Source organism: Cataglyphis hispanica, chromosome 12 (genome assembly GCF_021464435.1).
Source record: "Cataglyphis hispanica isolate Lineage 1 chromosome 12, ULB_Chis1_1.0, whole genome shotgun sequence".
Classification (NCBI taxonomy): Eukaryota; Metazoa; Arthropoda; class Insecta; order Hymenoptera; family Formicidae; genus Cataglyphis; species Cataglyphis hispanica.
In genome coordinates this window covers 3,447,584-3,519,672 of record NC_065965.1, presented here as the reverse complement: position 1 = coordinate 3,519,672, position 72,089 = coordinate 3,447,584, and the positions used below count along the sequence as shown (strand labels likewise).

At 36.8% G+C, this 72,089-nt stretch overlaps 7 protein-coding genes across 18 annotated transcripts in view; 4 read left to right on the top strand and 3 right to left on the bottom strand.

Moving 5' to 3' along the window:
• The window catches only part of LOC126853268 (serine/threonine-protein kinase 26), an 85,181-nt gene extending 72,075 nt beyond the window's left edge, over positions 1-13,106 (top strand). For all 7 annotated transcript variants that reach the window (XM_050598862.1, XM_050598867.1, XM_050598866.1 and 4 more), the window contains 8 exons: positions 5,682-5,847; positions 6,210-6,367; positions 6,722-6,907; positions 7,137-7,282; positions 7,536-7,815; positions 7,886-8,251; positions 8,345-8,568; positions 8,649-13,106. In XM_050598862.1, coding sequence (XP_050454819.1) covers positions 5,682-5,847; positions 6,210-6,367; positions 6,722-6,907; positions 7,137-7,282; positions 7,536-7,815; positions 7,886-8,251; positions 8,345-8,568; positions 8,649-8,658 — 1,536 coding nt within the window. In that variant the 3' untranslated portion in view covers positions 8,659-13,106. The remainder of the gene's footprint in view (positions 1-5,681; positions 5,848-6,209; positions 6,368-6,721; positions 6,908-7,136; positions 7,283-7,535; positions 7,816-7,885; positions 8,252-8,344; positions 8,569-8,648) is intronic.
• Positions 13,107-16,847: 3,741 nt separating this feature from the next.
• Positions 16,848-49,426, top strand: LOC126853263 (uncharacterized). The gene is made up of 14 exons (XM_050598856.1): positions 16,848-17,001; positions 20,194-21,616; positions 21,858-22,000; positions 22,379-22,538; positions 23,172-23,406; positions 24,025-24,134; positions 43,901-44,220; positions 45,793-46,147; positions 46,230-46,573; positions 47,346-47,721; positions 47,806-48,061; positions 48,152-48,337; positions 48,410-48,547; positions 49,020-49,426. Exons 2-14 carry the CDS (start codon positions 21,402-21,404, stop codon positions 49,242-49,244), a joined length of 3,063 nt encoding a protein of 1,020 aa, XP_050454813.1. The 5' UTR covers positions 16,848-17,001; positions 20,194-21,401; the 3' UTR covers positions 49,245-49,426.
• On the bottom strand, positions 24,906-28,131 carry LOC126853272 (prolyl 3-hydroxylase OGFOD1). The gene is made up of 2 exons (XM_050598871.1): positions 27,496-28,131; positions 24,906-27,372 (listed from the first exon to the last, which is right to left on the bottom strand). Exon 2 carries the CDS (start codon positions 26,831-26,833, stop codon positions 25,109-25,111), a length of 1,725 nt encoding a protein of 574 aa, XP_050454828.1. The 5' UTR covers positions 26,834-27,372; positions 27,496-28,131; the 3' UTR covers positions 24,906-25,108.
• A 1,192-nt stretch (positions 49,427-50,618) lies between the features above and the next one.
• LOC126853301 (LHFPL tetraspan subfamily member 2a protein) lies at positions 50,619-60,988 on the bottom strand. Of its 4 annotated transcripts, XM_050598910.1 has the most exons (7): positions 60,758-60,988; positions 56,218-56,330; positions 55,737-55,842; positions 53,320-53,507; positions 52,804-53,076; positions 52,087-52,200; positions 50,619-51,823 (listed from the first exon to the last, which is right to left on the bottom strand). In XM_050598910.1, the coding sequence occupies exons 4-7, from the start codon at positions 53,447-53,449 to the stop codon at positions 51,681-51,683; spliced, it is 660 nt and encodes a 219-aa protein (XP_050454867.1). In that variant the 5' UTR covers positions 53,450-53,507; positions 55,737-55,842; positions 56,218-56,330; positions 60,758-60,988; the 3' UTR covers positions 50,619-51,680. The 4 variants fall into 4 exon arrangements, with proteins under 4 accessions (XP_050454867.1, XP_050454866.1, XP_050454868.1 ...); XM_050598909.1 differs by lacking the exon at positions 55,737-55,842; XM_050598911.1 differs by lacking the exon at positions 55,737-55,842 and having other exon boundaries at positions 56,240-56,330.
• A 1,698-nt stretch (positions 60,989-62,686) lies between these two features.
• LOC126853300 (leucine-rich repeat-containing protein 71-like) lies at positions 62,687-64,192 on the top strand. Its single transcript, XM_050598907.1, is given in 7 exon segments — positions 62,687-62,752; positions 62,892-62,962; positions 63,034-63,177; positions 63,251-63,430; positions 63,536-63,613; positions 63,700-63,766; positions 63,833-64,192. Coding segments are annotated over 7 exon segments (732 nt in total). The 3' UTR covers positions 63,959-64,192.
• Positions 64,002-67,931, top strand: LOC126853314 (uncharacterized). The gene is given in 9 exon segments (XM_050598927.1): positions 64,002-64,064; positions 64,143-64,263; positions 64,350-64,459; positions 64,562-64,703; positions 64,814-65,062; positions 65,065-65,192; positions 65,935-66,123; positions 66,762-66,911; positions 67,107-67,931. Coding segments are annotated over 9 exon segments (1,305 nt in total). The 5' UTR covers positions 64,002-64,016; the 3' UTR covers positions 67,275-67,931.
• Positions 67,932-68,549: 618 nt separating this feature from the next.
• On the bottom strand, positions 68,550-71,651 carry LOC126853296 (protein CDV3 homolog). Of its 3 annotated transcripts, none has more exons than XM_050598902.1 (4): positions 71,279-71,651; positions 70,269-70,687; positions 70,147-70,164; positions 68,550-69,841 (listed from the first exon to the last, which is right to left on the bottom strand). In XM_050598902.1, exons 1-4 carry the CDS (start codon positions 71,453-71,455, stop codon positions 69,703-69,705), a joined length of 753 nt encoding a protein of 250 aa, XP_050454859.1. In that variant the 5' UTR covers positions 71,456-71,651; the 3' UTR covers positions 68,550-69,702. The 3 variants fall into 3 exon arrangements, with proteins under 3 accessions (XP_050454859.1, XP_050454860.1, XP_050454861.1); XM_050598904.1 differs by having other exon boundaries at positions 69,707-69,841; positions 70,111-70,164; positions 71,279-71,637; XM_050598903.1 differs by lacking the exon at positions 70,147-70,164 and having other exon boundaries at positions 71,279-71,634.
• Positions 71,652-72,089: the final 438 nt, after the last annotated feature.

The window sequence follows — 72,089 nt, the reverse complement described above, 5'->3', positions numbered from 1 at the left end:
ACTAGATCAACGTGATCGTTATCGACAATTGTTGAGGGACCGTTAATTGCAGCAAAAGGGGAGAAAGAAGGGGAGGGAGAAGAGATTACCGAGATTCCTCGCGTCCACCTCGCGAAACAATTTCTGTGTATACAAAATGAGGAAACAGATTAACTACTTCTACATGCCCTTCTACTTTTCGCCCTCCGTCGTTTTCATAGTCGAGGAGCGCGAAAGCTCAGTATGATTACTTATGAAATAAAGCGGCGCCTGATATCGTGCCCGGCCAAGAGAGAAGTTTCCTTAACGATCGTGCGAAACGGTCATTAACGATCGTTAGTTAGTCGCTCTCTTGCGGGCGTGAACGCTCGATATGAAATACGTTTTCTCGCCAATTTGCATCGCGACGCCTGCGATCTGAGAAATGTTCCCATTTACGTGTTTGCATAGATAATTGCGCAAACGGTAAATGATCATAATTATGATGTTTGCGATTGATGTTGCGAAGCAATGCTATAAACTATACGAAAGATCATCGAGGTAAGGACGTATATATAAACATCTGGTTATCATAATTACGAAATGATGTGAAGTATTGACTCAATGACGTACCTTATCACGAAATAATTAATTCAGAACTTGTTTCAATATTTTATTTAAAAAGCGGGAGAGGTAAAGAGAGAACGGGCGAGAAAATCGTGCGATGCAGAACGAAATATAATAGCTTTGATAAATGTCGAAAGAGTGTGAGGTTCGTGATATTTCCACATCCTTCGACGTCCGTGTCTTGCCTCTTTCTCGTTGTAGAAATTTTTTCCGTTCCTCCGCACGATACGCACAATGCTCGCGATCCTGCAATCTCGCGATGACACATCGACGATTATTGCGAGGATGAAAGAAGGCGCGCGCGGGTGCCTACGCGTCCGTCTACGCGCCTGATGTCATCGTGTAACGGGCGTATATAGCGGCCGCCGCCTCGATCGTCGCGGCTTTCCTACCTTCGGAAACTGTTATTAAGACCAAGACCAAGTCGGTCAACAACGGTTATCGGGCGACGGCACTCCTCGCTCGCGCGAGCCAGATGTAAATTCCATCGTATGTTTCTATAACGCTTCGCGCCGCGAGTTTTCCATTACGCTCTCTCGCTGAAAAAGATCCGAGCCATTCGCGCACGTGCGATATTATTACGATGTAGAATATTGTCATTTTTCAAAGAAGTTTGCAGTAAATTTACATTTCACGGAACACTCGAGACGATCTTGTAAAAACTGTCATTGCACCTCGCGATATTAATTATATTTCCTTATGAAATAGCGTAAAAAGTAATGTCTAAATTATTCAGATTTATTACGCCAACATCATCTCGTATATCTTTGGAATTCATATGAAAATGCATATAGATGTATGTTGAATAACTTGAATGAAAGATGACTCTTGCAATACTTTACGGCACTCCTTTAAGTTTCTCAATCCGGATGTATCGTCAATTATGAGGGCGTCTCGTTGCCATTCTTTTGTTGTATCTTTTTATCGTCCATCGAAGTGGCGGTTAAAAATATTACTTTGTTATCGATCTTCTAAAAATATTGTTTCGCTGTCGTAGCCACCAGATTAATAAAACAAGAAATGAGCTGCACGTGTAGCGCATATTTTTTTATTTATCGTTCATTACACAACAAACATATGATATATATATATATATATATATATATACATTCGCGCGTGTCACACAAAGTTTTTAATATTTTAACTTTTTTTATCGTCAAAATTTTGTTTGAATTATCTTAAAAATACATTAAGATTATTGCAGAATTTTTCAGCATATTGTAATAATTAGGAAATATCTTTAGGGAATTTTATCTGTGATTTATAATATCTGGTAATATACAAGCGAAAATCCGCCAAGCTTCTACTCTTTTACCCCATTATGGTCGGTTCATTGTGCTCCGAACAAAAGACAATGTCCAGCAGCGCGCAGAGGAGTGGCACGGCCGAGATTTTATGAATGAACGAGTATAATTGCCCGGTTATTATGCGAGCATTTGTCTCGGCAAACGTCTAGCCTCTTGACGAAATTACGGTATTTTCACCACTTTGTTTCGAACGTTTTTCGAACCAAGGAATACGATGTACATGTAGAACGCATATACCAGTCGCTCCTATTTTGCAGACAAAATCATCGCGAAAATGCGTCCGAGGAATGTCAAGTAGGTCGTGTGTCAATTTTTCCGTAAAAATCATCGCGATTCTTACGATTCTTTCTACTTTGTGGCGAGATTTATGGTCAGTGGCTATCGACACTAGAAAACGTTCTCCGATAATGGCGGATCGATGAAGAGGGTGCTTTAACTCGTAGCGACCTTAACGTCCCTGTGATGCACGTGATGTTGTGCTTTATCGTGTAGGTTGTCGTTGTCGTCGTCGTGAGAGATAACTTGGAGCGTTTTAGATCGAGGTCGTAAAGATTACAGATGTAAAACAGTGTAAAATACGGGGATCGAGTACTACGAGAAAAAGTAAATTGTAAAATTCAAATTAATGTCCGTCTAAAATGGATTTTTGACGCTCACATTTTATACAAGGGCAAAAGAGGGGAAAGGTGGATCCTAGAAAATGCAACCGGCATGCAAAATAGAGACAAGAGAGCGCTCAGCGAATGGATGATTAATGGACCGGTCGAACTCTCGTTGCTTTTTTTGGCACGCGCGCTATGTCCTTTTGTTCCTACGTTTCGCGAAATGGGCAGGAGTGCTGTTGGCATTGATGGACGACGCGACGGAATTAATTTCCGCTTTACGATGTTTCGTTCTCTTTCTGACATTGCGCGTTTCGCCTGCACGACTAAAACGTCGAATTAAACATCGATAAATTGCAACATATTCACGAATAAATCGATGCGACCAGTGAATTTTTATTCTTCGTAGACATATTCGACAATTAGAGCTCCGAATTTCCAAAAACCTGATTTTGTTTCCTCTTTTCCGATTATATTGAGTTACTCGATTGCTCGTGATCTCTCAAAAATTGCATTAGAAATTTCGTATAAAACAAGAATCGTAAATAATGCCTATTAGCTTCACAAAAGATCGCAATTTCCGATATGGTAATTACTGTATTCGAATGGACTTTCTCCCTCCAAAGAGAACTGAAATTAAGCGCTTCTGTCGTCACTCGCCGAGAGTGAAAGCGGCCGATTATGGGCTCCGTCAATTAACAATAATTGCCGCAAACGGATGAGGACGAGCGGGGAAGAGGAGTGAAAAATAAATCTTGACGAGGGACGAGAGTCTATTCTCGGATCGTGTCGAACGAGAGATCTAAATCATTAGGAAATTGGTCGATTAATAATAGCTCTAATAGCTTGCAATACTAGAATTCTTGTTACTTGTTACGTAGAGTGACCCCTTAAAGTTCGTTATCGTCATCGATGATGATAGATTCAACTGTGTAAAGAAAACTTGCGTTAACTTGCTCGGAAGTACTTTCTTTCTTTTTAGTAGCAAAATTGAAGATTTAAATAAATTTATAGAAAGTTTGTTTAATTTAAAGCTTCCCTCTTTCTCTTTTAAAAGTTCTAATTAATTAATCAAACAATATATATAGTAAGAAAAAAATGTTTAAAAAAATATTAATTATGTAGATAAAAAATTATTATTATATATTTTAGAAAAGACATAATAAAAATATATTATTATTTATGTATATATAAATTAAATTATTATTATACAGAATTATAGAGAAAAAAAATAAAAATAAACGCATCAACTTTTTGATTTTTGCTCGATATTTGCTCTGGCAAAGCTCATTAACACACGTCCATTTATCCTGCGGGCGTGTAATTTACTTTCTTACTATCCCCCCTGGGAATTTAATCCATGGTTGTCTCAGAATTGATATCTTTGATAACGTTCTCGATAAATCGGCCAACCGCCTGTCAACCTTCTCTTGCCTCTTCCGTACGAAGGAAGACAAAGGGTCTATCGAACAAGAGGAATGACATAGCAAACCTCTTCGCGTAGAAATTCACAGAGATGGGCGGTCGAAATCGGGTTGAACGAACCCTCTGTGTCGACAACGACGGCCACCTACCTCGAGACGATCTAAAGGGGAAAAAGTGGGGCGCACTCCAAGCAAGCCTCTTGACCGGCCGACGACGGTGATAAATGGTACATTTTATGGGCGGCCGTACTCGCCATCCTGGCGAATGTCCTCGGTCGACCTGCTTAAACTACGAAAATTATTTGCCATAAAACGATGGCGCGCGTCAACCGCACGTCGAGCGAAAGTCGGAGCCGAGACTTATAGATTCTCCCTCGGGGATACTTAGGATACTCCATAAGGTAGATGGATATGAAAAATCTGACGATGTATGTACTTTCATACAAGATAGTATCTCCCATCGTTTATCTTGTCCTTCGGAGAGGAAAAATTCTTTTAGCAAGAAAGCATAAACTGAGTTTTTTCAATCCTTTGTACACGATTTCGTTTCATTGTTGGTTTAATAATTAATACTGTGTAATTAACAGAATTAGATTCGGCATAAATTGCGAAAGTTTGCAGAATTTTTCTAAAATAGCAACGCGACGAAGGGCTCATGCTTTGTTTCACACAACGCTGCATGTACTTTCACTTCGCAAGTCGACGGCGAGGGGGGATAAAATGCGGTGAGGAAGGGAGCGACATATAATATACACAGTGGCACGTAATTGCAAGGCCGCGGCCGATACGCCTCCGGGGATAGGGGAAGGATCAATCAATTATTTCTTTATAATCTATTGAACAAAGGGCGTAAATCTTCGTCGGTATCCTCGGATCACTAGCTCGGGTTGTACTGATTATTAACGCGCGATAACTCATCGGTTTTATCGCCCTCGCTACATCACTATCACCAACATCATTGCCGACGTTATCATCGTCAACACGCGCTGTATAATTTATCCGATAAGTCACACAGTGATTGGTCATCGATGTCGGATATAATTACCGCGCGTAAGATCCGGTCAGAGCTGATGCGCGTTACCTTGGAGCGCAACATGCTCGGGGAAAATTAATAGGCCGTACAGGAAACGACGACGCTTTCCTTAACAACCCTCATATTAGACATTAATTTACGACTGTTCGAGGAGTGATAAATCTTCATTATCGGAACGACCGCGGGATTAATCATATCGCTGTCCGTTGTTGAGGAAAGATCCTCACTCTCGTTGCAGGCTGTTGCTTGCTCCGTATCGCCACTTTACAGTCAATCTACATCTCACATTAAAGTATGATCTGTCTGTATGATGCACATACTCGCGTGATTATCTCTCATCTAAGAAAAAACTTTATTTCTTTTTTGAATCATAAAATTGTGAATAGCTAAATTTTGACAATTATTTTAGACATAATGCATAAAAAAATCTGCATAAAAATTGCTAAAATTTCAACGGCAATCCTCGAGTAATCACGCGGGGAAAATATCTCATAAATATATCGCAATGCAGCAGAAGCTATATCATAATATTTTCCGATCCATTTTCCTTAATAACGTCTCAAGGTCTACTCCGATCAGAAATAACAATTGTTCGGGGAAATGATCTATTTTCGTTAATTGGCGGCCGCGGAGACTCTTTGATTTTTATCGCCGGAATTGTCGGTATGCAAATCTGTTACGCGTGTCCGCAGCGGTTCTTATTCGAACCCATATTCGTTCTGCTCGACAGGGTACGAAACTGTGGATCATCATGGAATACCTGGGTGGCGGCTCGGCCCTGGACTTGATGAAGGCCGGTAGCTTTGAGGAGATGCACATTGCCGTGATATTACGCGAAGTGCTCAAAGGGCTGGATTATCTGCACAGCGAGCGTAAGCTGCATCGCGACATTAAAGGTACATCCGCTCGATAACGTTCGAAAGATATTTATGATTAACACTTTAATACTCGCCGCCAAGAGATTTCGTAGAAGATAATTTTTAATAAGACACTAAAAATATCATGCTGATTATAACGTTTCGTCCAACTAAATTCCGCGGGAAATTAACTGCGAGGCTAGACTTTCTTTTCTATAAAAAAAAAAGTAGTCTATTATTAATAACTTTTCTTTAAGATAAATTTACGCGGAAAATAAAATTTGTTTGTCCTGATGTATAACATATAATCTGCTATATTAATTTTTACATTTTATTTTATTTTATTTTATTTTATAAATAAGAGATTTAATTCACATGGCAATCTTTTTTCAATTTTATAGCGGCAAATGTGTTATTGAGCGAAATGGGCGATGTCAAGTTAGCCGATTTCGGCGTAGCCGGTCAGCTGACAAACACCACCAGCAAACGAAACACTTTCGTCGGCACGCCGTTCTGGATGGCACCCGAGGTTATCAAACAATCTGCTTACGATTCCAAGGTAATTACATTAATTATAAATTGTAAATCGTATATTGTCAAAAATTAAAAAAGAATATATAATGCAAATATTATTTCAGAAGAAATAAATATTTTTATTCATATTTTAAGAGATTATTGCTATAATGTTACCATCAATTTTTTTATGAAATCTAAAACCAAATCTTTATTAATTAGACTTAAATTTAATGCTCACTGTGTTTTGCTTTTTTATTCTTTATCTTTTTTCGAAGCGTTCGCTTTGTCATTTTAGAAAATTATCTCCAAAAGTAGCGCGGTCAAGTTTTCATTAGCATATCATTAGCGCTTTATCTGACTACCAGTAGTAGTAACTCCGCGAGCGATTATTCCGCAGGCTGACATTTGGTCTCTGGGCATCACGGCGATCGAGCTCGCGAAAGGGGAGCCTCCCAACAGCGAGCTGCATCCCATGAGGGTCCTCTTCCTAATACCCAAGAATAATCCGCCGCAACTGACCGGAAATTATACGAAACAGTTTAAGGAGTTTGTCGAAGCCTGCCTCAATAAGGATCCTGAAAACGTGAGTGTATCGTTATATTTACCGCTGTCCGCGTTTTGAGTCATTAGTCGATTATCTCGAAAAGTGTTTGATATTGTCAAACAATTCGATATTTTTATTGTTATTCAAAAAGTGATTTAAATAAGATAGCAAAAGAGACAGTACAATAGAAATTTAAAAGATCAGAGAATTCGATAAAAGAAACTGCGATTAACTTTTATTCATTGATCGTTGTGTTGTACTTGTATAGAGGCCCACAGCAAAGGAGCTGCTAAAATTCCAGTTTATCAGAAAGGCAAAGAAGAACTCGTATCTAATCGACCTGATCGATAGGTACAAAAAGTGGAAATCACAGCGCAGCGAAGAGTCTGAGACCGAGAGTGAGAATTCGGACTCGTGAGTATCTCGATTCTCGCGTTTCTGTTCACGTTTCATACGAAAGTAAAAACCAGCAGCTGTTATCTTCGTGTGTTACTTACGCACATTGAGAACTTTTTTCTGCCACATTAATTCCATAATAAATTTATATCGCGAATGTGTAAGAAGAGAAAGAACCAGTTTGGAGCCATTTATCAATCGCACGGTATAATAGATTATATCCGAAGAGTGCGATAGTAAATTATAACACGCTGTATTACACGGTGTTCAGGGAGGAATCCAAGCAAGACAGCGACATGGACGAGCCGTGGATAATGACGGTGAAAGGCCCGCACGGGGTCAAAGGATCCGTGGTGCCTATGTTGCCACTGGACGAGCAACCCGCATCCCTGACTTTAACGCACACGAATCACAGATCCTCCAATCACAATCAACCGAGCAAACCGCATGCGAATGGTGCTTCGCGATCACCGCCGAAGGACACTACGCTTAATCATTACAGAAGCGAGTCCAGAGACTCGTTGCGCGATAATCAAGCGAAACATACGCCGGTATGTACATATAATCGATTTTTATTATGCGTTATTTCATATTTACATTTTTTCCGTTTTTCTTTTTTAGTCCCGACCACACGAAGCTGCACCTCCACCACCGGTGGATACGAGAGAGAAACGAGACGAGCGGGACTATCGTGATTTGAGTCGAGAATCCACGCTCAGAGAATCGAAGGAGATGCGCGACAGTCGCGAGAGAGATCGAGAAGGTGTCAGGGAACGAGAACGAGATAGGGAAGGCAGAGATCGAGATAGAACCAGCAGAGACTTTAACACACGGGAGAAGAGAAGAAACAGCAAACCGGAAGTGCCCATCACTTCGATGGCTGATCACAGACCCGGCGAGGATAAACAAAGGCCAAGAAGTTCGCAGGAACTCAAACATCCGCGAAGCGTCGCTCTGTCCGGTGTTGTCATGCCTCTGCTTTCCGAGGTATATAATGAATTACATATAGAATGATAAAAGTATAAGTATATAAAGATATTATGACAATGATTTATATATATATTTCTGACAATGTTGCAGCTTCAACGAAAGCACCAATATTCGGCGAGAGACAATAATGGCGAAGGTGGTAGCGGTAGCAAGAATGGCGGTGCTATTGAAGAATTGCGGGGCGCTTTTGAATCGGCGGAACGCACATCGCCAGGCATGACAGAGTCTCTTATCCGCGAACTCATTAAGTCCCTACTTCCGCCCAATCACTCGGAAGGACGCCTATCTATGCTAATGGAGAAGGTTATTCTGAGGTAATACTCTCTCTTCCTCGAGCGTATATATTTTCACGGCGGATTCGTGCAGAAAAAATCAACGTGCTTCTCTGTTTAAGGGATACGTAGGGACGCGAGAGGACAAAGGTCCGCAAGAGACTGTGGTCCCAGAATATACTGACGTTGTAAAGCCATTCATTATTTTTCTCGATTATCAATTTGCTAATCAATACGAGCCGAACACGTTGTCGTTGAATAGCGACGACTCCGAATGCGTGAACGCGAAGATGCGAGGGAAATGCGTTCGTTATGCCTATCCTCCCCAACATCTTCCGCTCTTCCCTTTCCCCGTTAATCTATAAAGACCGTACTACAACGAAGTCTATCGAAGTTTTACGAAGTAGTCTATACTAAACCGCCCTTTTTCCATCTACCCACATATCTACCTCGCCATATGATAAAAATACATGGACGACGGCAGATGCACGCGAAACGTTGTGCCAGTATTTTTGCAGTTCCTACTCGTCTATTGTCATCGACCTTATTTCGAACTTTTCAATTGAACTGTCCTACATTTACACATTTTTCCTTGTCGGTTTGTTGATCGACAGTTCCTTTCAATTATGAATCGTTATAAAATTTATTTATCGTTATAAAATTTCTTAAAATGACTTTTTCTCAGTCTAATTTTAAATATTTAAAATATTTAATTATATATATAATATATTTTATTAATAATTATAATTATATATATTTTATAATAATTGTATGCTCTCTTCGAAAAGTTAAGAGAACGTAAAATTGTTTTATAATAACAGAAATCGAATTATATATTTAACTCAATGGAGCGATTTATCGCTAAAAATATATTGCTTTTAATATTATATTATATTAAATATGTCGCTTCATTAATATCAATAAAACATTTATTAATCAAATGGAACTGTCGGTTAATTTCTTTACAGCTTTAGGTCATAAAATATTCATTATCACTAGATTAATTGCAGAGAGAATCTAGAGTATGTATTTCATAGTTTATATTGAACAAAAAAATATTGTTCTGGCAATCAATTACGAGTAGAGAAAGGCGGAAGATAGACTACAACGTGTTTGCACGAAGGTTGAATTGAAATCTATTATGCGATAGCCTAATAAAAATCTTTTAAACCTTCTCCACATTCAGCGCGAACATCGATCTGGCGAATGCGACAACAAAACAAAATTGTACAGATCCAAAGGCAAAGCGGATAGATGAAAAGTATTCGATGACTTGGTCTTGCTTCAATGTAAATACGTCCGCAGCATGCACTATCGCACTACATCGAGTATATCGACGTGATCTATGTAAGAAAGAATGACTTTTGAAGCTTCTGTGGAGCTTTTAAATGCGGCGCTTCTACTAATGTTTTTACAAACAGTATATTTATTTAATAGTATGTTCCAATAAGAAAACTTATTCTATAGCAGCCGAGTAAAAAAAAGATATGTTCTCTGAATAGATACCTTCCTATTGCTTCCTATGTTAGTGCACGTTTCGGACGTGAAGGAAAAAGGCGTTCTAGCGCGCAATGCTAGAGGAATTGTAAATATGTATGTAGCGCGATAAGAGATAATCTTATTGTTCTTGATCGACGTCTTTGCCAATCGGTCGCACAGCTCCGTTAAACGATCTTGTTATGAAAAGAAAAAAATCCTTTTTTTTCCGTGGTCATCGATCACCATTGAAAAAGATGATAGATGTAGGCTATAGGTAATATTGTGATTACAAATTTGTCGAGAGCTTTTATCATTTCGTCGATGTAGTTTTCGCTTGTTGCGTAAAAATTACAGGTAAGTCGCTACAGTGTTTCAACAGCTCCCTCTATAACGACACATCGTAGCGTTTAAATATATGTAATTTATTTCTAGTTGTGTGTGAAAATCTCCCATTTGGAAATCGTCGAGAAATGCTACTTTAGAATTCTATCGTCTCCGAGCATACGTACATGCGAGTACGAAAAACACATTGATCTTTCTGTCGCGCCTTGAAATATATATCATTAACTTAGAGTAATATCCGAATTGTTTCACGTTAACAAGTTGTTAAAACGCTCATATATTATCGCCGGACTGTAACAATTTCACGATTTGATAGTTCGATAGAAAAAGAAATGTTACAAGAAGCATCTTTTATAAATAAAAATTTCAATCCCTCTCGACAAAGCGTTACGTGGAACGACTTGACAATCGATCCAGACGGAGAATTTAAACGAAGAGATATGAGATGAAAGTTTCTTGAACTTTGAATACGCAGCGGTAGCGACTGAATATATTATGCGGAACTTGAGTACTGCCGTTCTTCCAAACTCAACTTGCGTTATACATACGTTTCCCGATTTCACTCTACTCCCCCATAATTTCCACGATCGAGTCTGAGCTGCGATGACTCCCGCGCAGGGCGTCGACACTTAATCCACGTTGTTTGTAAACTAATGTATTTTATAAAATATAGAGAGAGAAAAATATATTCCACACACACGCGTAAATGATAGAGGAATTATAGAGAATATGTCATCTACGAGGTGGTCGAAGAAAAGTCTCTCGTGAGTGAGAACATATGTTTCGACGGAATACAAGGACTATCCTGCGTAAACGGTGATGTAAAGGGAGATACAAGAGGGTGATAGAGCAAGAGTGAGAAAGAAGAGAGATAATTTAACGCGAGTTTGTAAAATGAGAATGTTTGTAAAACGTCAATTAATGACAAAAATCTAAAAATTAAATGGCAAAGGGACTTAATTATATTATTAAATACAATCATTGCCCCAATTACAATTCTATTTTCTTTATTTTTCAATTGAGTCTGTTTTTCATTTGAATAATTATGTTTGATAAGAAACCAAGAAAGGAGTATGATATGGTATATTCTAAAAATCTTTGCTCTACCATCGCCTTTTTTTTTCCTTGCCACCCGCTTAGATGAGGAATAAGTCAGATTATGCGATATATATATATATCGATTTTATTTTTAGTTGAGTTATGTTATATTATTCATTTACGTTATATTGTTAATACAGTCATCATATGTCAATTGATCAAACGATTTTTTCAGTTTCTCGTCTTAAATCGTGCAAAGAAATCCTTTTACGGCGATTGCGAAAAAACCGCTTGACAAGGCTTGATATGATTTGACTCTCATGAACTATTATCTTATTGTCGTTTCATCGTTTTGGGTTAAGTTCTTTTCGTTTTTATGGCGATCGCAATACCCTAAGCAGGCCTCGTAACGCTGCCATAAATGCTTACTGGTTACATCCGCGCGTTAGAGTCGACTTATCGCGACGAAGGCGTCTCCGTGCCGAGTTTAAGAAAACTTATGGCTGTGTAAGCAGTGTGTATGTTAAAGAAAAAAAAAAAAAATTGTTGGCTTGCCGATATAACGATCGGTTAATTTTACGTCCAGTAATGATCATTCTTTTTATTTAGAACATTTCTTTTCCGGTGACCTTCTTTAATTGACGGGGTGAAAAAACTGTATATTTACAAATTATTTACGAAATTGTATCATCTAAGCTATTAGTGTTCGTCGCATGTTATAATCTTCGACAGAGAATTGTTATTTATATAAATTTCTCTCTTCTCATACTTTCAAGTGGTTTATTTAATCTATCTTCCTGGCAAGTGTTTAATGTTGTTATATCCTGGCGGGATATTTGTACTATTCCCGGATTAATGTGTCGACGAATTCGTTGTGTAATTCATTTCATCGAGATAGAATCGAAATAGTTGATAATTTTTTTTTTTCCAATCGGCCTTATAAAGAGGTCTCAATATGCTTTAAACAAGCGGTAAAATTGCGAGTAAAAGTTCGAAATGCGATAAGATATAGTGAATTGACAGGACGTAATTAGATGATCGCTCGGAGAACGTTTGCGGAAGAAATTTCCTGAATTCGCGGTCGAACCTTTCTCATGCCATACTTAACAATCGGCTAGGAAACTTCTGCGCTTTCGTTGAGTATGCTTCGCGCGAAGGTTGGACGCTAAATCGTTCTTCCGTTTCTCTGCGTATGTAGATTACGGACGGATAAGCAGCGCCGAACTGTGATTTTCAATTTCTAGGAAGTTGCTTTCTTTTAGTTTATACAGTCATGTAGTTGATCGTACGCGAGTTTTTATTAACAGAGATCATGGTCAGAGAGAGAAAGAGATAGAGAAAGAATGCGAAAGAAAGAGAGAGATAGATCGATAAGCCCGTAAAAGATCCCGCTTGCGATCTGCGCGAAATCGCACCACATTCAATCCGAATTACGTGTCCTATCGTATCCACAGCACTCTTCTTTGTATTATACTCTTAGCTACTACCCATCTAATATATTCAACGTTATAACACATACACACACACACACACACACATCGTGGTAACAATAATATCTCTCGGCGTAGAGTATACATATATAAATATATATAAAAATATATAAATATATATATTTTTTGTATTTTACTTCTACCTTGGCTGCGTTGGACTGTATTATATTGATTGTATGTGGCATGCTAAGGGCGTGTACAAATATGAAATAAAGATTAAGTGAACCACGATGTGGCGAGTGCTTTCTTAATATGCGGTGCACATCGATTTCGGCCGTTTATCTTTGATTCTTGTGCGTCACGAACGTTTGTATGACTCTGCTCCAATATATCTTATAATACATAGTATTTAAATTTAAAGATAATAATTTTATTACGAATACATCATTTTATTTTCTATATTTTTTTCTTTAGAGGTACAAAAACGATATAAAAAATGTCGCAATTCGGCCAAAGCGCACCGAGACATCTCTGTATGAGCGTCGCGACGACGCGACGTCGTCCGAAGAGCGCAGGCCCGTGCAACGAGATAACCCGCGAAGCCGGGAGGGGCTCGGAGAACGTAGGGATTTTCTCGGTGCATCTCGTGTAGTAGTCGACAGCATCCCGCCGATGGTCGCGATCGAAATACCAGAGGGCCAACGAGCAGAGAAGGAGGCGAGAAGGGTTGCTCACACACACACACTTCCTCTCTCTTCTTCTCTCGCTCTCCATCTCTGCCTCTCCCCGTCCATCTATCGCTGTTCATAGTGTATACTATTGTCTCTGCCCCTCCCGCCAAAAAAGAGGGACGTATGTAAAAATTCAGTCTATATCCGCGAGCGAGAACTATTTGCGGCTTTCCTGAGAGAACAAATCCCGGACAGAGCAGAGAAAGAGAATTGTCGTTTCGCGCACGACGCGCCTTTTATACATACATAAATAGAGCGGCGCACACATAAACATACATCTCGACGGAGAAAGAGAATCGTCGTTCCCGGAAACATTCGCGATATCCAGAGGTCTATCCACGGAACGACAGTGTTTACGGTTTCTCGAGTGAACGCGATGAGGGTGTGTATCCTCCAGGGGATGTCCCGAAAGAATTGAACGCCTCATCCCTCGGCGACTCGCGGGAGGGCAGCCACTGTCTGGCTGTCAATCTACCGGTAGAACCCAGCAAACAGCATCATCTCTCGATGACGTCGCCGCAGGATATCGCGAAATGCGTCGTCGCGATACTGATGTATGTATCTCAAGGCGGGACGCGCGTCAAGGCAACGCGCTGAATGAGTTTGTATCTCTGAAATATCATCGTCTCTCGTCCGATTTTTTTCTTTTAGTATCTATATATCCTAAATGCACAATTTCCGAATTTTTTAACGCATTCTCTGAATACTTCGACACAGATATATATATCTATTTTGCGTCGTACCGCGGTTTGCATTGTGCTCGGCAAATCACTTTGACGAGCGACATCAACATTAGAGGCATTAGATGCAGACTCTTCAGCTAGTAGAAACTTCTAAAGTTCACTTCGCGTGCCTGTGCTCGGCTTCAAAAATACTATACCGATTTGCCTTGCTGACGGCGATGCTGTGTCCGTTGCTGCAGTGGTTTCCAGCATGCGCGACGCATGATATAACATTCCACGAGCAATGGGCGTTTAAGGCGTGTAATTTGCACGCGAAATATTATAGAATTCTCTTTAAAATCAGATCCTGTGTAATAGCTGCATTTTTGATAATTTTTTTTTCAGAATTAAGTACTCATCAATCACTTATCTCTCTCATTCCTTCGTGGAAACATTTTACCACTTCTATCGTTTAGTTCCTTAATTATCTTATAACTGCGTCTATTATTATTATATCGTGTTTGTAGGATCTTAATTATTTATCATTGTGCTTTTTATTAGCACAATAATAAAAAACGATATTTTCCCATTCTTTTATATTAAAAATTCTTACAGATCTGTTGTATTTTTTAGATACTTTATCGTTGCTTTCACGTAAAAATCGAAACAAGCGATTCGTCGTTTCCTCGCGTACTTGACGCAAGATCGGCACGCGCGTTTTAACGCCGTGAAAACACGTGTTACACGCGTATATTTCAGGACAAGATCCCGCGACTGTATCGCGTTGCAGAATTCTCTCTCTGTGCGTCGGTCGCGAAAACATTTTCGAAAACTATTCCGGAACTCGATCCGTTTGGTTAAAATTATTACGACTGATGGCGAAGAAAGAATCTCGCGCGGTGATCATCTGAAGATCTGATGGATTTATTTACGTTATATTTCGTTCTTTTTATATGCGGATCCTGGACGAATGGGTGCTCCGATAAAAGTAAGCAGGTCGATTATTCCGCTGATTAATGAAAAGAGATCCTTATACACATTTAGTTCATCGATTTCGCAATTGATAACTTATTCTTAAAGTAATCTCCGCAATTTTTCTTCTTTTGAGATATTGAAAAAAAGCATATATATATATATATATATATATATATATATATATATATATATATCCTTCATTCATTCTAGATTTCTCGTTCTGAATAAAAGGAAAAAAAGCTAGTATTTAATTTTTTTTTTATTTAATTTAACTATCACAAATTTATTTTATAATCTCTTCGTTAGAAAGTGTACAATGTACTTATCTGACAAGTTGTAATATTATATTTGTGTGATATTTGTTCTACAATTTTTGTGTATGTAATATATTCTCTAGTTCTTCGGAATTTCCCCTGTAATACTATTAATTTTTTTTCTTTTTCTCCCTTTTTATTTTTTATATATAAGAATTTCAAATATAACTAAAAACGCGTAAACAGATAGACTTCTCTCACGGAAAACGACAGAAATTCGATGCGAATTAAAATTTGACAGTTGCAATATCCAAGATAACGGGAAAATGTGCATTTTCCTGGATGGAACGTGCTATATAAAACGGATTCGTATAATTTACGGAGAACATAGATTACAGTATTAGTGTGGTCGCGTTACGAGCATACTATTATTTATATAAGAGCAGAAATGGAAAGCTCGTTGTGAGACGAGCGCTCGATAGACGAGACGAAATAACGCATCAAAGTGACGACGAGCCACGCCGATAAACGTCACGTATAATGATTTAAAAGTGCTTATCATAGCCTTGGCAAATGCGGAGCAGGTACTTCAATATCAACCGCTCATATCGCCATTTCAGCATTTTCCACCCGGAAAGGTCGATTTATCAAATCTAAAGGCGATAGATAAAAGCAAACATATACTTATCGCGTAGCTTGAAGGAATTACCATTAATTTCTATTCCTAGATTTAATGAGCTACCATATGCATCTATGAATTCTGTGATCAGTTTTTTCTTTAAAATTTACTTTAAGTAATATATATATATATACATATATTTTATGCACTTTCGAAGAAAGTGCATATTAGATAAAATAAAAATGCAGCACATATAATTATAAATAATTTTCCGCCTTGAATTCTACTGCGAATTATAAATTTTCTGAAGAGTGGATTTTACGAAAAACAATAACGCGAGATTTATCAGACTCAATATTATACATCTTTATCATAATTTTCATCTAAAATTCTTAGATGAAAAATATAATAGATAGAACATAGCTTGCTTTTGAGCACTTTGTATCATTTCATCGTGTCGCAGCCGCAAAAAAAAAAAAGGAAAGGAAAACAAGGGCCATCGGCGTATTTCGTATAGGTAGTATCCTAAACGAACAATGGACATCTTCGGCTTGAGCTTGCGCGCGTGCAATCCTCCTCATCATCGCCTCGACGGCACACACGTACATAGGTAGCTACGCTTTAATTACACATTTTTCTTCACCGCTCCAAAAAGCCAGCGATGTGTAATAGAGCCGACCGAGAGCTCCATTCCCCTTCCTCCGTTCGTCGCGCGCGCGTGGCTTGGAGCGGAGCGACGCGGCGCACCAGTGAATCCCGACGACGCGCGGAGCGTGGACGTAGAGCGACCGACGCCTACGGCATAAGTGTGTAGTTGACATATTTATATTCGAGACCCTTAAAAATTCACCGGCTTGTTTGTCCGACATCTCATTTTTTCGACGTTAATTTCTCGTGGCTACTTTTTCTCCTATCTTACGCACAGTGTTCTCTCCGCATTTATATGTAAATATATATATATTTATATATAAAAAATATATTTATATATAAATATATATTTAGAGTCCTTGAAAAATCGAGCGTTTCTTGTTTATATGTACATATATATCTTACAATTAATTTCGTCGATGTTAATGAATATTGTATGACCGCATGTTGTCTTATTTATTTCGAACATTGGCTAACTGATTTTTGTCTTTTTCTTTCTCTCTTTCTAATTTTCCGCGTTTCGAATAATAAAAAAATGATTTCTAGATAGAGTTAATACAGTTATGTAGCTCTAAAAATATACCTCAAAGTAACGGGTTTTTTCGTTTCGTTATGATTCAATGGCTCGAATTGTACACGAGAAGACATCGCTGAAAGACATTCTGGACATCCTTCACGATAAGGCTGATAAAAACAACGTGGTATTCGCGTGTAAATGTCAGTTCGCGGCTCACTGTTTAGTCGCGCAATAGTAGTCTTCACTCGTACATGATCAGACCGCGCCTTTCGAAATACTCACGCCCACGGTCGTATCGCGATGCAACTTCGCGATACAGCCTAGGCACAATAGTCTCCTTCCTTTGCGCGACTCATTAATTTAGCGCATCTGAATCCCTTAGTCATAAATGACAGCGACGAAGCTGCTGCCATTCCTGAAGCCGGTAGTGTCAAAACGGCAAACGCAAGCAGCGCGCAACAACAAACTCGTTTCTTCACGCTGTACTGCTTCGCAAACCGTTTTAAAAGACTTGCAGTCCGCAACGAGACTTCGTAGAAGCCTATCGTGCTATAATTTATTACACCTCTCGCGAGTAAAAAAATTCTCGCGTCAGCGTTTTTTCAATAGCTTGGCCATCCGTGTTCTAATTTTATTATGAAATGAACGAGCGACGTTTTTAGATTTTGTAGAGAAATGTAACGCATATGAGTAGAATTAATCGGAAATTATGAAAATATATGTGTGCGAGACCTAGATTATTATGTATCTGATTGAGATATAATAATCCAAGTCCCCTCCCCTATATCCTCGTGATTTCGTAAATTTATTTTGTATTCTCACCTGTCTTTGCCTCATACTGAAAACTTTGTTTGAAGAGTTTTAGGTCTTCTCGATCTCTCATCTGACACCTATAAACGGAGAGAGACATAAAAAAATGACGCGTCGAAAAGCATCGATTTAAACTCATCGCATTAACGGCTCGCCTACAATCGTTCGCTCAATAGTAGCTTCATTCTGCAAACGACTCTTCAAGCATTCGTCGTCGATTACAACCGGCTAATTTAACATTGCGATTAAATGATCGCCGCGAGGAAAAAATTCCCTTCTTTTCTTGTCGTTTTATTTGAACCGTTTTCAGCGATGATGCAATTAAAAGAAGCATTGATTCAAAGTAAAAAATAAAACAAAGTTTTATATTTCGTCGCGAGATAAGTCATTTTCAATTAGAAACAGCCGAGCCAGAAGAGTTCTTCTCCAAAGAAGTGCGTTTAAACAACCTGAGAAGTATCTCTCTTGCGAATGAGACGCAATTATAGAGATAAACGATGCCAACGTAAGGGGATTTAATTGAAAGAAACATATTTATCATCTAAAAATCTAAACGCATTTATGCAGATTGTGAGACCCATGTGTATGCAACGCGTGAATCGAAAGAGCTTGAATTCCTCGATATTATTCTCGAGGCGAACTAGTATACTCGTATTTGAATATTGACCTTGCGATGATGCAATTTGCATCCGTGCGCGGAAAGGAAGACGCGGAAATGCATTCCACATCATCTCACCAATGTAATTCCGCTCGCGATATTATGTTCACGGCGCAATTAAATTCACAATCCAATTCTGATGTGTCGGTGTCGGTCTTTTCCCGTTTGGTTTCTGAAGAAATTCCATGGCGGTTGAATCGTTGACGTCGAAAGATGGAGGGAAACTGGACTTCGCCGCGCGCCCGCGCCCGTGTGTCGTCCTCGCGGATAAATTTAGCCCTTTAACACGCGATTTTAGAGCATACTCGTCTGACCTTTTCGAATCCGAGTGTACCATGGAATTTCTGCGGAACGAGAGAAGAAGGGAATTGGGACACGGGCTAAAAGAGACACTCCGACGCGTCTTCCGAAAGAAATCGGGATTCTGAAGGGAAAGATATTTTCAAATAATTATCTCAATTATACTGAATATTTCAATGTTGCAATATGCTTATAATATCAAATGATTGTTTTTCAAAAAAATACCATCCAAATATAAATATTTAAAAAAGTCAATGGTTAAATGCCTCGTCGAACAAGATTATCGATGCGTTATCAAAGTAGCGCTACAATAAAAATAAGAGAGGGGATAAGAATCTAATAATATAAAATTAATATATTAATTTTTTTTAATTATAAAATCAGAATCATGTTTTTAAAGATTAAAGATATGTAAAATCGCCGAAGTGTTTCGCTCGACATCACGTTATCATTATGTTAGAAAAACCGAGGGGACATCGTCATTGTTCGAAATTAATTCGATTGGGGTTGATTGATTTGCATTATTCGAGGTGGCGCATCACGATTTGGGTCGGACGGACGAACATCGTTATATTTTATAAAGGCAAAGAGGGGGAAGCCGCGTTCCAGATAGAGACATAAAACAGGGAGAAAAGAGACGTGATGGACCGCGTGTCATGTGAATAGTGAATAGTCGCATTCACTGTGTAGCGTGTATCGTTTTGAACAGTAGTCGTGGAGGACGTCCGATATCTGAGCTCGATTTTCCAATCGCGAAACAATATACGCGCGCGCAGAAATATTGTAATTAAGCGCGTCGCAATCATACGCGTTTATATGTGCCAAGTCGTGATGTATTTGCGTATATAATTAAAGCAGAGTTTTTACGCCGCGAAAAAAACTCGTAAAAATGTTTAGTTAAGCATAATAATTACTTTTTTTTCTTAAATACGTCGATATTTCTATATATAAAGAGGTACATTGAAATATTGATCTCTATGCAAAATTTTAAAATTTATGTAGAGTGCGCACAATATTTATATTTTTAAAGTAATATCTTATTTAATAATGAGGAATGTACGCAGTTTTAAAATCCAAGGTTGATGCAGTTTAAAATAATTTACGAGTATTTATTAGAGTTTACGTGTGATTATGTTGAATTTCGAGTTTTAATGTTGAATTTTGAGTTTTCAATTAATTTTGTTCCCTTATCTTTTTGTACAAGGAAGTGACACAAGTGGAAATAATGTATCGGTGTTATATTCGTGTCAATCCGGAAAACATCGACCACTATTTGCCGGAAGTAAGAATAGACTTGTCTTTTCAGAACTCTTCAGAAAACTTTTCAGAACTCTTTTTTTATCGAAAAAAGAAAACATAATCGAGAGAACGTTTGTAAATGGTAAGGTTGTCAATGTGAGTTTGTGTAAGTGAAATGACATAATCCAAAACGTTAATTTGAAAAGTACTACAAACGACGAGATATATCTCGCGACATGCACACGCACCACGCGTGAACATTTCAATTAGAGTAGCACGGGCGTATGCGCACGCTCGCTCGCGTGCATCGCGATCACGCAGCGTGATAATTACGTCGTATCATTCTCCGTGGGATGAATGAACGTGATCCGCGCATTTTTTTCTCCCTCCTGGCTCGCGACGCAGGGAGAGAGAGAAGAAGAAGGAAGAAGAGAAGGGAGAGAGAAAAGGAGAGCAAATTGAGGCGAACGAGAGCGGGGCGTGCGTGCTAGTGAATCGAACGTGCTCGTCGCTTCGATAAAAACAACCACCCATTGTGATATCGCCGAACACCAAAAAAATCACGAGATTGGGATAATTATTCGCGATTGGGCTTCTGGCGCAAAATAGATCGAAGCGGCGACTGTCAACCTTGTATCGAGAACTGCGACGTAGCGTTGCGCACGTGGATAGTGTCGAGAAGGCACGAGGACGAACGCGATCATCTCGTCGATCGTTTGGTCGACCAACGATTCGAAAAAAGCATACTACGGTGACGTACCGTGCATCGAAATGATTTTCGCGCATCTTTTTTCTACTGTTGATATAAGTGAAAAATTGTAAGCTTTGAATTTCCAGTTTTACACGCGACTTTATACACGAATATTTCGTGTATCAAGTATTTTTCTTTGGTCTCCTATGATTACGGTGCGTCGTAAAAGCAAGTGGAAAGAATAGATTTTACGAGGCGAAGTAGTAAGGCGCGAGCATAATCGGAAGAGAGATAAGGAAGACAAGTACGAGGTGATGTCGAAGGCTTTGACGTTTGACGCAGCGGTTTCCCTCCATGATGCGGCGGAGAGATACGATGTGGGAGGATCGAACGAGCAATAAGGTCGAGAGCAATTGAACTCTCGACACGTCGGTGAATTTCGTCGTCGATGAGGGAGGACGACACCGCTACATCAGTCGATCATGGAGAGGAAAAGCGGAGGTGAGGCGCGGCCGAAGATCGAGATTGTGCGCGTCTCGTCCATCGAGCGGAGCAACTTCCGGCCGCTGGACGGGGTGCAGCTGCGCGCTACATACAGCCATGTGCGAGTAGGCACTTATTGCCCGGAACCGGAAGCGGCCAGTGGACCGACTGCCGAGAACAAGCCGCCGATCGAGCAAACGCGACGCTTCAAGAAGTTAGTACATTTTTTTCGATCGCTATATCGCTAGAGACTAAAGGAATATCTTCTTATCACGATAAAGCGAAATCAGTTTTACCGAGATAACATTTGATCGATTTTTTTTTTATCGTGTGCTTTGGTATATTACTTTACGTCATATACTGATAAGGCATAGGCGTCGTTTGCAAAATCTTCTCTTTTTTTTTTTTATACGCGAGGTAAAACGTCGACCTAAGAAATGCTGATTTTTTTGTAGAAACTTGGGACCAGTATCAAGACTGCTGAGACGTCGTCATCACGCGACATGCCTTGCCACCAAATCCTGTGATAACATTTATAGCGTGAATAGAAATAGTAATTCTCTGGATTGGAGGGTCGGCCAGAACGCCAACGAACAAGGTAATCCATTAACTGTGACTCATAAAATCATTAGCGAACTAGGGGAGTTGACAAGTACTCAATAGCAATTGATTTTTTTTTTAATTTTACCAGACAAAAGTTTCTCTTTAATATTTTTACACTCTTCAATCTTTTCGGAAATTATAACACTTACATATGGTCGATTTTATTTTTTATTTAAAAAATTTGCTTTTTTTATTCTTCATCAGTAGAAAATATGAATTAAATAAAGAGTATAATATTTGATCATATGCGGTTTCCTGCGAATATGTAAATGAGATTTATATAAGATCTGCTTTGTCGCAACTAAAGTATGTGTGCTAAAAGTTTATGGCTTTTAAAATTTCCGCATGGATCATATACAGTTTTCTTTTTCAGAACTGCAAGCCAGACAGAGTAGCAGCCTGGACTGGAGAGTAGGGAGATCTGTCACTTTCGGCTCCAATCAGCTCCATTGGAGGAATGCAACGCGAAGCGCCGAGCAGCTCTCCAGGAGCGCGCCTCTCACTTCCGATCATCTTCAAACGCCGAGCACGAGGTATGCTAATTCGCGCGCCTCGCGTGTTTCGCGCGCACGCAACAAAAGGGAATAATTTATAATAAGCTCATTTGAAACGGGATGGCCGCTGTTTCGCACGGTAGACGAGTAGAAAAGTATAACGGTAAAGAGTCAAGAAAGGAAACTAGCAGGTTTAATGACAGAGAGAGGAAGGGAAACTTCAGTATTGAATATAGCGGGTGAATCGCAATGAAGTCATACATGCAGCGAGGAGAATACCGGAGAAACGCGAGTTACGGCTATTAATTTGTTGAAAGAAAAGTTGATAATGATGTTTGTTCGAAAGACACGCGATGAAAATGTAGAACTCGGCGGAAATCTCGCTGAGGAAAATTGCTTACATATACGTGTAATTAGCAATGTCTGAAACCTATGCAGTGTAAGTAGTAAGTTTTTGTTTGGTATAATTGAGAGATATTGCGAGATTTAATATATAGAAATATTGAGATATATAAGTCAAAATATTCCGTGAAATTTTCAATTTTATGCATTAAAGGCTGTTTGAAAAAAAAGAGACGCTTGATAAAAAAATTCCATGTAATTATGAAAAATTATTTTCACTTTATTCTCATCACATTTTCCGCGATAAGAATGATAAAAGTATCGTCATAGATCGAAACTCGTGTCACTATTGAGACGACTCTCCCCGCGCCTCTCCCGACCCGGAAGCAAGGGCTCGCTGCAATCGTCGCCGACGATTTGTCCCTGGATCCAGGTCGAGTACTCGACCGAATCGATCGAGGGCGGCAGGCGAGAGGAGTCGCAGGAGAGCGATGTCAGCTTTCAACAGGAGCTGCAATTGAACGAGCTACGGAAACGAATGGCTGGGATTGCCTCCACGTCCCAGGTGATTAGTAATCTGCGGACGACGATCTGAATAAAGGTCTTGGTTCCGTCTCGCGTATTTAATCAATATCGTCTAATTACGAGTAACGAATCTGTCAATGGGATGTACATACTTAGCGCCACTTCGCGCGTCTTACCAATAATTTAATTACAGTGATGGGATAACAATAAATACATATGACATAAACGCATCACGTCATGTATCAAAAAATGAATAACATATACTTCGTGATAATAATTTAAAAAAATCTTGTAAAAATATATACGTGTCTTCGAAAAAGAAATATGACAAATTTGTAATTGTAAATTATTTAATCTTTATGATAAGTTAAACAATCAATTAAACGAACGAATTTAATGATCACTTAAAGAATGACCGATGAAGTCACCCGGAACGGAACCGTATCGAAGGTGCGCCCATTAATAACTTCCGGCGAACTTGATCGTTCTCAAAATAGAAGACGACGCGAGAGGAACACGGGGCAGATAAAGTTTCCTCATTCAATTCGACGAGCAACTAAACTCCTTTAACGCTTCTTTAAACCACCCACTCGTGTTTGCGCAAAATTACGATCTCGCTGTCGTAGTTTTCGTACTAAAACAGATCATCACGTCTCAGGTTACGTCAAAGACCGCAGTCAAGGATGGCGTAGCGGGACAACCGAATCTGCCACGACCCAGAATTCAAGTGCAAGAACCTGAAACCACCGAGTGTAATCATCGCAGAGCGTAAGCCTTCATTTTTCATTCGATCTTTTCTTTTTTTCATCCTCTCCTGCTTCCTTCACGAATGGCTCGAGTCGCGAGACTTTACGAGTGACAAAAGAATCGCAATCGCTCTCGCAAAGAGAAACGCGTGAGTTATGTTTTTTTTCTTTATGCACACACGAATTGTGTGCTGTGTCCCATCGTATTTTTCACAAACTTGCGGATGGGCGAAAGAAAAGTTTCCAGTCTGACTATACCATAGATATATTTGAAATGCGAATCTTAAGTTTCGAGGGAAACTTTTCTCTTAAACATCCCTTGGCGCGATTCCTCGCATCCGACTTTATGATTGCATGAATCCCGAAAACGTTTGCTGTGACTCTCGCAAGTGAAATAAAGGATTTTCTTTTACGCCATGTATATACCGCATCCAATAAATGATTGTATATGTTTTTGTGCATTATAATCTTAACCTTTACCTTAGCAAGATCGCCGCAAACTTTTCGCAAGTCTATAAATCGCTGATAATTGCTTATTGCACCAATATTTTTTTAACGTGTCTTATTGTATACTACGTTGATTCCCTCTCCTTTCAAAAATTAAAAAAAAAAAAAATATTTTGGCTGGAATATATATTTATGTACTATATATCTTTACTAATTATTTTATTTAACATCACTATTAATATTTCTTATTGGTATATTTATTAAATTAATCTCTTAATTTTTTCGTGAATAATATCCGCAATTTTTTTCATGCATACCTAGCTATCACGTCTAACATTTGTTACTAAAAAGAAAATAAGAGATTTGTTTCGTACGATAAATTTTATTAAAATATGAATATTATATTTACAATTCATTCGTAAAACAAATATTATTATCTCGATCCCAGATTATTCTCGTTAACAAAATCAAAAAATTAATTTTGGTCTTTCTTTTTTTTTTAGAACGATGTCAATTTATAAGGAAAGTTTAATACTACATTACGCGCGATTATTCATAATATGAACATATCAAATTATAAGAATAGCCTTCATAGAGATGATTTAGATACTGTTGAAGACGATATACCATCAATGATCTATACACTAGACAAAGATGATTATCTAATGATGGTATTTGAATTAGAGTACCTTGCTCTTGAGTAGGATCTATAAAATCTATCGTATCTTTTGTTTTTGGTACTCCCTGCTCGTTTTCCGTGTGAAATTGTATTATCAAATCAAGCGTGTATTCTTCGTTATTGATGGAATCATTCTCGCTGTCACTGGATGTGTCATTAGGAGACAATTTCTCGTCTTGAAGCGAAGAAGTTTCGCTCGCATCCGCGCCATGTCCGAGATCTTGATCTCGACTCAAAGATTGCGTGCTAACATCAGATTGGGTTTCGAGATATTTAGTTACCTTTTTATGAGACATATTTGTGACAGTTGGACAACAAGAGCCGATCCTTTTCCTTTTCAATTGACTTGTATTCAAGATTCTTTCAGTCGAAGACTTTGATGTCGATGCACCAGCCGATGCTGTAATATTTACGTCGTCGAGTTGAGGAGTTTTTACTGCATGTGAGCCATCTTTCAATAGCGATTTATCATATAATAATGTATAGCACCCCGCCGACCATCTTTGCAATTCTATCGTCATCTTAGGCCTCATCGTCTTCTTGTCAGGCACAAGATCGAGTCCCGTATATTTTCGTAGCAATTGAAAAAAGGAGATAGATTTAAATAGATTATAAAAATCTTTTAATTGTTTTGGTAAGGTTTGTTCATCGGCTATCTCATAACGACGTATGTCCGCAGGGCCAACAATCTGCCAACTAATATCTTGTGACATCAAATCATTCGCAATTTGCTTGTATATAGATTCTTTCAAGAAGTTTTCAAGAAATGTGTAAGATTCTTTCATGACATTCTCGTGAACTTGGTCCATTATGTTGGGTAATAGATAACGTTTAGAGATCCAAGAACTTAATTCTACTTCGGTGGTACTCGGTTCTATGAAATTTTTTATTGATTCAGGTCTTGATGATTTAACTTGGCAAGATTCTTTTAAAGGACCGTGAAACCAACCATTAATTGACCACCGACATTTATCATCGGTCATTACTTCGGCTACTTGATGATAGGAATTGTCTAAAACTTCGAAGAATACAAGAGAGTTATATTCTGGAATTAATGATTTTACTACTTTCATAGGTGAACCATGTTCATCCGTATCAAAAAGATCTAAAGCACCTCCGTCTTCTTCTGTCCAACCTTTCGACAAATATAATATATAAGCTATTCTTCTATCACCCATATTATCATCATGACACAATAAATAATCTGTTTCATAGTAACGAGCACTTGACATTGAGATAGTTTTGTTTAGCTTAATATTTGTATTGCGCTCCATCCATAGTGCCAAATCTTTCTGGAAAGATTTGTACAACATCTGGGTACAGTAGTCGGAGGCGTCAAATAAATCATCAGTTTTCTCAAATTGATAGAGATCAGTAACTTTACGTTTATGATCAAGATTTTCCAATTCACATTTTAAATTCTCTATAAATCTCTCGTTTTTTAAAAAATTTGATATTCTACAGATCCTAAAAGGCTTTGATATGATCTCAAAATCGACATTTTTAAAATCAGATTGGGAGTGCCAATACTTTTTGAATTCTTCTTGAAACTTTGTGCTATATATGTGTTCCGAGAATAGGCCTTGATCCACCATATTTTCCTATCTTTGTCAAGCTTAATCAATGTAAAAATAACTTGAATATCTATTCTCTCTTTTGTTAACAAGCTACACATACAATTTTTAGATTCAGAGCATCGGCGATATACAAACAAAATATTTCCGTAAAAATACTCTTAATCTTATTTTATAATATCATACTTTTTTCATACTATTGTAAAGTAATCGGTCATATTTCTATCGCGCAACAATTTTGATCGGTAATTGATTTGATAAGAAATCTTAAAGTATGATTTATGCAATTAACGATGTTGCATTTTCCCTACCTTTCCACTCTGGTAGTCTCGAAACGAGATTCACAATTTTCGAATGCACGTGATACTATTTACGATCGGCAACCTAACCTCTTTCGTCGACGCGTAGATTCTCGGCGAAACCTCCGACGTATCTCGTCTCGATCACGTTCTCAATGTGACAGATGACAGTATCACGTGATACACTCGCTGAATGAATGCAGTGCTTGCGTTACTCGGTGTATGCAACCCACGTGGTCAGTCGTGGTCGTGTGTATGTACCTGCGAACATAATAAGTGAAAAGTGGAAGGTATTGTAATCGCGAAGATTGCGCGATCGCGTAAATCGTCACGATCAATAAATATCGGCTTATAAATGATTGACGCGCGTTCGTGTATACATACCACAAAAATTGCGACAATGTTCAAATTTAAAGAATTGGCTATAGCTCGTTTCGTGCATTTGATATCACGCAGTGACGATGATCCGACGACTCGGCGTATTATTCTCGCGAAAAACATCCGCCCGATCGAAGGTTGGAAAAGGGGAAGGAATGTAATATATATTTTTAGTGCCTCGCGAAAATTTCCAGGTTTCATCTTTTACGCTTCTCATTTAATTTTAATTAAAAACGCTTTCTCGATTAATTGTCGATGGAGATTTTATTTATCAAATAATTATTATTTTCTTATTATGGTTCTTCCGATGATCTCTCTGAATTAATTTTCGAACGCGATAATAAAAGGAAAATGTAGCACTTTCAAAAATTCGCGCGCTCTGTAACTTGACTGTCGCGCTAGCGGGCGGCGCTAGCGGGCGGCGCTAGTGTCGCCCGTAGCAACATGGCGGGTGCGTGTCGCGTTTGACGGGTGCCGTTGCGGTCGCGTGGACGGAAGGGATTCGCAGGACGCATCCCGGAACACACTGGAAACGTGCGAAGTGAAGTGAATGCGTCTCGGGACGTGCACGTACGGCATCGGTTTCGATTAGGAAACATCGTTCGCCGACCATCCTGGAGTCTGACATAAGTAGGACGCACATATACCGTGAGTAAATATTATAACCCTCTTGTGCACGCGCTACGTGACAAGCGCAAACCTCGCCTTCCTTCTTCCTACGTTAATTTCCTTCCTCCTCGCGATCTCGGCGAAATTTCCTTCTTCCTCCGAGATACGCTTGCCTGTGCGCTCGCGAGAGTTAGAGTCGAGGGTGGGGTCTTTCCGGGCAGGTAAACACGCGCGTTCCAGGACACACGAAAGGATCACGCCAGTGCCGCCAGTGTCCTTTGCATTACGAGTAGTTCGCAGTCAAGATCGTCCCATCGATCACGTTCGCACCGGCTTTCTAGGAGGTTATCTTGCGAGGATTTTTCTTAGGTATTAAAATCAATTCTTCCTCCATAAATTTCGGAGTTGTATGATCTCATCGGTACTTGGAACGCGTTCTGAAGACAGACGAGAAGTTTTTGAATTGTCCTGCTCCGATTTAGAAAATGTGTATGTGCGTAGTGTTCGCCATTTACACCTGATGATGTGTGCAGGTGTATTCTTGTATTTCAACGTGCTTGTAACGGCATTTAATACGACTGATGAATTAATTGAAGTGGTAATATAAAGTTATATCTCTTTTATATGTGCAGGAATTATAAATATTCTGCTCCGGATTATAAGTTAATTCCCCTTTTTCTTTAGTAATGTACTATTATAAATCAATGTCATTTTATCGGAGCAAATTCGTTCGTCTCATATTATTTATAAAATGCGTTTTAATATTTTAAGTATTATTGCCGAACACGCGACTCATCGATCGATGACTCGTCGTTCGAACGAGGGGTTTAAACGTTCGTTTCTCTTCCAGAAACGGAGTCATAATAAAGTTTCTTAAAATCTCGACTCGTATACATTATCATCGTCCTTGAGCCTTGTACTTTCCTCGCGATTATGGCGAGAACGGGTCATCGAATTTTAAAACTTACTCGTACCGTATCAGCATTTCGCGGAGGCGAACCAGCCGTGGAGTCTCGCGTTGTCGTCCATAGTCGATCGAATTACGCATAGTTTAACATTAAATTACACGCACTAGTCGAGCGTTTTCCTTGAGGCGCAAATTGTATAGCTACTATCGATTAGTAAATGCCCGTGTACCGATGTCATGATATGTCGTCGGTGCTATCTTTCTTATAGTCTGTTTCTAATGTCATAGCTCACACTTATTTCTCGCACAGTCATCCTAAAGCGAGAATTACGTATTGTTTTTTTTTTTGACGGATACATTTCCATTAAGATAATAATATAATTTAGTTGCGACATATTCGTGTACTTTTTAATTTTCCGCTTCGAAAATAATATTTTTTTTTAACAACTCGTAGATTTCTTCTCCGAGCGTGCTTTAAAATCAGAGACATAAGGTACTTAAAGTGATCGATGCTCAAAAAAAAAAAAAAAAGAGAAAATATAATCTCGATAAGATAGGATCGTGTGCGCTCTAATCGATGCACTTACCGCGATGAGATGGGTCATTATCCTTTCTTGTCTGCTTCTCCGCCGACAAAATATCTCCGGTGATGTCGGAGTGTCGAGTTTAATGATTGCGCCACTTCAGTCACTAAACTGTCAGTCGTGCCATTAAAGCACGTTGTTGTTGTTTGATGTATGTCGATTAATGTAGTCGTGCACGCGTGGACTCGAATATATGCGCGAACCGTTATGCGTCTCTTGTGCGTGAAAAAAGAATGATATGTCGAGACACGAGCACGCATAACCCATTTATTCGTTCTTTCCGCGAGCTTAGCGGTTCGTAGAGTCTCTATTCGGATATGGCCGCGAATTAATTTTCGACTCGATTGGTGGAAATGTCATTCTTAGAAATTAAAAATTATTTAGTTTGTAAAGAAAGCGAACAATACTATGCCAATATTATTTTAAAAGTGTGTGACAATGCATCGTTTAAATTTCTATCGAGATATGGAAAAATTTGAACTAATTGAATAATATTGTTTGATTTTATGCGACACATTATATACCTCGCTGATGCCGTCTGGCAGATCGTGAGATTACAGATAGACAGGCGCGAGAGAGTTTGATCAATGATGTACGACTTTTAATAAAGTGCTAACGGTAGTGTCCGCGAGAGGCTCGCATATGTTATGCGGTAACACGTCATAAATATCTTTCAAATTTCAGTAAACTTTGCAGAAAAATTTAATTGTAATGGTAAATTACAATTTTTTGACAAATATAAAAAATACTGTCACTGTAAAACCATAATATTTTAGAAAAATTGTCACAATAATCCCTTTTTATTCCATAAATATTTTTTCTTTATGAACTCTTCTTTATGAACGCGCGCGCGATATAGTATTAAATAAAATATTAAATAAATAATTAATAATTAAATAAAATATTAATAAAATATTAAATAAAAAAAATTGGTGGATTATAAACACAATACTTTTTTAGACAGGCATATTATTAAAAAAAAAAAAACTGATAAATGAACGAGAAAAATTCACACAGTTACAATATTTTTTATTAATTTATTTTATTAATATACTTGTTACGTTGTTTGTTGATTTTTCTATTGGTGACATATGATCAGTTTTCATACATAACTATATTTTACATTACTCAGACATGTTAATGCGTATTATATAGATAGTCATCGATATAATCGTCGCGATACGCTACGTACCAAAAATGTGTCGGGTGCATTTCCTTCTCTCTTCTTCGAGGAGTGCGACGTAACGGCTCGTTGCAGCCGTTCGATTCGTTTATGGCATCGTTCGTGCATCAGTAGAGAGCGACGTGCTTTTGAATGCAGTATGTGCGCGTTGTCAAGAGATTTCGAGTGATAGAATCTCATACGCGCGCGATTCTCATTGTTTCATTAGAAAAATTATTCTCGACTTTGCCGCCCGATATGGTACATCGAGGTATAACGATGTTCTTCAATCGATATTAATTGGCGATGATTAGGAGAGAATAAAGTGATCGGTGATCATCGCGAACGACAGATATAGGGCGTATGTACGTGTATCGAGAACTTGATATATGAAAATTATTCGTTTATTTATTTATGTTTATTATTTCTTCTTGCATAGTTTAATATATAATTTAATTTATTATTATATTCTTTATGCAATTTCTATGATTTTTATTTAAATTTTATTTAAAACTTTCTTAAACTATTACAATTTTATTTCTATGATATATTTGGCATTCTTATAATTTCGAAATTTATGGAGACAGTTTTGATACGAATCTATATAAATTGCGAAATTTTGCTTTAATTCTCCAATCCGTCGCACAGCAATAGTGACTTTTATATGATGCATCGCGAGCGTAACCACGATAAAATGCAGTGCACTCGGTATGACACATATGACACATTTGCTACGTTGCAACTGCAACGAGGTGATTGCCGCATAATTTCTCAGCCGCTGTAATATACCGCGCTATATCGTGTAAGAAGATTAAAGCGGAGCAGGAAACCACACAACTTGCACAATATCGCGGTTTCGTATCGTGGGTTTGACGGCCGTTTCGGATCAGCTGTGACAGTTGTAATTGAAATTTTCGTCGGTAATTTTTGTCACTTTCTTGTCATGCGAATCTGTTTTTAAATCGCGCTTTTTTTCAATCTACAAAAATCTAAAGCAATGACGTTTACGAATCAAATCGTCGATCATAGTCACTTTTATGATCCGGATTAATGATCATTTTTTATCAACGTAAATAGAATTCGAGATTGCAGGTTCAAGGTGGATTAGTATTGTCACGCCATAGCTAAAGAAATATATTAGTTCGTGATTCTGAGCACTTGACGTGACTCACAATTAGTCACGAGTACAAATGACGTTACGATGTTACATGTATTAATGCTTGCTACGAATTTTGATGCCAAAACAATAATACGTGCGGATAATTCGCGCAGTCTCATTGAAGAACAATTTAAGCGCATTCGAGACATCGTTCGTGAGCACTGGCTTTATTTTTACCCCTTGATGTGCGCTAAAATTGACTGTGTCACGCCTTCGTCGTCGGGTATTGTTGTCTGCATTGTGTCCCGTGATGCACGATCGTTACAGTTTGTGGCGCCTTATTCGCGTTTCATGCACGGAATGCCGTTTTTACCCGGTTCGTAATTACAATAGGTACGCGTCGGCTGGTGCGAAATTACGGTACGGAGCCATTCTTTGTTACGCGTATTGCCCGTTTTACACGAAACCCCGTACAGTACACGTACCGGTTTTCTCTCCTGTCGATCGATAAACAGGAATAAAGAACCGCTGATGATACTCGGTTTTTACTCTGGAGAAATGAGAGAAATAAGAACATGGAACAAAATTTCGCGGGCACAGAGAAATTTTTTTTAAATTATATTTATATAGAACGGAAAAATTAATAAAAAAATATAGTGAAATAACTGAAGAAGATTTATTTTTATAAATATTTTTTAAAAGTGTGGTAACAGTATAACATACTTTGAGAATAAAAATTCTTGGAGAATTACGGCGTATTACATTTATAGTGTTTTTATTATGTGTAACTAATCGCTCTAATACAAGATTTAATGCGCTCTTAAAAGCAGCCACATCAGTATGTTCATAAAACCTGTACTTATTTATTGTGTGACGGTGCCATTAACCGCATCGAGGATTACCCCGATGACCCTGTTTGCGTTTATTTTCTACCAGCATTCATCGCGATCGCGTCTACGTCACGACATGTCAGGGTGGGAGCAAGGATGGCTTGTCTCCCGCTTCCTCTTCTCCCCTCTTTTGCCACTTGTAATGCATCCGATTTTGTACGTGCTCGTCGGGCTAATATCTGGAACGTAACAGGTTCTTTTATGGTAGCCCCTACCCTATATTGTGATCCGCCTCCTCTCGCATAATTTATCGCATTCGCGTTGGCGTGCGTGCGTGCGTGCGTGCGACGAAACGCGCACAGGCAACCTGCATCCCGCGCTTTCCCTTTTTCGGAAATCCGGTTCCCCTCTCCGCTCTCAACGAAAAGATAGACCAAGTTTTATTCTTGCGTTGAGACACTCCCTGATAATTTTCCTTCCTTCTTGAATGTCTATCGCTCGAAACGGAAACAAACGTCCAACGATTCCTTTTCGTCGCGATCGCTCGTCTTGAAACGAAGATCGCGAATATAAATTACACGGAAATATTGGACGCAAACTGCGTGCTTGCGTATCGTGTTGAAACGTCACGCACATGCTATAAATTATTATGGATATACATTGTCTTATTAATAGTGATGTTAAATATACCAATTTATTTTTTTCTTATAGTATTAGAGAATACTAATTTGAAATATATAGAAGTTTGTTAGCATGTAATACATGGAGAGGGAATTACGTTTAATAATTCTATGTTATAACATGTGTTGTTCTACACGACTCACATTCTTATTTACACGCTCATATCGTTGAGTCATTGATGTTTTCACGTTTCGATATAGTAACACTAATATATTTATACAACTGCACAATCAATCTGGCACAGCATTTATAAATCGACATAGTTGCACGCAAAATTTTACGCACTCATCTATTCCTACATCATACATTCGTCATACATAAAACTTCACGCGCTACTTTGAACGAAGATGTAGAGCATAACATTGCATTTATTGATTTGCGCCGTGCACGTGATCGTGACATTTCGTTGCGCGCGTCATCGTGCGCTACTGCTGCTGCTGCTACGAGATATAGTTTTCGCAGGAATCACGGTTAAAGAAATAGCCCGATGAATTCACGCCACCTTTTATCCGTCATCGTTTCTCGCTCGTGTTCCATAAATGCATCGAATAAAGTGCGGGCGTTTCGCCGCGATTATTCGTCCCATTCTCGGCGAGACGTTTGCACGACAAGCACCCGCCGCTCCGCTCTTCGCCAAGCTTTCGACATGGCGAATAATTACTGAGGCTCATTGTGAGTCAACAACGTTAGAATGTTTTCCGTCAGCGTCATGCTTTGCACATTCAATCGGGGCTCATTTTTATTCATACGTCATATGAATAAAAGTGAAACGCGCTTGATTTTTTTTTTTAAATTCTCCATCCGTACGTTATTTTTATATGATAATTAAAGACATTCTTTGAAAATTAAATTTGCTGGCTCCTAAAAAAAGTACAACCTTGACACCGTTTGAAGGTGCAGATTGAAAAGACGTCAGAATCGGAAAGATACGATGACCTTTGCTTAAATAGTTGGCACAATCAACGCGATGGCTTTCGTTTAAAATACAGAAGTCGAAATTATTCTTTATTGTCTTGTTAGTACGAGCCCGGCAACCCACGCTCAATTTATCAAGTATGGTTGAGGACTTAAAAAAAGTCTTGATTCTCTCAGAGCTGAGAATCGTAATATCGTAAAATATCACATACATAAAACATGAAATAGTGTCAAGATACGTATTCTTTCGATGATTGCAAGACAGAACCGTTTAGATGCTTAACTAATCATTAATGAATCTACAAGAACGGTCCTTTTTTAATTAAAACCAGGTGGGAGATTAATGACATGTATAGTGCGTTGAAACGAGATACACGATATCGTATAGGCGTGACTTATGACGCATCATCGTACGTCAAATTTTGACTATAATAGCTTCTCAGACAAGGCGGGGTTCCTCTAAGTGATTGCGGTCTTCAATAGATTCGATCGAAGCTTTTTCTTTCATTACCCGATATGTAGTCTTTCATTACGACATGCATACCTCTTACTTCCTGCGACAGTATCGATATAGTATTGCAAGGATGTTTTTATGAGTGAGTAGAATAATTAATTACTTTTGGAAAAATTTTTTTGCAATTTTTTTTTGGAGATATCAAAACATTCAACGATAATTATAAACATTGGTGAAAAATTTTATAAAATTGTCTTATAAAAATGTTATTTAAAAATTGTTGATATAGTTGTTATATTATAAAAAGTAAAATTTTGAATCAACTGATTTAATAAATTTATTATTAAAGACTGTCGTTTGTCTTTTCTACATCATTCGATGTATCATACATTATTCTCCTACAAAAGCACTTTAGCCGGAAAAACTCTGCGTAGTTACTTGCGCGATGTTTATATTAAGGATGCAGCGTTGCATTGACATTACAACCTTAGAATTATAATTTCTGTCATATTAGTGAATGAATGGACATTTTTTTTTCTCAATATCAAGAAGGTGCGCGTGCAATTCTTCTCTGACTCTTAGAACTTTAAAATATACAGCGATGTACGAGCGAAAATTAGCAGTTAATTGTAAAAAGGAATAATTCGAGATGAAGATGGAAAAGCCTACTAAGGGAGGACAAGTCTCTTGATTTAGCTGGCACAATTTTTCTCAGACGATCGTCGCGACGCCCGCTCCCCCTCGTCGTCCTTCCTCTTCTACATCTCTCTTTTAGTTTGTCGCACAAGAAGAGGGACGACAGTGAGAGTATAGTTCAAATGTCACTTTGGTTTATTTTCGTTTATATATAGACGGTAGAGTTCACCCGGTGTCACTTACCTCTGAATACCAGCGACGCTCTCTCGACAATTTTCAGAAAGCGAGGAGGTATTCCTCTGTAGCGGGAAAACTGCAGAGATTTCGCAGAGAAGTACAACACTGTACACGAAATAGACAGAGTGAAGAGAAACGCGACTTTCGAAATTTTACGATTAACATATACATATGTATAGCCAAGAAATAAAAATATACGTTAAAATTGATTTTAAGATCTTATCATCTCTCATGTGGATAAATTTTGTGCACAATAATTCATTTATGGACGCATATATTTTCTCCGTTGCATCTTGGACAAACCGGAAAAAGATTTTAATACCGGTATTTGAACCGTCTTGTAGCTGCGACAGTAACTCTCTATTTTAGGCTAGTCTCCCCACGATTTACCGTTCATTTCGTAACTTAATATACCTCGCAAGTTCTGAACCGTGACATCCAGATAAGATTCCCACATGCGCATTTCATCCGATATATTATAAATATGCATAAACATTCACCTGCTGTGCAGAATTTACGAGAGTTTTAACTTTAAAGTTTTAAAAATCTTTAAAGTAGTAACAGTATTTTAAATTATCGTGTATTTTCTCGGAATTCAATTTTACCTAGCTCGTGATTATTATGAATTAAGCGAATAATATTAATTTTTATTTTCTTCCACTTGCCGTGAAGCCAGCCCAACCCACATTCGGAGATAAATATTTTCCTCTTCTAAGTGCGTGAAATTTCATGTCAATGGACAAGAAATCATAGCCATTTTACATCCAAGTCACCGTGTGACAAATACAAAAATACTGCATGCTGTTTTTAATCGCGGCGCATCTAGAAGTCATTGATTAATTACCGTCTGTGCGGATGATATTTACATTGTTCGTCGATGACGCTTTGACTGTTAATGATCTAAATATGCTAAATATAAATATGCGAAACAAGGGGTATGATTCTTGTGTCTTTGTGACAGGTGATTTGAGGAACAAACAGATCGGTATGCAAGATATTATGTAGTTTTCTTTTGGAACATGTGATAGGTGTGATAACACATATTTCTTTGTATTATTTGATATCTAGAAGAATAATACTCGTTCTTGTTCCTTCGGGATTAATGTCCGTTCGTTCAGTCGTGTAAATGGCACAGTCGTATCTTACTCTTCACACTGTCATTGGTTTTATTGAGTATAAAATCGCAGATAACATATCGAACTTGAGCTGGTGACTTGTCTCGAGATAAAGCATCAGGTACATTGTATTGTTATCATAAACTTGTTAGCAATTTTTTGAAGATACATCAGTCAGGCTTTTAAGTGAGAATTTTTAAAAATATTTTCTTCGATAACACAAACGATTTCTACGAAAAAAATTTCTTTTTCGTAAAAAATTTTTTTGGTGTATATTTATAAATAAAACATATATAATTCTCAATTTTAGATATTTAAATATACTTAGGATATTTTAGAGATATTCTTTCCATGCTTGTAATTTTTCATCGGATTCGCACGTGACAACTCTTTCAGCGAAGCATTAGCACCACATTGCATTTGAATTCATAGCTGTGCTTTCTGCATTCCCAGACGGCAGCTTCTGTTTCACGCTAGTCATGCGTTTGATTAAAATTTATTTGTGTCCTTGATGTATTTTTTGCGAATTTTACAATACTTCGCGGAATTATGATAAATCCCGCGGTATACCTTATGCAAATAAATTTTTGGAAACATTATAATTCCATTACATCTATTAGATCAGGCATTTTATTAGGCTTATGCGATAAAATATCCGATTTAATGACGTTGCTAGAAATTAATCGGCGCGGAATCTGAAATTTTCATGAATCATCTGATTCGTGACTGAATTTTAATCAATCATAAATCATCGCTCGCGACTCTTCACAGTTGCAAAATTTTTTGTTTTAGTTCGATAGTCCGTGCTTTTCGTGACCGAAGATCATTTGGCGGCTCGGAATCTTTGTTTGATAGCGCAGAACTTTGTAATTTGGTTGAAACCTGCATTTCAGGTTGATGCTCCGCGTAGCATAAATCTTGGGCAAGTGGAGGCAGAATTCAATGCACGTTGTCTCTCTTTCTCTTCTCGGTACAAGCTTTGTTATCAAGCATTTCTCTGTGGTTGCGACAATGAGTATACAGAGGATTCATGGAAATTGTAGTGCTCCCACGAATGAGACTACTTAGATTGTTAGCACTAGAGCCGCTGACATCCTGAGATGCACTCGATGTTATCGGTGTAAACGAACCGGGAACCCCATGGCGACACGACCCACCGAACCCTTCCTCGTCGACGACGAGTTCTGAATGCTGTCGGTTTCAATTACCGACCCCCTAAATCTCTCCGAGAGCACTGAAATAGAATAATGACGGGGAAACGTTTGCACGGATTATGTCTAACATTCGGAAATCTTCCGGGGAGGAACAAAACATATCTTTTCTCCGCTTTGCTTCTGTTTTATCTTAAATTTATTTAACCTTTTCGTTGTGCGATATAAATTAGCTTTAATAGTTTATAAGAACGACTTTTACTATGTTGATTAAATTTCTATAAGAATTGATAATAAATTTTGATTTTTTCCCCTACATCTCTCTCGAGATGAGAGTCTTTGTTTGAATTAAAAAATTTAGGATTTGTCATAAATTTCAATTTTTATTACGGATTAAATTTACGCATTCCTCGAAAGCTTTTCGCGGAAAATCTCCGCGTCTGTCGAGAAATGTTTTCATTTTAAAGGCAGGTGAATTATGTCAAATTATTGAAATATACAAAGCTTAATAGCTTATTATATATAGTAATGCGTACTTTGCAACAGCCGCGGATTGAGGTCGTTTGAAAGCCGACATTGGAGAAAGCCACCCTATGAAGAAAGAGAAACTATTACGCAGGTCATAAAAGCGCTTACGGATTAACGGTTCATAAAAGATCAAATGACAGAAACCAAAAGGGGTTATTAACTCTCAACAACGATTTACACACGATACTTATCTGCTCACCAGCACGTGAAATCGAAGGCAAGCTTTTCTTCTTCTGGGGAAGCGTTATTCGATCATTTCTAGAAAATTGCATAAGAAAATTAATTTGCGCTATTCATTTTTATCTTATCATATAATTTTAGTGAAGAGAGAAGGGAAGAAAAGAAACAATTCTTATCTTTGATAATTTCCGGCTTAATATCGAATAGCTATGTAAGATTCGGAAAGTGGTTTATACCTATAATTTATAATAGAAACGCGTCAAATTTTTTTATATTTTCGTCGTAAGTGAGTGAATGACGGTTTGCAAAAATTGCTCGGGATTTATGTGTAATCGCGCTTTGCAACGCGCTTCTTTCGGTGGCGCGCGCGCGTGCCGGGCACGTGTAGATCGCCGACTTTCCGCTCGCGGTCCTCTTTAGATTCATGCGCCCTTCCATTCGTTCACGCGTTAATGCCCGCGCAAAGGGAGTAAGACAGAAGCAGAAGAAGAAGAAAAGACAACATGCGGGGAGAAAGCGGCATCGTGTGCCATCGTGGTTTTTTGAGTGTTCCAAAAATACTTCCGACTCGGGGAAAGATAAAGAGACCAGTTGAAAAGACGGGAGATTGGAAGAGACTGGGTGAAACAGAAAGAGAAAGAGAGAGAGAGAGAGAGAGAGAGAGAGAGAGAGAGAGAGAATCACGGTACAGAGAGACGAGATTGGGAAGATGCCAGTCTTCGGTAACTAGTCATCCTAGAAACGTGCTCGCGAGTACCACGGTGACAAAGAGCAACGCGAAAAAGAGAAAAATCACAATCGTCGCGTGATCACAAACAGAATAAATAAATCGATAGCGATCGGTGAAATTACATTACGAATATATCCTCTTTATTTATGTGCGATTAATTAACAATAAGATGAACTGTGATGTATTTATAAACACGTAAAAATACAAAATATTAATAATAATTTAATAAAAAAATAAAAATTCCTTAATTCTCATTAATTTAGAGAGAAAAGATTATATATGAATAATATAGCACGCATACAGAACGCACAATAACGCTTGGAATCGCATTTTTAACGACGCTTATCGTCGTTTCGAAATACAAGCAGGAGAGTAATACGCGTGCGATATCATCTTCTTTGACATTCGCAGATCATCTTACGATCGATATATCCGCTTGCACGCCATCGATGCGCATCGAGCGCAATCCGAAGTGACGCGTTCGCGGCTAAGGATGCCTCTAAAAATTGAGAGCGGTACTTATACAGTGAATCCGGTAACGAAAAAGAATGTCTCCAAGTTCCTCCTCTGGAAACATTGGCGGCGAAGGTAGGCAGAGAAAGAAAGATGTTTGCAAAGGAATGAAAAATCTCCTCGGAATTTTTAAGAGCGAATTCTCGGAATTGCTCTGATGTCGATATTGTGTGAATTACACTTGCATGTTTTTTTTTTTTTTTATTATGGAGAATAACACGGATTTACAATATTTATTCTCACAGAGAATGAATAATTAATACATGATTAATATTTAATGTATATCGTTGGCGATTAATCCATTAATAATATTATAAATTAACGTCTCATTACATATATATAAATATTTAGAGTGCAACAGATATTGGGAAGCACAATGTGTTTGTTGCGTTTTAAATGTTTACGATGAGCGATTAGAACGTGAATAGGTCTAGTCGAGATTCATTAACGGTATAGTACGAGGATGCATCCATGATATGCATTCAAACGTCATTCTTATTTGATGTACGAAGATGCATTCAAGATTCAAGACGAGCGAAATTAATAGATTCGATACATTGATGGTGATTTGTTCGAATACTTGCGCGGTCAGCATCACCTTACGGAGAAACATCGTTATATACGCGCGTATGTAATAACACTTTGACATTTTCTCTAACGGGTCGTCGATTAATTCTCGCTCGCATACATGTGTCCACGCATACACACGCTCATCATCATCATCATCGCCATCATCATCGTCATCGACGATCGAGCATGATTCCGTTCACCTTACACTCTTTATTTTTGCTTGGCCGCACGCCTATACATCCGCGATGCACTTTAAACCGTTAATTCGCAATTATGTCAGCGCCGATTTCCGCATCGTAAACAATATTATACATCGAGACAATCTATCCTATCTATCTATCTATTCGTGCGACTCGTTTCTTCAACTCGCGTTACGAGCATCGTGTATATTACACGCACATAGCAATATAATCTGCAGTCTGTGCAGTCGGTGCATTTTTTTATTCAAAGATAACAATAATAACGGCATTTGTAATTTTGTAAGACTCGTTTACTATAATTTATATTACATAATATTAATAGAATGTCTATAAAAATATTTTTTGTGTTTAATTCTTATTTTGGAGCATTTCGTATTATAATTTCATATTATATAATTCTAAATACTAAATAAATAAATTCGAAATAATCGAGGAATATAACGAGGATTTGAAAGACGAGCCGCTGTGTTTTATACTGTATGAATTTTTCGAAGAAACTTCTTCTATTCCTATGTGTACATTACACCTACACTGCTGTCGCGATTACATGAGCGAGTAAACGTGCGACAATCGTCAATAGACGATGCGTTTTTTCGGAGCAACATGTTGAAGAGCTGTCGCGCGAGTTTAGTCGCCGATGTGAGAGCGACTTTAACTGCATGTATTATAGTCTGATGGCACTCATTCGATATGCACCCGCTTGCGCTGATTTATACGATTGTACGTAAGGCTTATTCTTTTTAGCCACACTTTTGCGCAATCTTGAATTTTTTTTTTACAATGTTTATAATACAAGGTGGACCATTTTTAATGTTTAACTTGCTTGTTGGTTATTCCACTAAAAATATTTTATTTTTCTGCATTGTTTAAACCAATCATTATAGGAGGATGATTTAAAAAGCTCTATTGTCAATAGACACTAACTTTTTAAGGAAGGAATTTTTTGATCCATATTTTTTTTGATCCATAGAAAACTTTTATTCAGAATTAAATTTCCTATAAATTCTCAAAGTTCGATTATTTGGGCCCACCCTGTATTATAAATATATACATTGCTACCTACATATCTTACTTTAAAAAACATAAAAATGTGCAGCTAAAATGAATGCGATTGTAGTTGATATCCTCGACTCGCGGCGAATGGCCGATGCCATTCACACGATTAACACGTGCAATTAACACCGGCGCCAATTTGTCGACAATTTCGTTCGTACGCCGGAACTATTTGCACGAGTCTCTCGTGAGCGAGTTATTACCGATAAATCGATTATCGGAAGCTGGTGCCATTCTGCGATAATGTTTCCGAGATACAAATCTGTTACACAGCTCTTTAAATGTTCCTTTATTTTGATTAAAAATAACGATTATTGAACGATTGAATTTGATGTTCTGTATCTGCTTATCTTTTCGCAAGAAGTATAATAATCAAAATAATTGTCTTGCATCTGAACAATCTATAACCATTTTAACACTCGTCTTTTAATTCTATCTAATTTTAATTCTATCTAATTTTTCAAGTATTTTTTGGAAACTTTGTTCAATAAAAGAATATTTTAATATTGTTAATAGATAGATAATTACTTCTTTAGATAATGAATTTCAGATGACTCCATCCAAGTAAAAGCTCAAGTAAAAATATTGACAGGGGTATTCCGATGTAAGACGGTCATTTTGAGCATGTCTTGTGAAAGTAATCAAATACAGATTGCTAGAATAAAATTTTCTGCAAATTTATAAAAGCAAGATTCTTTGAACATATGTTTATATGTTTATATAATTTTTTTTTTGTTTTTAATGGCTATTTTTCTGAAATTGATATTACGAGATAATCTATATATAATGTTACTGTGTCTTTTTTGTAAATATTTACCTTGGCAAATATGATAATAGTTATACTGAGATAAAAAAAGTTTAATGATATACGGAGGTTTTGTGTAATAATACAAAGCAAAAACGAAAATATGGCATTGATGCGAGTTGCGTGAGTCGCGGCAGTAAAAACTGCTTATTTATTCATTGTCTTGATTATGCAGAAAAATACGAAAGTCACGGTGAAATTAATGATATTGCCTGCACATAATATATGATGTTTGCCTTCATTAAGTTCACAAATCTGGTTTTTATCGCGCTGTGCAACTTTCCAATCGGTTTTCTCCACTGCTGGGGCATTAAAGCATTGAGCTTTTTCAGATAATATGCGCGTGCTATGTCAATATCGCTAATTACTCTCATTACATTGGTAAGAAACAAAATATATGGCTCGTTAATACAACGTCGCAAAAATACGCCGAAAGAATTTCAAGGGAATTTCGTCGAAACTTCTCGCTCGCTCAATCGAGCGGCAAATGTTGTAAAATCTATTTTTGTTGTGTCCGCGAGATTCCCCTGCATCAATGTTATATTGTCGAGCCTCTCGGCAAGATCCAGCTGTGTAATATTATACATGCAAAATATACGCTGGTCCATCGAGAAACCGGTAATCTGTCGGACTTATTCGAGTGGCGCCAGCTCCCTACCCCACGGATGTTCTCGAGCTCCCTCGGTGATACACGATGAAAGAAAGCAATATGAGAGACTTATTTATCAGTTGTACGAATGTCGCGTGCAAAAAGCAGTCGCAACGATTACCGGTAAATGCTAATTCGTGCCGCTTTCTCGTGCTTCGAGGCAATGTGACATTCAAAAAGGAAATGCGGAGAAATGCGACGACTAACGCGCGAAACGTTTCGTTGAACCTTTTGGAGGTAACTTAAAGTCTCATTACAGTTCGAGATTATTTTTCTGTGATATTTTTAAATTTTACTAAATTTCCCTAAACTTATTCAAAGTCAAATAATCAATATTTTTTATCAGTTTTATTCATTAGAATCGCAAATTGTCCTTTTTTTAATATTGTTATACGATATTAAGATATAAAATAATAGCATTTGATAAAAATAAAGGTGAATGATGAAAAAAATATTTTTTGTTGAAAGCTAAAATAATATTCTTTGAAACGAAATTTAACTGGAGATCAGCCTTCGAAAACAAATGTTTTAATCGCGAATTAAAATTCTATAAAAATTGATCGAATATTAAAAAAATAACTAATAATTTTCTAATCTATTCATTTTTCTTTCGCTTTTTATAAAGAGAACACTATTAACTTTTAATTAAAAATATCGCGGTAATTTCGGTATATTTAGAATCACACGTTACGCAAATATATATTTTATATATTTATATACAAATGTCCTAACCGACATGGAGCTCGAGAAGAAATTCCGATACACGCGTGACAGCATACGGGATGAAAAACGGACCTGTGCAGTGTGCACGAGGATCGCGTGGACGAGGAACGTCGAGCGAGCGGGCAGACGCGTGGGGGTGGCGAGGTGGCGGGTCTGGAGGACATTGACGACTCCTGCGTTGCAACGGTGACGTCGTCGGTGCCCGGAGCCGGCGGCATCCGCTCACATCGACACATTAGACCGCTCTCCCTGGCCGTGCAACCCCTCAACTACCATCGCTTGGACCCGGATCAAAGACCGTCGGCGACGATCGGCGCCAGGCATCACCCCAACATGACCAGCCAGGAGAGCATCGGGAGCTGCAGCCTGGACGTCGACCGCTCCGCGTCCGACCGATCAGGTTGGCTATCCACGCATTGAGAGACACGGTTTCCACGATTGCGAGACGCGTTATTGATAAGAGATCGTTACATTGTTATCGAGAAGGATTTCGTGGCTAAATTATTATAGCAAAATCTTAAATTTTCTAACAATGAGAAAAATTTGAAATACATATACGTTTAAAAATTGCAACATTATTTATAGATATAATCCGATAATCTATAAAGTTTCGAGAAAAGAGAATCATGATTTGGAAATTTAATAATTGACACGAATTGGATGGATTTTTAAATAATAATATTTAGATCTTAGGAAAGAAAACTTTATTGCAATGACAGAAAATGTCTCTTGCTGGAAGGATCGTTTCTCGCAGGGAATTCTCGGCGAGAACTCGGTCGGGCGGAGAAGACGCGATTAGACGCGTCGCTCAAGCGAGGTAATTCTACAGAAAAAGATGGAATGTTCGCCTGAAAAGAACGTATCTCTTAAAGTTTATCTCTTGAACAAGTTCTTTCAATTATCCTAAAATACAGCACTCTAAATTGATGCTGAAAGCTGCCCGATAAACATCCAACAGCGCAATTATCTAATCAGTGAAAATTATCTCACGTATATATATTTTACTTCGACTTTTCGCGCAAAAAATATTATCGAAAATTAACTACAAATTCTGATTTATACATTACAGATTAGTAATTTATTGAAAAAAGATTTTATGCGTGACTAGCTTAGACTTGTATACCTTTTCCGTATTATTACATTAATTCTCAGGTACTCAAGATTCATGCAGATTTTCGAGACATCAAGGTTGTCCTCCGGGGTCGCCGATCTCTCCCACTGTTACCTTCTCGCAGGTCGCGGGCGCTTTTTGCTCGCTCGAAATGCCGATCGGATTTAGACCGTAGGCAAGCGCACCAAGTGCAATGCTTCTTTTCCTCATCGTTGCCAAGAAGGCGTTGACGAGATGCCCGCGAGGGACTCTCTGCTCAGTGTTCCAAGACCGTTGCCACGATTTAGACGAGCGTGAAGAACTGTCGTCGGTACATCTCGCTTCTGTGAGGCGTGCCTTAGTCGATTGCAGATTAGAACTGTGTGACTAAGTTTAATTTTTCCAAATTGTTTCGACGAGCTTGGAATCACTCCATTCGTAGAAAATAAGGTCGCATTGCGCGGCAACGATGTGAATAAGATTCGTTTAACGTGAGTTGGTATATGTGTAATCGCGTGGGCAGTGCTTTTCGAAGGTGAATGTCTCGTCGGTTGAGTTGGCTCGCGAACATTTGATCAGTTAATGAGAACACGGTGAATTGAGTTATTAGTGAATTTACATATGATCTAAACGTGTATTTAAACGCGCGATTTAAATATTTACTTGTATAATTCTCGATTTATACAACTCTAGTTGTATATCGTATAATTAATGCAGAAGCTAATTTTTCAAAATTATCATCTTATTCAAATCTTATTCAATCTTGCAATGTGACATTTGCGCTAGTGTCTGTTATTAATTTTAGTTTATACGGATTGTAAGATCATAAATTGAAACTGAAGAAGAAGAACGCTTTTGCTACTTTGGAATTTTCTCTTTCAGAGAACACCGTAGACTCCGTATCGGAAAAGACGCTGCACAGTTTGAATCTGTCAGCGTGCAACGGCGAACCAGTGTCGTCACCTGAAAATTTGGCGAACGGTAGCAGCGAAACGTTACAGAAGTCACACCTCACCCCCGATGAAAAGAAGCTGAATGTCAGCAATGTATGCGGCAGCCCGGAGTCGGAGCAGGTGACGGCAGCGAAGAAACCAAGTTATTTGGGACTGGCGTGCAGCATAAGCGGTTACTCGGGAATCACTAGGTACGACAGCAAACTGAGGGAAGGATTCCGCTCGAGAGACAGCAGTCCTGGCACGAGGCTAATCACGAGGGACACGAGTCCTGCAGGTTTCAGGTAAGATGCTTGCATTATATTCACTTTTTTTTTTTCGTAAAACACATATCGGTTAAACAAGTATTTAAAAAAATGTTAAAAGATCCAACGAGAATCTCAGCGTTCCAACGCCCCAATATCCGCCTAAGAGTCAATCGATATCGCCGCTAGCGATGGACAGGCAAAACGGATTTACGAATGGTATGAAGGAAGAGTGCAAGGTCGAGACGTACATGGAGAGCAGAAGCTCGATCAGCATATGTCAGGGTTATTCAGAAGTCGATAAGGGAGTATCGTTACACACGACGTTTCCCGATCTCAGTCCTATCAGAATGAGCACTTCTGCAACTAAACGGAGCCCCGGCTTGTCGCAGATGATGTCCTGCGGTCAACAGAACAAGTCCTACAGTACGGGTTTCTCCTCTCCGAAGCAGGACGTTGCTAATCGTAAGAGACTCTTTTTAATAAACAATTTTAATTGCTAATTTTATCATATTTTTTAATAGTTTTCCGTATAATTTTTTATTTTTTCCTGAGAAAGAGGATTTTACATTAAAATAACTTTTTTTGCTATTATTAAAAATTAATTTGTGACATTGACCAATACGAAATGATGCGTATATTTTTTTTCTATTAAATAATTTTATCGATATTTAAATATTGATCGCTGTCGCTATATTGTATCGACAATTCCTTAGGTCATGGTATCGACTTATATTTGTTTTGACATTATTATTGACGTTTGACAAATGCTTTTTGTGGCGGAAAACACACTGTTGGTATTTATATGTTATTGGTTAGTTTTTCTGTACTATCTTGATCTTTGTTTGTAAATTCTTTTTAATGTTTGGATTTCCTTTGGTAAAATTTACGACTGCTAAATCTCATAATTAATCTAATGAAACTTTGAGATTTTTAATTGCCAGAATCTCTAATTAATACATTTTTATATATTATATTACTATTTCACAATTTATATTAAATAACTTATATCTCGTTTTATTGTTATTTCTTGGTTGTTATATCATAAAACTTATTTTTTTTTTATTTCTATTATGTAACTAAAGATCCAAAGAGGATTAAAATATTTAGCGTGATATAATATTTTGATATTAATTTTTATCAATTAAATTTTTTCTATTTTATAGTTTTACTTATATTTCATATCATAAAGTCTTCTAAATTTGTTCAGTTAATTCAATTTTTATTTTTTATATAGTGTCAGATACATCATTTAGTGATGCTAGTATTTTGAACGGTTCGACGGCGGAAGTTGAAAGTCAAGTGATAAATACTTCATCGAGCAGCGAAAAATCTTTTATTCAGCAGCGAGTGGAACGGCTCTATGGCCCGGGTGCTCTGGCACAGGGTTTTTTCTACAAACGCAGTACCACTAAGCTAAACACCAGTGACAGTAATTTCAATAAATCCAGTAATAACAATAACATGTCGGCAGACAACGCGAATATGGAAGAGTCTTTGAAAAATCTGCCTGTTTTGCGACATCTGCGCCCGGAATTTCGGGCACAACTTCCCGTAGTTGGTAGTAGAAAACTTACGGACGGAACGGAACAAGTTATAAAATCTCTACAAAGGTGAGCATTTTATCCACAAATAAAATAGTAATTGCCTTTATTTTATTTTCTTGCCTTAGTGACGAAATACTTTTACATTTTTAGGGTAACACCAACAAGAAAAACAGAGCAAAAGACTCCTACGAATTTACAGAATAGCATAACGAGAATTCCGATTACCATAGAAGATGACGCACCGAAGCGTGATACTAGTAATAAAAGCATATCTGATCAACAGCTAGCGGCGCCGAAAGTAGTGCTACCTGTATTAGAACCTAGCACTAGTTTGACGAACATAGCGAAACAGACTCAAGAGACGGAAAAAGTAATCGAAGAGAAAGATGGCCATTACTTTATGAAGGTAGTTGAGAAAAAATGCATATAATATTATACGCGACGCAGGCGTGATTCCCGGTAATATGTATAAATTCACAGAGAAATTTGTTTCTAGTTATTGAAACAAGAGACGGATAGGTTACTCTCGTTGGCCGCATCTGCAGAGGCTGAATTAGCCAGCGGCGATACCGTCGCACTGCCAGAGGAAGCAGCTGGTAAGCTACGATCTGCTGCGGGAAAAGCAAAATTGTTAACTTCGCAGAAGATGCAGCAATTCGCAGGATTATGTCAAAAGAATATTGTAAGCATTATTTTAATTGTTTTTTAACTTATGCAATTACATTAAGCTCAACTAACGCTTCTGATAATTTAGAATCAGGTACCGGGTGAAGAATTTCCAACGACGAATGAAGACCTAGCTGGCTTTTGGGATATGGTAATGTTACAGGTTGTACAAGTGAACGAACTTTTTGACCAGATAGAAAAGCTGAGAACATCACAGTGGCAAGAGGTACGTTTAAATATTATTAGAATTAATAGAAATTGGCTTTTATATTGCATCTGTGAATCCAATATTGATTAGGAAAAGTGACAAAGTTTGAAACTACCTCGTTAAAAAATAAATTCAAATTATTACTGGTATCAAATCCGATGAAACGGAAGATTTTGTCCGTGTTGTTTAAAAATTTAAAAATAGGATTTACAATGTCAAATTTAAGTTTTTCTAATTAAAAAAAAGATTTAATGAAAATATCTATTATAAAAAGATACATGAAAAAAATAAAAGAGATATATATAATACATTTTAAATATTATATACATGATATATTTTAAATATTATATACATAATATATTTTTAATGTAACATTTTTTGAATTTTCTTTTTGGTTTTATCTTCTTAAATAAAAATTAAACAGTTTTTATAACATTTGATGTTCCGCGATTACGATTTTTCGCGGTTATATCATTAACATTTTGTGCAGGTCGTGCTGGATAAGAAAGCTGCGGCAGCCTCGCAACAGAACGGTAAACGACGGGTCATATCGGTCCACAAAGCAAAACCGACCGCGAATAGCGAGGCAAATAAAAAGGCGCGCGAGGCGAGAGAACAGGCACGACGACAAATGATCGAGGAGCGAAGACGAGCAATGCGCTCTAATGCGCAGAAGATCGATAATTCCGTCGAAATTTTCGCTCCTGAAACGTAACGATAAATCGTTGCACATTGAATCGGAGCTTGAACGAGCAATACGATCACTCGGCATTGCGCCTCCTAGGGAATATTAATATGTATAGACTGTCGGCTCTCAAATGCAGAGAGATAGAGAAAGAGAACGAATTTGTATGAGATGATAACATCAATCAGCAATCAGCTTTAACAAAAATCAAACCCGCTTGTTATAATTATTCATATCCAAGATATCATCTTTCGCGCGCGCGCGAATTATATGCATACGAGAAACGAGAAAGTATTAAGCAGATATCGTGTAATATATGTGTTGAAATTGCAGAAATTTAATATTATTATTCACGAGAGAGAGGAAATAAATACAAAATAACATGAAGAGCAGGAATTTACGTTCCATAAAGATCTCTCATTTTTCATCGAGCTTTGACGTGTCACATATTATCTTGAGCATTTTAACGCAATAACGCGATATGATCGCCTTTTGTCCATAAAGATATTTTATAAACGCGAAACGTAAAATATTTACTATAACACTTTATTTATAGAATTGTTTTTCTACATTATGTATCGCAGCGGGGGAAGGGGGGGGGCAAACATTATTAATTTATATTTATAAAAAGATAGTAAATTGTATGTGGGTGTTTAAGAACTGGTGATTAAAAAAGAAACATATACACAGTTCTGTAAACATTCTCAACAATGGAAGTCAGTCGTTCTTTGAAAGTCCAGAAACTGTCTAGGTTGAGGAAGGGTGGTGAATAGAAAATAAAGAGATATTAAAAGTATTTATATTATATATATATATATATATATATATATATATATATATATATATATATAATGATTCTGACGCAATACTGTTTTCTGATTTTCTTGGCCAGATTTAATTGTGATAACTTGCAATTTTTCTTAATCTAGACAGGCAGTTTATTACGTAACTTATGTATGTAAATAGAATATTCACATTTGCACAAGGTCGACTCTATGCCGAGTGTTCGCCTAATAATTTTTTCTATCAGATATCAATGAAGTGTTCTCGTTGAATGAAATATCGTCGACAGATAAGAGCAGGAGTAAAAAGATTCCTATTACTCTTATTATTCTTATTATCATTGTCTCATAATGCGATTAATATTATTTTATTATTATTATTATTATTATTCTAATTATATGCAATTATATAAGTATATCCTCGTGTCTCCCGCACGAAACATGGACGTGAAAATTAGTCTCGCTCTCTTCTTAGGAATTTTCTGCACAGAAATGTTGTTTCTCCAAGTTTCGCGTGCGAGACTCCAATGCGCCAGAAGATATAAAATGGTCGTGTTTGATAAATCATCGAATATTGCACATAAATTTGAAATGTTTGTGGGAAAGAGAGATACACTAGATGTATGGCAAATGATCAATAATATCTTTATTATTACGGTGCGTCACACGCGGATCGCAGATAATTCGATTGTGATCGACAAACATGTCACTCAATGTCTATGATCCGCCGAATTTGACATTCCCCTGCGATAAGAACATCTCTCTCATCACATTACATCAATCTCTATTTGCATAGTTATACGACTGTAGTTACTGCGATCAATGGTCAGCGATTTTAACGGCAAGTCATCAACCAAATAACACTCATACTTTAAGTAAATAATTGCATCGCGCGTTACACACGAGTTGTATAATCACGATTTCGTTATTTGCTCCCGTTACATTTTCCTATCATTATCAGTTATACTTGTTCTTTTTCGAAATTTTTGTATAAATTCGCTCATGTAATTATTAATTGTTGATTCCCTTGGTGCCTTCATTATTTATACTTATGTATATAATTGATGGATATGTAAGCTGATAATTTTTTATGTACATGTATCTATTTAAATTATACGTTCGATCGAATTTCAAACAATATGTTGAAAAATAATTATAAAACAAATAAATTTCATTATTTATCAATCAAACTTGTTGATAAAATATGAAGAACATAAAAAATTAGTTAAGCAGATGCTTATAAGAGAAATCATATTGTTATACATATTATCTCTTGTTGCGATAATACATTTATTCTCTTTACATCGAGTAAACAAGTTCGAGCACATACATTTATGATAAAATTATTTGCTTTATAAAATATAAAATAGGAATTCTGCAAAAACACTGCAGATGTCTATATGAATTGCGATAGTAATTGTGGGAAGACGGTAAGTACATTTAATATTCTATCTCTGTCTATATATATGATATTTTGTAAATATCTTTTCTCTTCTAATCTTGTACGATTAATTCAAATTGTATAATCTCGTTTGCAAAAAATTTATTTTTGTTCTGTTATGCAATGAACACAACGAGGTGAATATTTCTTAAAATTCCGTTGGTCTCCAAGTAGGAATTTTCGTCGCTTTAACAAGGGATCCTATTGATGAGATCGGACCCCTCGCTGATTTTATTTACGCGCTCAGGCTAAGCATATTAGAGTCTTTCCTTCGTTCATTTTGTCCTGGACCTTGTCACTGGCCGTCGACTTCTCCGCCTGTCCGCTGAAAACGGCGCAGACGAAAGTAAGAGCAACGCCGATTGCCGCGCTATAAAAGGCCCAACCTAAAGAAATTATTTTTTTTTCAGATTTTTCAAAAATTATTACGATTAAGATTAATTTAATTATTTAATTTATTTTGAGAGCAGAGATCTGTATCATTTGATCTATTCTTCGAGTAGGACTACATCTGCATCATAATTATTTCAAGATAAGAATTGAACTTTAAAATATTTTCAGAGAGAATATCAAAAGCCCGATTTTAAAACTGAACTTTCAACTTTTTACATTTTAATATTAAACATCTCGGTATGTGTTTTAGATTTACCGAGACTGCAGTTAGCAAGATAAAAGGCGTCAGCTTCAGGACCGCAGATCCTCTGCACTCTCTCGGCACCCCAACCAGCAGGATATAGGATCATCCCGAAGAGGTACAGTATTCCTGTGTAAAAAAAATGCATCAAACTAGAGCGGCACATTAATTTATACGAACACGTGTTATAAGGATATGTTTTCCGATTATCTGACTTGTTAGAACTGTGGCGAAGTAAATATCGTTTTTTTAAGATTGTGTATACTCGTTGATTACGAACACAATTCCTTACAATGGAAGTTGCGCCACTTGTACTCGAGATGCTATTGTTAAGCTAAAAGTACGCTACGCACGTAGAATAGCCAGCACAAAGAGCGATCGTAGTCTTCTAAAAATTTGCATTACTCTCACTATTGTCAACATTGAGAAAAGACTGGCGAGCTTTATATATTATTATTTATATTAGATTAAACAATAATGTGAAATAATGCATCTTTCAGAAAAAAAAAAAAAAGTTACAAATTGATTTTAGAAGTTATCAATATTTTTCAACAAAAAACTTTCCAATTCTCCGCTGTATATATAAAAAAAATATATAAAACTTTACATTTAAGATATCTAAAGACATCGCTCATCATTTATAAGATTATTTCGTGTCTGAGCTAAGAAGCTTAGTATCGGAGTTTCATCATCTCATCATATCAATCCTCCTCTCTCGAAGAGTAACATTACCAGCAACGGCCTGTGCCACTCCCGCCAGATTGAAGATGCTCTTACGGCCAATGCTCTGTATGCAGCATCCCAGCAGAGCAGCCATCACGGTCACCGACATCGTGGCCAGGCCCGCGGACAAGAAAAACAGGGAAGCCTTCCAGCATCCCGGAAAGACGTTGGAATCCGTCGCGAAACCGTCGATGTTAAAATTCGCGCAATGCGTCTTGCCGAACAATCTCGTGCAACGATTAAAGATCCCGACTGTTGGTGTGTATAATTCCGTGCCGTTTTCTGAAATTTTCGAGCAAGCAACGAACGATAGAGCGTAGGTGTACAGTACGATAACGCATGTCTGTTGTAACATTAAATGGAGAGATACTTTATTTGTGACGAATGTTATCGTTGCACCATTATATATATATATATATATATATATATATATATATATATATATATATATAAGTATCCAACAGGAATTTCGATATCGTCCCATTCTCCCTCGCGCGGAAATATCTAATTGGGAAAGATATTTACTCGTATCTTTAATCGTCGGTGGTCCTACGAGCCATCTGGGAGTGATGAGGCCCGATAAAACCGCCATCAACGCTGCCAGAGACAAGAGTGTCCACAGCAAACTGCGCCCAGTTACTATCACATAACACATGCTGCCGATCGATTGCTCCTTTTGCTTTATACCATCACATTCTTAAATTGCTCGATCACTGAAAAATAACATATGAATTTCCTATAATTCACACATTGCATTAGAAAATAATAGATTTATAATTATCGACATAATTGGCAAGTAAAAATTCGTAAGAAAACATTTCAATAATTTCTTTGTAAATAGAATGCGATGTTTGCAATTAACGCGAACGCCTTCTTGCTCTTGACTGAGATTCAAAGATTTAATGAGGGAGTTTGGGGGATTCGGTCGGGCGCGCGGTCGAATAAATGCCTTTCACATGTATTTCGGAGAAACGCGCTGGTATTATTCGAGGTTCTCTGTGCTCGAGTATTAAAATTGAGGTCGCAAAACCGAAACATAGAATACACAAATCTTTGGGTTATGGCAGAGCGACTAACACAGTTCTAGCTCTTTATTCTGATTTCACGGAAATCGTGAAAGGGCATGGGATCATTCGGTCCGTAGATCTGATTCGCGATCCTTGTTTGAGTGGAATCTTCGACAGATGAACACCGTAAGGCATTTCATCCGTGAATGACTCTTGGACCAGATTCTATGTTCCTCTTCTGAAGATAGTGGTCTTTCTCGGAAATATATCTCGCGAGTAATCTTTACGAGTAAAATTATGTAAATTAAAATCAGATTTTTTATTTAGAACCTTAAGATCAATGTTAAGATTTTTTTTTCCAATATATATAGGGGCTGTAAAAGAGAAGAAAATAAAAATAAACATTTCTTGATAATTTTGTCATAATAGTTGAAACGTTGTCAAGCTGTTTTAAGTTATCTATGATGATAATATCTTTTTTGGATAAAGAAAAGAGATACATTAAAAGTGGATTAATCTGAAGTAATGCTTCATCTTATCTTTCAGTTAGAATAGCTTTGGACTCTTTTTGACGTGTTTGTAAGGGCGGCGTCTTTTACACCACACGTGCTCGAGACTGCTCTTTCTCTCCCCGAGATTCTTAGTGCTCTTCAAACCCGCAAACTTAATCGCTTTCGTCCTCTTACTGCCAATTGAAGAACATCACTTTGATCTTGCCGACGACGCGGTGAATCGACGAAGCTAATTGTGAGATGCGATCTATACGCATCTCGAATAAAAAAATGTATTTTAATAACTCGATTATACGTTTGGAATATTCGTAACAATATAAATCAGTTCCCCGATTTGAAATATATTTTCTAAAATTTAGAGACTTTCTGTTTCGAATAATAATATATTTATTAAAATTTATTTTTATTTTTGAAAACTAAATATAAATAAATTTTACAGGATATTATAGTAGTATTATTGTGCATAAGATATAAGAGAAATATGTCGCACGTGGTACAGTTGTCATTTTTATTTCCGTCACCTCTCTCGGGCTTGCGACTCGCAATCACTTCAGAAAGTGTATTTACTTAGGATCACACCCTAATCGCTGTTTATATATTTACATTCTCTCAAATACAATATTTTTCTGACAAGAAGTGACGTTGATATATTATGAGGGTATCTTTAGAAAACCATTTTTTTAAAGTCAAATTTATTTTTTTTTCGTTTGACGATTGCAAATTTATTTCAATGATAAATTATTCTTTCCGAATAACACAATGCGAGAAATACCAATAACTTTTTGCTTCCCAAATTGACCATTAATTAAAAATAATTAAGTGACTCTCATCCGTGGCTGTCTTGTCACTGAGATAGAGACTTATCGTTTCCACTTAAACGATTTTCCATCACGTTTAGCTCTTTGTTTCGGCGTCTAGTGATCTGTCCTTGCACATGATCGGGAATTAATGAGCCATAGTTAAATTGACAATCTATAGATCGATAAGATTCGAGCAGACGAAGAGATAAACGTGGCATCGGACGCGTGGGCAGGCTGCTGTCTGCGTCAATAGACTAACAACTGCACGTTTTTTTTTTTTTTATTTTAATTGCCGGCTTCACATTGTTACGTAGCTCTGCCACGCCTTTCATAATGCGATACAGGCTCCTTTCTCTGAGAATGCGCCAGCCACCGTCGTGAATTAATCCTTAAACTTGTTGTATCGAGATCTCGACACGTGTATATTGTAGAAGCGCGCGGATCTCTTTCTGGCTCATTATTATTTTAATCGTCATTATTTATTAGCATACTTTTTGACAACGAATGCAGTGCGCGCTTTAGTTTAACGTTTTTTAATCTGCAAATGTGTTTTCACACAATTTGGTAGAAGACAGATTTATTATCATGGTGAAATCGAGCACAGACGCTAGATTTAGACTTACAAGGAAATTATTAGTATTCTTTGCTGAGTTACGATTTTTTGACCATGAGTTACCGGACAGAGGACCCATTGGCGGATGACTAATGGTCGGAGCGTCTGCGCAACGGCTGGAAAAGAGGAGGGACGATATTGCATTCCGCGAAGATGCGTGAGCCAAATGAGAAATTCAGATGCCACCCACAGATGCGGTCACAATAAGATTAAATATATTATATAATTCCTTGGGAATGGACATACAAATATATTTGACAAAATTGAATAATTGTTTACATTCAAGATAGAATTTTAATCTATCATTGAATTATAAACATATTAAATGACCGTGAAGAAAGTAATATTTCATTCAAATTTTAATAAAAAAGTCATCCTTATGAGAAAAGATTTCTTAAAAAAATCTGTCAATTAATGCGACGTTGATCATTTTAATTATTTTGAAAGCCTCTGCCTGTTGCATCTAAAAACAAGACATCTACTCTCCTTACATAATCTCGCGAGTGTACTAACGCCATATGCGAGGCAGCTGTTAGACAGGTGCTCCCTTGCATCTTGCATCTCTTGTTTTCATTCTCCCTCTTCGCTCTTTTCGAGATCCAGTCTGCAAGAAGAGAGATAGAGAAAGAGAGATTTATTTTTTCTTCTCTTTAGCTTCACCGCATCTTGCTTACACCATCGATTTTACTCATAATGATTTATCGCGATTCCAAAAGTGATCTTTTTTCAAATAATCGATTGGTTCTAAAGTCGTTCTGAATAAACGATCGAGAGATTTGGGATTATCAGAAAATCTAGCGAGAATATAATTAATATCCGATTTGCTCTTAATTTGCATATACATGAATCATATAATAACGAGGACAAATCAAATATATCTGCTGATTATTGTTTAATACTTAAAGAAATATTACTCAAGTAAAGTGTGTAGCAAGAGATTAAGTACGGTTACATTGTAATATAAATTAACTATTTATCTTGACATATAATATAGTAATTAATAATCTTTTATAAAGTTATATTACTATATCAATCTTAAAACTTAAGGATATATATTTGATTTCAATGTAAAAACTAAGAAAATATGTGCAATGTCTACGACAAAAAATCAAAGGAATTTTTGTCGATCGATATATACTGGAACTTGGGATCAACAGGAAATGTATGATGCACGCGAGAAATTACTTCCGATTGTAAGTTCAGTGAAACGTTATTTACGAGCGAATCGTACCGCGTGATAACACCGACGCGAGGTTTTATCCATGGTTCTAGCATAACGACGGGTTAATTAAGGAACAACGACAACGACCTAACGGTGCTCTCACGTTAAAGACCCGGCAATTAAGATAACCGTCGTTGATTGGTCTTAAATCCTGCGTGCGAACCGTTTGCTGTGGAGGCTCTGTTTAATTACGATAATTCCGATTATGACGGTAGCTGTATATTATATTTGTAGGTCAACGTAAGTGAATATAAGTTGTCACATTTTATATGATATGTAAAATACTATTAATATTATGTGCAATATATATTATGAGTTTTATGTAAAATTATTATGTAAAATATCATTAGAAGTAATCGAGTAGGATCTTTCTCGATAAGTTTAAAAAATATTTTATTTGTTATTTTTAAATGATTGGCATATACGTTATTTAGATTGGACACGCGTTGAAAATGATTCAAATATATCATCGGATCTGACGCGAATTTGCGATGGCACTTTGCGCACTCTCGGGTAAATACAAACGTCATTAACGAGCTAATCTCGATTCTCTGGAAGTTGCACATTTGCCGCCCGCATCTGCGTGCATATATTTCTGAGCGCGCGGACTAATCGCCGCAAGGCCAGCACGATTAGATTCTATTCGTTTTAGCCGCATTTCCTTTTGCGCTCTCAGCGTTTAAAATAAAATAGATGTGTGTTCAGGTTCTCCGGAGAGAGAATGAGACGAGGAACAAAATGCAGGGAGTGTAACTAAAATGAATAAACTGACAGACGATTCCACGAACGCCATTAATCATCGCGGCTGCTTGAAATCGAGCTTATTTCCGCGCTCTTGACGTTCACGCAATCTTATTTTAATACATTTAGGATGTTAACTAATTTTGCAACTAAGCAAGCAAGAGATAAATCTTATCAAAAATTTGTAACAATAATTATATAGAAACGATAATCATTATTTTTCTTATACAGTTAGCCGAATTTTGAATTTATTAGATTCTTTTACCAAGAGAGACCGGTTTCTCGCGGTAAATTGCCGTGACTTCGTGGCTACTCCTCCTGTTAAATTCTCGTGTTTACGTACGCGAGGGCGTGTTAATGCGAAACTTCTCGGTGCGATTTGTTTATCATTTTTGGCGAGCATCGCTGCCGGTTAAACATTAACATTCTCTTTCGTTGCCGGGAGCATACACGCACGCACGCACGAATGCATGCACGCACTTACGTGGCTTCATTTATGCGCGCACACGCGCGAGTGCTCAGCCAATTTATATTTATGATGTATCAGGCCTCGATGACACAGCGACTGGCTATGCTGGTCGCGAACCAGCCGAGAGAAGAGGCAAGGAAGAAAGGAAAAGATAGGAGCAATAGACACAGAAGAGCGACTGGTGTGGACAGAGTGGAAAGAGAGAAACAGGGAAGAGAAAAGAGTGTTAGAGACGAGAGAAACACCCACGGAATGTAAAACGGTCTGATCGCTTGTCCTTTTGTGGGTTACTGCCACTTCCGTTCGATTTGATTGCGAAAGAGTGAAAAATTCGTGACGCGAACAATACACCGTGCAACCGAATTGTTTAATATTAAGAGGGCGTAATTTTGCAAAGTCAAATTTTTCATAAATTAAAAGACTGCTTTATTCAAAAGAAAAAAAATTTTCTTTTTTTAATCGAAAAAAATAGCAATCGCAAAATCGTTATTGTAGAATTAAAATTTTTCTCTCGTCATAATATTCTTCAAATTTTTTTCTTCTTTTTTTTTATTGAAACATCTTAATTTTCCATTTGAGAGAGAATAATCGGTTCGACTAACAGTCATCATTGTATTCTTCAACTCATTCTTCTGTTTGCTTTCAAGCTACCACGTGTTCGGCCTACTCGTGCATTTGCGTGAAATGACACGCGACGCATTTTAATTGCTATTCACGGATTATTCGTTTTAAATAATGCGCGCCCATGCGTGACATTACTGCTTGAGAATTCTTCAAAGGGAGAAGAAACGGATTTCCCGATAAAAGGCGCAATCACATCCGTGAGAATCCGCAGAATCTATTCTGCGATTTTAATTCACAAAGAGAATAAAAATAATTTTTTGTTAGAATTTATAATCACATTTTACAGAATCACATTTTACTGAATGAATTAACGCTTTCAACAAGCGCTTATGACTTTTATCTGCCTTTTAGTTTGTTACATTCTTCTTAAGTCTTTTTTCTACGTTCTATTCTAAGTATATCTGATGTCTCATTTTGATTGACTTTTTCAAAACTCTTCCCTCGTAGTTCTTTCATCGTTCCCTGTCTCATCCATCCAACTCTGACCCACTTGAAAGCCGAAAAGAAAGGGCCCGGAAGGTCCCACACAGAAAGCGCGGGGAACCCCTTTTGTTCATCGAGTCGTTCTCCAGACACGAGTCGCCCGCATTCCTTACATAAAGAAAAAAAAAAAAAGCAAACCAGCCTCCTTCTGTGCGAAGAAAAAAAAGAATAAGGTGAATTTACAAGTGAGCGTGACTGTACTAAGCGGTCGACCAGCTGCACCGAGTGCATCGGCAACATCTGGAGAAAAAACGATTTGATCTCGAAGGATTTCCCTGTGTTTTTACATTTTACTATACGCAATGCAAAAAGCAATCATGGAAACATGAATAGAGAGAGTTTCATAATTCGTACTGAAATATCGCTGACATGAGTCTGGAAATTTAAGATACATCTTCTCGCAAATAATAATTATTTATCTCCTTTCTCTTTCATGTATGGTATCTAGTTTAGATAAAATAAATTATTTTATATCGATTTTATTCTCTCTTATATAATTTCGGAGTCATAATCATCTTAAATGACTATATATATATATATAGTTTTCCCATTTTAGAAACTATACGTAAATAATGCGCGAGACTTTCTTGCATAAACAGAGTGCACAAACGCAGCGATATTTGAAACATTTCATGGCTATCTCATTTCACTGACAGAAGATCAAATTGCTTATCACGCGTAGAATTTGCCAAACTCTAAATCATAGTTAGGGCTACCAATTAATTCCCTTTGAATTAATTCGCATGTTATTTTTCCGTCATTCAACGAGTTATTTCTTTGAAATAAATGTAAATACGTCTTGAAAATAGTCTTCGAGAATATATAACGAGAAATAGAAAAGAATCTGTTGATCGGTCCGCGAAACAAGCTCCTGAAAGCGAGGCAATACGCGGTTTAATTGACGAGCGTGTCGTCTACATTATGTCGTAATTTGTACCAATTTAGCGATTATGCGTCGCATAAAATTAATATTAATGACTGCGAGCGTGCAGCGAGCAGTCTCTTCGTGTAAGGATCAAAATGACCCTGAAAGAAATTCGAAACCACCCCGGGATGCATAATTCATAGTATCGTGTTCGTGTACGATTACGGCGCGCCTTGACATCGTGATGTAAACACTCGTAAATTGTTGCAATCGGCAAGGGATGCACTCGTGGATGCAAAGAATTGCGAAACACTCGCGGGCGAAGACTTATGTAATGTAAATCTCTTTTGTATTAGCGTCGAAATATTCGTAATAATAATTTCTATTAGAAAAAAATTGATGCCACCACAAATTTCGATTTTACTCCAAAATTACTATTAATTATTAATTAATTTAAGAGAAAAAAAAAGAGAGAGGGAGGATGAAATGTGTATAAAATATATATATGAAATAATTATATTATATAAATATATAGAGGCACATTAATTCTTTATTAAAAATTGCAAACCGCTGATTGGAAATTAAATTGGTTAAAGAATTGCGGCAACAATTAGTAATACAATTTACCTTTTGCCGCTTCTATTCTGCCTTTAATCCAGCAATATATCGTAGCGAAATCGGTGCCTCATTGATAAGTGATTTTTTTAAATTTTGATATTCAGAATTGAATTGGAAATCACTTTTGACAGAACGCCCGCAATTTGTCACTGATCGCGTCTAATCTCGAGATAGGAACGCTCGAGATAGAAATGATCTACCTCACATGCGGCTCGCTGGACGCGCGAAGCACGACTGAAGAACGCGCGTCGTTCGGCGGAGGGGTCGCTATTCACTATAACGAGACGCAAACTTGTCTCAAGCCGCCGTGTAGAAGCAAGAGCAGAGAGAGAATTGGACAGTTTTATTTTGAGGGTAAATCAAAAACAAAAAAGTTAATAAATATTTATTATAATACATAAATTTTGATCGAAGAATATATCAAAATTAACATAAGAACAAAATTTTTTTCAAATGAATATAATCTATTTTATTCTAATAATTATTATTATATATTTAATTGCTATTTGAATTATATGTAATTATTTTATTACACAACAATACATAACTCTTTTGTTTAAGTATGTAGATAATATATTAATAATAAAAATGTATACATATACAAATATATTGAAATAGATTGATTATCAATGTGTAATTATTATATAGAATAATTAAAGAAATATTAATAATGCGCTTTACAGATACAGCAAATCAAAATAATTTTATATGCAATAGTGAGACTGTACAGCGAATAAATTACGGATTATTATATATTTATTTTTCATAGAGATGTATAATTCTAATTTTCTCTCTTCGATCAAATATTCTTTCCGCGCGCGCCATCAATTTAACACAACTGTTCGCTTCTCGTACGATGATGTGTCATCGATCGACCCTAGGGCTTTACGACGGTCCTTTGCGGCGCTGTTAGAATCGACACAAATCATTTCGATAATCGTCCCTGTAGTCCCGTAATTACAGACTTTAATCCCTCAAAAGCCCCACGGCTGACCTTTATCGTCACTCCATGCTCTCTGTCTCCTATTGCACCATACAGCACGCACAAAAGTTTGCTTGATATACCTTCCCGAAGGCTTTTCCCCGCATCTCCGATCATGCATGGTCCTAAGGGTTAGTCACCCCTATATTTTCCAGGCATCAGATTACGTCTCGTCCACAGCGGGAACGCCCGACCTGTATGTGGTAGGCGCCAGATCTATGAATTTACGACGGATGTAAAAAATCGAGGGATTTGACTCGATGACAGTGCATGAAAAAAAATGAGAATTTAATATTTTTGTAACAAATATCTAATAAGATAATAATTCCAATCTAGCTATTGCTGCGCTTTACTTGACCCGAGACATTTCCGTGTGTCTCTTGATTAATTAAAAAAATAGATACGTTTAAATAATCTACTGAATATCTTTTTTTTGTCATTTGTTTTTTTTTGAAATTGCAATAAAAGCTACATAGCAAAAGGTTATCTAGCAATAGATATATAAAAAAGATGACGGAAATTAGAAAAAAATACGCTACATCGATAAATGGTTAATATCTTTTATATCAAAATTATTTGAAGGAGCAACATATGAAAACATTTGTATAAAATTATTAAGATTAGTGATATATAGATTTTCATCAAAATCATTTCTTGTGACAGATATCGCAGGAGCAATGTCTCAAGAAAATTTCATTACTGAATTTTTAAAGCATTGCGAGGAATATGAAGAAGAGCCGATGCCTAGATTTCTAGTAAATCTTTGTTGATATGCTATTATGTTGACTTATACTAGTGTATTATTAATTTTGTAAACATTATTATGTTTTTTCAGATAAAGAATAATAGCATGGAATATACAAAGTTTGAACCAGAAGAGTAAATATTGATTATTATTAAAACTTTCGTTCTGTCTTTAAATTCGTGATTTGTTTATAGGATTGAATTGGAGGAAGATGTTCCGATCTTTTATGTTTTTTTCGAGAATCCAAAAATAATGGAGAACTTACAGAAACTGGAATGCAAAGATAAGAATAATAAAAATATACTATATGAAATATATATTACATATATATAAACATTTAAACTCGCGTTTAGTTAGTGATATTAGCATTTGTATGTCTGCGGTGCGCGTAACATCTTTTTTGTATTGCACGACAGGAAGTATCGATTTGCATTCTGGATGCATTGAATACTACGTTGCAGAAATATAACACTATTACAGTGCTCAAGTAACAGAAACTTTAAAATGAGCTGGGTGACTTGACATATATATGTAATCATAATAATTACATTCTCTCAGACTGCCCAATTGTCAAATAAATGCTTACGGCATCTTACAAATAGCGCAAATGCTAACGGAATTCGAATGTTTGACCGATTTAAATCTGGATAACAATCCGAATGTGCAAGAGAATTTTTTTTTACTTTGCACACCGGCTCGAAAGTATGTTATACAATCGCGCATACATATATTATTACGACGAATATTTAATTTGAATTTATTAGTGTTTTTTTAGTTTACATTATTTATCATTGAAGATGTGCAAATTATCCGATAAAGGTCTACAAAAAATCGCAGATGAATTGAAGTATCGAGACCCGCCGAACGATCCAAAATTAATTGCTCTCAATGTGGCGGATAATGATATTACAGATATCGGTGCCGAGTATATCGCTGCGATGCTTCGAACTAATCGGTAATGCTTGATTATTATAGTTTCAACTCAAGAGCTATTAATCTGTATTTTTCAAATAAAAAACATTTACATTTAATGAAACGTAATATTTGCCAATATTCGTAGATCTCTACAAAGCATGGTCTTAACCGGAAACAAGATACAAGATGACGGGGCCTTGCTGATAATCCAGGAACTTTGCATGTATTTTTTAATAGTAAAAGCGATAAAAGCGATTAAATTAGATACTCCCGGTTTAGACTGCTATCTTTAATAATATATCGCAATAGGTCCACTTTGACCCACGAAGAAGTCGTCGATCTTCGACGTCGCAGATTTCTTGAGTTGGAGAACAAGGTTGATAGATTATCTCTCGCCATAATGTTACTTTGCCCAGTCGTAAATGAAAGATTGTAATTATAGCTGGATAATGGAACTATTGAAGAAACTTCCGTCACAATGCAATTGAAGAGAAGTGAAATATGGCAGCGTCAGAATTTAATACAGAATTCTAAAAAAAGTACGTTTACCATTTTTCAAGTTTCTTGAAAATTCATTTCATGATAGTCTTCAAAATATAGCGAATCGTCGCAACAGTTCGTCAAAGATGAAGATACAAATGAATTCTCCGTCGATATCAGACAATTCCATTCAAGTATTTTTTATCAGCATTTGAGCTATTAATCAAAAATTATTGAAATACGAAGAAGAATATAAAATATAATTTTTACAGATTTCGAAAAAATCCTCAGATACTATCAATATTAGTCATCCATTTACAAGAGAAACTATGGCAATAAAAGGCTCTGTGATGGCGAGCGGAAATTTGGAGTTGCAACATTTGAGTTTAAATTGTACGCTTTTGTTATATTATACATCAAATTTTTGATGAATTTCAATATTTATATTTATGAATGAAAATTATATGTTTTACGTCTAGTCAATCGTTTGACGAATAAGACATTGGAGAAATTGATATCGTGTCTGTATTATCAGAATTATGTACTGTTAAATGATTCCAGTAGGGGATTACTATATGTATTTTTGGAGGTGATCTTTATATTCTTTATATTCTTTATATTCTTTATTCTAAAGAATGTCACTAGAGAAAAAACTTTCATCAATGATTGATCAGCTTTTCTCTATGATTAGGGTAATAATATCTCAAAGAATGAAGATTGGACAACGTTACAGGAGCTTTTACGTTACAGACGACAAGATAATCAAATAATTCGAAATGAAGATTTTAAAGATCTCGTGCCGGTAGAGAGTGAAATCTTGCGGAGCAAAATTAGTGTATAATAATTATTCTACTTAATTATTTTTTTCTTATAAAATATTAATTTTGTTGCAAATTTGGAAAGTTATTGTGATAATATCTAAAACTGCCTATTTTTCTCATAGAAAAGAAAATATTTTTTAAAATATATTAATACAGTGTTTGTATTTATATTAATTTTTCTATTGTACTATTTACAGAATCTTCACATTTAGATTTTTAAATCATTTTGGATACATTGCCGCGCGAGATGGTGCGACCAGTGATAATGTAATTGGAAATTTTATTGGATGAAAATTTTATCTTATCACCGCGCACGATGCCCTCCCCGTATCCGATGCAAGCGAACTCGAACTGGCCGCATTGTCACTTCAATTATTTCACTTCGTGAAAATGTTACTACACGTTGCCGGCGTTACCGTGCTCATTAACATTGCTATTATAGAACTGAATTCATTTTATTCCCATCCATCGGAAAAGATTCTGGATCTTCCATTGACCAAGGTAAAAAGTGAAATACGTGAACATTTATGAAATATAAATAATAGTAATATTATAGAAATTTCGTGCAAAAAGTTGTGCAAATTTTGCAAATTTTAATTTTAAAATTGATTTGACAGTTAAAAATTAATAATTTTTCCACGTCTACTCAATTAAGCAATTATTAATTTGTGATAATCCCCCAGTATAATGTTTTGTTTACCATTTTTATACTTGTTTGTGAAATTTGTATATATATAAATATAAACTGGAGAATAAATTTGAAAGATGAAATGTGAGAAATATAATTATAAGATATTATTTTATATATTTTGCGTATATCCACACATATTCGACTGAATTCTAAATAATCCGCCAATTGACATTACTGACATCTAGTGTTGACATGCCGTAATCTTCACGTTTACACGTGACAGTTATCGTGTACTGTCAAAGTGTCAAGTTTTCCATCTTCGCTTACTGCGTTCTCCAAACGTGAGCTTAAAGAGGAACTTCGACCATTTCGTTACATTCTTTCGCGACATTTCAATTTCTTCAAAGTGTCATTCTAAGATGTATACAATCTTGAATTTTTATCAACGATCTCTAGAATAGACTGCACGTATTTCGTGTAACATAAATATCGCGTAAGCAAGATAATAATATTGTTGATTAACATCTGGTTGCGATGTCATTGACTGAAAGTCACATATGAGATTTCCGCGAGTCACTCGCGATTTCCGACATGTATGAAAACCTGTTCAAGAGTCCGTTGCACCGCGTATTTGTGTATGGCACGTTAAAACGAGGCGAGCCGAATCACGGTCTTATTAAGGATGCTACGAACGGCTATGCAAAATTCCTGGGCCTTGGAAGAACGACAGTTTCATATCCTCTGGTGATCGCTACAAAGTATAACATTCCCTTTCTACTGAAGAAACCCGAAGTCGGCTATGTGAGTTGAGAAAAAATTAATGCTTTTCAGCATTAAAATTAGAAGTCTTAAAAAATTAAAAGTAGAAGAATTGAAGAAATTAAATTATTTAATTAATTCAATTAATTTAATTTATGTAGTTAAAATCCACTGGCCCGTTATATTAATAATACTTTTAAAAAGGCTAATACGAATAACTATTAAATATAATGTATTTGATAATGAAATATATATCTTAAGAAAAAATTTTTGCACTAATTAGTCCTTCTCCAGCTATGTGTAAATTTTGACATTGTTGGAAATTTTAAATTAAATTGATTGAAGAAAAATAATAAATAATGAAAAATAAGATCACTTTCCGAAGATGTGTGACAAATTTGTGTTGTTTCTATAGTATACATATGTACATTTAAATTGAAAATGCATTAGTAAGTGCGAAACATTTCGTAAAATTTCATTATTAAATATATATTATTTAAAAATTCAATTATTGCTCGTATTAGGTTTATTGAAATTATTCGTAACTAAATCTTGTATATTTTTTTCAATCCTTATAATTTTTTCTTCTTAAAACTTTAATTTTCTAAGGAGATTTTTCTTTTATTTATATAATATTATAATGAAATTACACACAATGAATTGCTGCTTCGAATAAGCAGCTCGTGCTTGGGGAAGTATATGATGTGGACTCTAAAATGCTGAAGAAACTGGATGAATTAGAGGAGCATCCCACGTTTTACGAGCGATTCGAAGAAGAAATTCTATTGATTCCGAAAACTGCACTCAAATCTGGGAAAATGTTCGAAGAGGTAATTTTTAATAAGTTGTCGTTCAGCTTTCGCTAATTTCGAATTTTTTTTTCTATATGAAATATATGTATATATATTTATTTGATATTATTCCTTAGTTTTTTTTTTTTTTAATTGAATGCGCAAGACGTATCGATATTTTTCATTATTTAATTTCATAAATTTTCTCTTTTAACGGATTAATTTTTTTTCTAGATTGGCGAATTGACAAAAGCTTGGATATACTTTTTGCCGAGATTTAGATCTTCTTTACTGGATAATCCTATGCACGCGTCTTACAGTAATAATGGAAGTCACGGACTTAAGTATTGTGAGAAGTATGTTCGCGATCAAATTTACGATCACAGAAAAGAGGTGCAATAAATCATTGCCAACGGCTTTTATTTCTTTGCAGCGATAAGGATGCATCGAGCGTTTATGATGTTCTTTGAACACTTCATCTAAAGCACAGAATGATAAATATTTTCTCTCATGATATTGTTAAAAATTTTGTGATCAAATAATATTAGAGAAAGTAAGAATATGCAGAAAATAGTGAATGATTACTAAAGATTGTTTTGTTGCCGCGTGTGCGTCCCGTAATAAAAAATCGTAATATTTTAAAACTATTATAATATTGAATAATATTTTAAGAAAAAACATATTTCCATTTTTCCAGCCTATAATAAAAAAGTAATCTATAAATAATATATAAATATACAATTAAATATATATTGTATAATATATAATTATATATATTAATAATTAAGGTATTTATGTCTTTTTCTCTTATATGTATATATACATACATGATTAGATATGAATTATTTTTTTCCGCGCGGGAGTATATTAGATAAAAATATAATTTATATATATATATATATAATTGTTTTTTATATTTTTTGATTTTATAATAATTGTTTTAGTAATAACGTATAATAGTCGTACTCTTCGACCAGATTTTTAAAATAAAATTAAATAACATCGATATAAAATATTAGGATTTTACAAATAAAGGAGCGGAAGAAAGCGGCAACCAAATATCTTGATGATTGAATTTTATTAAATATGCTCACACCCCATACTTTCGCGCACTCTCACTTCCTGTCATTCCATCGCTCGCTCTCATGTATAACAGTAATAATAAAATTAGTGTGTAATTTCTCAACTATTCTGTAACAAAGGGCAGGCTAGTATTTCGCGGCGACCAAAATTATTTCGAAACTATTCTTGAGTATCTCGAAAACAACATGCGCCACTTCACCGGGAAAGATTCGCTAATAATGAGAAACCGTCTTCCAAGAAACGGATTTGACATTTATATTTGCCGCACTCTTGAACGTCTCGAGAAAAAAAATCTTAGCTCAATAAAAAAAGAATTGTACAATTGTCAACAAAGATGTACATAAGATTTTCTTTATATTTAATATAATATATGGTTTATGTATCTTTCTCCCTTCTATTTTGTATACAACTATTGCGATACGTTCACTGGTGTTTTGTTCTTTACATCTCGTTTTTCTCATTCAAATTGCGGTCGTGTTATTTCGTTCTTATCTTTATATTTTTGCGCCGTTCTAAAGCCCAGCCCTGCACAAAATCTCGTTTAATATTATATATATATATATATATATATATATATATATATATATATATATATATCTTAATTATAATTTTCTTTTTACCTACAAATTTCCGTTCGTTGACATACGTAGCCATTTTGAGCGAAGCAACACTCTCTCGAAACTGAAGAAAGAGAGAGATCAAGATTTATCTCGCGATCTTTCGAAACTATTTGAAGAATAGTTCTCATAAAGCAGTTAAAACTAATCGCGTAAATTTCGATATCGCGACATTGTTATGCCGATTTTGAAATTCATCGTATTCGAACATCAACGCGATTTGTTCTATAGATGCATTCGGGGAGACGCTATTAGCGCTATTTAGTGCTAAAGAATGTTCGCGGAGCTGGATGGTAGTGTTCAAAACAAACTCAATCATATCACTGATAAGTTCTACCTAATAATTAATATATATAATATAAATTATATATATTAGTTATATATTTTTTATAACATCTTATACATTTTTTATAATATCTTAAGTGTTGGTAGCGTTTGCGTTCATAGTGCTAATAGTGTTTCCACGGACACATTCTATCTGATGTTCTATAATGACAATACTCAATGAGAAGGCATCAATTGTGGCAGTAATTATGTATACGTTAAATTAAAAGTAGCATTGTATAAAAGAAAGTACGAATACCATGTAAAATACTTTAATGAAGAATATTGTTTAGACTACACAATGAGCATAACAATGACGCATATGTAATGTTGTTCCAATCTGTCGTTTTGAATATTCGAGCACATTTCAAGAATTCGAACACATTCTTCCGGACATTCTGACGTTTTTCTGGAAGCAATGTACTACACACTATGCTGATTAGAAAATGAAATATCAAAGTCGATTTCCAACCACGTGTTTATATGGTATGAAAATAAGCTTGCGCACACGCACGATATTCGTTTTGAGTTAGTTACAAGGTCGCAAGGTCCATGAGCGCACATGCAAATACCTAAGATCGATGATCCGTCGCACGATCACTTTAAAACTGCCGACGAGAACCAAAATTGGCATACCCGGGTCTTATAAATTCCAGAGTATGTATACATGCGTACTGTGATATACGCGCGCTAGGGGTATGTGATCCTAGTCTAGAAAATATATTTTCTCGGCGAGGTTGGGTCACGAAACAAAAAAAAGCGACGATGCGATATTCATGTAATGTTTTTTGATTTAATCGGTGTTTTCAGCTTTGATCTTGCGACAGAGCGCCATATTTGTTGCCCAGGGAGAGTTTGGGCACTTGAGTTTGAGACTCTGACGCGTTATACGACCTGCTGCTACCTCGGTTGCGAACTTCTTCGAACGCTCCTTCCTCTCGTCGTCTATAATTGAAAATACTTAAGTGTAATACATAAGTGTAATACATTTCCGTATACTTAAATGTAATACATTTCCAATCCCTTAAGATTAATTATAAGTATAATCAAAATAGGACTCTATTTTAACTTTATTTCATTCCTAAAAATATTTATGGACTTAAGTTTTATAGTAAGTGGATTTTGATTTTTCGATTTTTTATTATTAATATTTTCAATCTCTACATATTTTTAGAGACTCAGACATTTTTTTTATCATCAAATCTTATAATTACCTTTATTTACATTCAATATAAATATGTTTTATTTACCCCATTTTTTGCTCAATTCTAAAAACAAATTAAAAGGAATAATTGCTTGATTATCTCTATTACTTTTGTATCTTAGAAGTTAAATTATTACAATAATATCTTCAAATATATTTGTATCTTACTTTCTGCCCCATGGATTGCTGCCGTTACTTTGCTGGGGCTTGGAATTCAGAGTGGGAAAATATTCTTCACTGTGTATATCAGGTGCAATATTCCTTCCTCGTGGTCGTGGACTAGTAAATGTAGGTTGATTTCTTAAATGTGGCGCTTTGTAACTACTTCCTCCTGTGGAAGTAGTTACAGGTGGTGCTGGTGCTGGTGCTACTGTTACTTCTGGAGCTTCCGGTGGTAGATCTGGTTTCTTCCATGGTCCCGTATGTTTTGTGCCACCCTCACCAGATTCCCCGTCAGAACTGTTTTCACCAGTGCCCCTTTCGTCATCCGATTCTGCATCTATGCTGTCGTTTACCGTCAAATGCCCAATCTTTAGACCACTATAGTCCTTTTTTTCCTCCTCAAATTCCTTCCACTCGTCTTCATCCTAAAAAAAAAATATATATATATATATTTGTGATGATAATTTTGTGCATCCATCTTCAAAATTTGATTTATTAAATAATTTTGAATTTTAAATAATTTTTAGACACATAATTGACTCGTAACGCGAGTCTTAGATAATCGTTTATAATCAATAAAATTTAGAATTAGAAAAGCATTGCATATATATAATTGCAGAAGTATCCTGTTAATTCAAAATATCATAATTTATAACAAATATCACTCTTTGCGCGAGTTGTTTCAAATATAACGTATTCACAAATAATCACGAAAGTTGAACACGAGAAACACCGCCTCCACGAGGATGCCATTCACCAGAGGGTGATGCAGAGTACACGTGTTCGGAAACAGCTGGCGCGACGCACGGATCACCACGCGTGTTTGGCGATTACATAAGGCGTGTCTAAACGTTTAAAAAACCTCGCGCATCATCGTCGTCGGCTACTCCACGCAACTCTATGATGTTTCCGGGAACAAACATGGCAGCATCGTGCACGACGATCACGTATCACGTATCCCGGAATGCACACTAGGAGAACGCATGAAATGGATCGTCGCTTCGTCGCCGTCTCACCTCGGTGTGTTGAGACTCTTCGCCCTCGGGATTCACTGGTTTCTCCTTCGGCTTGGGCTTTTCGATTCGCTTGCCCGTCTCCTCCAGTTTCTTGGCGACATCATCGGTCGTGGCGAACTTCTTGCCCTTGGCCTTCTTGCGATCCTTTTTAGCAAAAAAGTCGTCCAAGTCCGCCATGGTGACGCGACAGAGTCCGGATGACGCGAGAACCGAGGGGGGATGAACTCCGACGTGCAAGAACGCGTGAACAGTAACGCACCAAGAACACACCGATCACGGACTGATCTGGGTCTTCGCTGCGACCGTCCACATGGGCTTGTCTCCACCGGAAGTCAGCAGCGTCAACGCGCGAGTCAAGCGCGCGACTGAACTTTTCTGAGAAGGCGATTTTTCGCGCGAGCAAGATTCCTTGTCGGCTCGGGAAAAGCTTGTCTCGCGACGCCGACAATATTTCACGCTGCCTCGTCGTAGACGGACGCCTGGACGATGACAAAACGTGGCTCCGAAATCGCGCGAGTCGCCCGAGTGGCGCTGACCATCTAGCAGAAGACCGTCGTGAAAGGAGCATATGCGAAGCTATGCGTCCATAACCTGAAAGCTATGCGTCACGTTGCACACGTGACGGACGATCGAGCACGCTTCTCGGCGTATTCGTGCGTTCCGAGCGGAAAATGAGATCGTATCGACTCGTCGAAAGAACGCATTTTAGTCGACTGCGTAAAATCGATGATAAAAAACTCAAAACGTGATAGGCGCGTGCGAAAACGAAGAGGTTAATTGTTTTCCAGTGTCATCACGAGCATAATAGATG

Coding starts and splice junctions, on each gene's coding strand:
- LOC126853263 (XM_050598856.1), top strand. CDS start 21,402: ATGGAGAGGAAAAGCGGAGGTGAGGCGCGGCCGAAGATCGAGATTGTG. Junction 22,001..22,378: donor CCAGAACGCCAACGAACAAG/GTAATCCATTAA, acceptor TTTCTTTTTCAG/AACTGCAAGCCAGACAGAGT. Junction 47,722..47,805: donor GTTATAAAATCTCTACAAAG/GTGAGCATTTTA, acceptor TTACATTTTTAG/GGTAACACCAACAAGAAAAA.
- LOC126853272 (XM_050598871.1), bottom strand. CDS start 26,833: ATGGTGGATCAAGGCCTATTCTCGGAACACATATATAGCACAAAGTTT.
- LOC126853301 (XM_050598910.1), bottom strand. CDS start 53,449: ATGTGTTATGTGATAGTAACTGGGCGCAGTTTGCTGTGGACACTCTTG. Junction 52,201..52,803: donor AGTGGCACAGGCCGTTGCTG/GTAATGTTACTC, acceptor TTTTTTACACAG/GAATACTGTACCTCTTCGGG. Junction 51,824..52,086: donor TCTTGCTAACTGCAGTCTCG/GTAAATCTAAAA, acceptor TAATTTCTTTAG/GTTGGGCCTTTTATAGCGCG.
- LOC126853296 (XM_050598902.1), bottom strand. CDS start 71,455: ATGGCGGACTTGGACGACTTTTTTGCTAAAAAGGATCGCAAGAAGGCC. Junction 70,688..71,278: donor AAGAGTCTCAACACACCGAG/GTGAGACGGCGA, acceptor TTTTTTTTTTAG/GATGAAGACGAGTGGAAGGA.